This window comes from Arvicola amphibius, chromosome 6 (assembly GCF_903992535.2).
Source record: "Arvicola amphibius chromosome 6, mArvAmp1.2, whole genome shotgun sequence".
Classification (NCBI taxonomy): Eukaryota; Metazoa; Chordata; class Mammalia; order Rodentia; family Cricetidae; genus Arvicola; species Arvicola amphibius.
The window spans coordinates 31,196,256-31,258,827 of NC_052052.2; the positions used below are offsets into that span (position 1 = coordinate 31,196,256).

General features: G+C 45.5%; 2 protein-coding genes across 3 annotated transcripts; one reads left to right on the plus strand and one right to left on the minus strand.

Moving 5' to 3' along the window:
- Positions 1-384: 384 nt before the first annotated feature.
- Zmynd12 (zinc finger MYND-type containing 12) lies at positions 385-28,854 on the minus strand. The gene is made up of 8 exons (XM_038334579.1): positions 28,708-28,854; positions 18,841-18,982; positions 15,049-15,220; positions 8,920-9,089; positions 6,192-6,314; positions 4,635-4,746; positions 3,069-3,214; positions 385-521 (listed from the first exon to the last, which is right to left on the minus strand). The coding sequence occupies exons 1-8, from the start codon at positions 28,815-28,817 to the stop codon at positions 399-401; spliced, it is 1,098 nt and encodes a 365-aa protein (XP_038190507.1). The 5' UTR covers positions 28,818-28,854; the 3' UTR covers positions 385-398.
- A 446-nt stretch (positions 28,855-29,300) lies between these two features.
- On the plus strand, positions 29,301-32,840 carry Ppcs (phosphopantothenoylcysteine synthetase). Of its 2 annotated transcripts, XM_038333723.1 has the most exons (3): positions 29,301-29,876; positions 30,063-30,166; positions 32,111-32,840. In XM_038333723.1, exons 1-3 carry the CDS (start codon positions 29,369-29,371, stop codon positions 32,432-32,434), a joined length of 936 nt encoding a protein of 311 aa, XP_038189651.1. In that variant the 5' UTR covers positions 29,301-29,368; the 3' UTR covers positions 32,435-32,840. The 2 variants fall into 2 exon arrangements, with proteins under 2 accessions (XP_038189651.1, XP_038189652.1); XM_038333724.1 differs by lacking the exons at positions 29,301-29,876; positions 30,063-30,166 and adding an exon at positions 30,183-30,355.
- Positions 32,841-62,572: the final 29,732 nt, after the last annotated feature.

The window sequence follows — 62,572 nt, forward strand, 5'->3', positions numbered from 1 at the left end:
CTGGTTAATGCTAACTTAATTCCAGGGTCAGAGAAACTCTGCTCCAATATAATCTACCCCCATCCCCTCACTTGGTGAAGAACTAGGAAGCACACACATCGTGGAGGAGGGGGGAGGCTTGCAGGGAACATGATGAACTCTTCACAGTTTAATCACAACACCATTTTAGGATGTAACTATAGTCACCCAAAGCTGCAGATTAGCCAAGGGCAAGGCCATGATAAACAACAGCTTTATTGACTGCCGTGTCCAAAGCTCTATATATCACATGCTAATAGGATCACAGTCCCTCAGGAAGTCCCAGGGGAGGAGTGGAAGCAGACCAAAGGACCTCTGCGCATCTCTGAGGAGTGCAGCAGTCAGTCCTCAGCCCCCAGGGCACCACCAGCACCTCCTCTCTAGGGAACAGGCTGCTCTTCCTCGGTGGAGATGATATCCAGTAACTCTTGAATAACCCTTTGCTCCTGCACGCTAAGATGCTCTTCGGCTAGACTGAGGGCTCTCGAGGCATACTCCTTTGCCTGAAACAGAATTTCCGTGGTCAGCTGAAGTGGTGCCAGGAAAGAGTATCAGTAAGAAACTGAATTTGTGGCTAGCTCAGGAACTGGGCGGGGAACTGGCCACCTTCTCTCGCTAGCCACTGAGCTCCACAGAAAGTTCAGAGCCAGGTACACCTCCTCAGCAAGGTGAGAGCTGGGGGGCCCTCCAGCCAGGGACCCAGGTACACCTCCTCAGCAAGGTGAGAGCTGGGGAGGCCTCCAGCCAGGGACTCAGGTACACCTCCTCAGCAAGGTGAGAGCTGGGGGGGGGGGGCTCCAGCCAGGGACCAGAGTCGGGAGGCAGAGAGGCCAGCGGTGTCCCGAGTGGATTATCCCAGAGACCCTAGGGTCCAGAGGTTTGGGCAGAGGCTCCACAGGATCTCTAGTTCAGGGCAGTCTCTGGTTCCTATTTTCTCCACCCTTCCTTCTAAACAGTGTTAATTGAGCAGCTGCAATCTGCCAGGAACCAACTATACACAGAAATCTATGTCCTCGTGAAACTCACACAGAGCAGGAAAGAAAATAAGCACAATGAATAATAAAAGAGGATAATAGCCCTGGCTGTCCTGGAACTAGATCGTGTAGACCAGGCTGGCCTCAAACTCACAAAGACCCACCTGTCTCTGCCTCCCAATGCTAGTATTAAAGGGGTGTGGCACCACCGCCCGACTAGACAGGCTTTTTCATAGCCCAGGCTGGTCTCATACTTACTGTGTAGTCGAGAATGAGCTTCAACTTCTGATCCTACTGTGTCTATCCCCTGAGTGCTGAGATTACATGTGTGCACCACCTCATCCATACTTATGACAGAATTTTAAACAGTAATGTATGTCAAAGAACCAAAGAAAGCAGAAAAGAGGTATCAGAAGTATCGGTGTTGGAAGTGGATGTCCTGGTTAGGTCCCCTCCCCTTTTTGAGACAGGGTTTCTCTGTGTAGCCCTGGCTGTCCTGGAACTCACTCTGTAGACCAGGCTGGGCTCAAACACAGAGATCTGCCTGGCTCTGTCTCCAGAGTGCTGGGATTAAAGGCGTGCACCACCACTGCCTAGCTGTCCTGGTTAGTTTTTATTGTAGATTTGACACAACCTAGGGAATCTGGGATGGGAGAAGCTCATTTGAAGAATTGCCATGATCAGGCTGACTGTGGCCATGTCTATGAGAGACTGTCTTGAGTGGCAATAGGTGTGAGGGCGCAGCCCACGGTGGGCAGCACCGTCCCTGAGCTGGTGAGCCAGTAAGCATCCTTCCTCCATGGCATCTGCTTCCGCTCTTACTGACTTTCCTCAGTAACCTGGAAGTGGAAGTCAAAGTAAACCCTCTCCTCCCCTCAGGTTGGCTTTGGTCATGGTGTTCAGCACAATGAGGAAGCGAATGCGGAAGTGGGACTTGGCAGTTGTAGACAGGGAAGAAAGACATAGACAGGAGTTGCTGATCTCAGCATAAGACAGGCCCCAACATCCTTAGTACACTTTGGAACAATGACTTCCCCCTAAAATGGACATTGACCTATAGAAAAGAGGTTTTAGATGATGAAAATTTGGAAATTCTCTGGAAATATTTCCCATTCTCTATTTCTCCCAGAATTTCTCAGAATTTCAGGATTAGCGCCCCTCTTGTGTGCCCCAGTGTCCCGAGCTCAGTGTCACTCTCCCCTGACTGGACCGAGCTCCTCCAGACCCTTTCCAAGGCGCCAGGCCCTGTGCTTAGCAGATGTGGAGGGAAGGGAGGGAGGAAGGAGGACGGAAGAGCAGTGGGAACCCCACATTGCCCACTGCACGTCTGCTCTGTTTCTCTTACAGCAGGCTTTACTGCCTGAGACGATACCACACTTTCCTGTGCCTGTCTGATTATGGTAGCTTCCCTTTCTCCAGAAGTCCCAGGTTCTACAGAGACGTAACTTGTTTGGTTGTTTGCTACTGTCTTCCCCATTCTTGGCAGAAAGCCTTTTAAGTGGTAGATGCTCGATAAATATTTGAATGGATGAATCGGTCAATAGCCCGAAATAGACCGCTTACTGTCTATAAGACATTGGGAAAATAATCAAGCCTTCCTGTGCCTCAGTCCCTTTATCTATAAAGGAGGGGTGAGAATTAAACATGACAGTCATGTGATGAGCTTTAGGCAGTATCTGGCACCCTTTTTAACAGCTGCATGGCAGTTCCTGTCTGCCTAGATCCCCACAGCAACAGGGAGCTAGGACACAGCAGCCACTTCCGTCTCCACCAGCATCTTCAGAACCTTCCTGGATGCGGCAGGTTTTCAGGCACTGCCCCCACCCCCAATCCCGCTCAGTTCCTCCACACAGCCCTGGGAAATTCCCTCTCCCCAACCCGCCGATAGAAGAAATCCAGAGTCCATTATTACACAACCAGACTGGCAATGTTATAGAGTGAAGGCTTGCCCAGGGGTAGAAGGCAAGACATAGTTGACCTGAACTGCTAGATGCTTTTTTTTTTTTTTTTTTTTTTTTTTTTTTTTTTTTTTTTTTTGCTATCTCCCCATTTAGACAACTTTTCTGGGCAGCTTACCTTTGAACACTCCAACATCAGAAAGTAAAGCATGCTCAGGGTCTTTAGAACAAAGATGGTTTTTTGGGGTGCTTTGTCGGAGGTAGATTCTCGAATGCTCAGAATTGAAGTTAGGATCTGAATGGCTTCTGCCTCCTGGGCTTCATCTGCATTGGAAGAGGAAGAGAGGAACACAGACCTTGGAGGCTGCTGGCAGTGGAGTTAAGAGCTGGATGCATGGGACACACACCCCTGTCCTTGCCCTAAACACTCAGTTGTGGCCTGCTGTGGCCTCCTCACGGGTCCTAGCTGCACAGTGGGACTGCCAGAAGTCGGGGAGGAGAACAGCTTGCTACAGCTCTCCAGCTCTCTAGCAGGCCAGTACTGGATGACCACAGCCCCCAAAGCTGCCAAGGATTCTACTTCAGAGGCTGAAGTCTCCTGCAGCCTTAATACAAGGAATCTGTCAGGCCGGATTCCTCAGCACCCATTCAGCCACCACTCAGCCCAGTTCCTCCCACAGAGGTCAAAGGCAGCTGACCAACAGCAGCTGGTCTGTTCCCCCACTGAGTCTGTTTATTTCCTTGAGCTTGTTTTCTTTGTTTTGTTTTGTTTGATTGAAATACGTATTCAACTTGCTATGTAGCCCAGGCTGGCCTTGAACTTCTATCCCCCTACCTCCACCTCTAAGTGCTGAGATTATGGATGAGTTTCTCACAGAAGTTTTCATTCCTGTATTGGTCACCATTTATTGTGCAGTTATGATGGGCCTGCACTTAAGAGCATATATTTAAGTGACAGGTTTAAAGAAAAAGGCACAAAGGACATACGCATGATGCTAAGTGTGGCTGCCCATGCATGGCTGTGTTCCTACTACAACATGAACCACTCTCCTGATGGGAAAACTGGATAACGTTACTACTTTTCTAAACCTCATCTTAAAATCCTGCCTTCGAAGTCGCCCTTCAGTGCCGCCCCTCCTCCGTACTCCTCGTTCTGGGACTTCTCACAGAATTTGTGCTTGCAGAATGTCCTTTGCCGCTGCAGGTGGGCTCGGTATCACCCGTACTGGGGGTGACTTTTGAGTGGAAACCAGATTCCCCATCTCTTTACCATCTCAGAGGACATGGCCCACGACAGTGCTACCCAATAAGCAGCCCATGGCAGGCGTGAGGATGGAGATAGATCAAGTCTAGCCCTACTACCCAGGACCTCACCGCCCTGTAGAGGAGGAGGACAGGGTGCTAGGAGTAACCAACAAAGCACCTTTGTTCTGCACAGAGCATCGCTGGGCTTATGTACCATAGAGGCACAACAAATAAGAAACAGATGCAAGGTAGAAACCAACATGGTCTAATGGGGCCCCCTTCTCCCTAAGTCTGCCTGTATCACCCTCCTGAGGATTGTGTGTGATGGCAGGGATCTGAATTCCTCCTGACATTGGCACAAGCTCCTCGAGCCCGGTGTCTCCATGTTTCTCTCCATCTGCAAAATGGGGAAGGTGGCAGCGATGGGAACACAGAGACAAGACCTGAGTGCTAGGGAGGAAAAGTCATCGCTCCACTGGTTAAGAGACCTGTCACTTACCCAGACCGGTGTCATTCACAAACTGTTTGCCCAGTAAGTCTGTTTGTTGGGAACGGGCCTGTACGAGGACTTGATAGTGATTATTCAAATAGGTATACCAGATCTCCGAGACCTGTAGGGAAAGCAGGACGATCAGACCAGCAGGCCAGCCAGTTGGGAAGCTGCTATTCAAGGCCAGGTTTCCTGAGTCTAGAAGCCCTCACTCTCAAGTGCATGCGAGCAGAGGGAGCCCTAGGAGTCCAGACAGGCCTAGTGCAAGTGCGCAAGACAAGGGCTGGGCAGGCTCATCAGGGGCCCTGCCAGAGTCTCAGGTCAAAGGCTACTGTTATGAAGCACATACTTACTACTCCCATTTACATGTGAATAAACTCAGGCTTAGAAAAGTTACCAACACGCTTAACTTTTGGAAAGAGCTGACAAATGGCATAGCCCAGCTCCATACCCAGGTCTGACTGACTCTAAAGTTCACTGGTGTTCAGCTATGCCAAAACGCCAGTTTTCTTTTCCAAAAGAGAGTTTATCTGTGTATGGCCCTGGCTGTCCTGGAGCTTGCTCTGTAGACCAGGCTGGCCTTGAACTCAGAGATCTAACTGCCTCTGCCTCCTGAGTGCTGGATTACAGGTGTGTGCCACCACTGCCCCACCCAAAACACCCTTTTCTAAGAAATGGTGTAAAATAGAAATCCACAGTCGCAGTATGATAACCTCTATCATAGCTGCTCCCAAGTGAGGGATTACCGGATGACTAATAGTGTTTTTGTATATTGGAAAGTTTTTACACAGAAGGAGTTAGGAGGCAGGAGAGACAGCTCGGTGGACAAAAGCATGAGGACCTGAGTTCAGATCCTGGCACCCACTGAAAGCAGAAAATGCACAAGGCGGCGGTGGGCATGCTTTGGTGCCACAACACACATGCGGAGGTCAGAGGACAACTTTTAGGAGCTGGAACGCTCCTTCTATCATGTGGGTCCTGGACTAAACTCAGAGTCAGGACTGCTGGCATCATCCTTTACCCACTGAGTTAGTCACCCAAAGAATTTTAAAAACATTTTCTTGTTCTTTGGCCCTTTGAGAGGACATTGCAGCAATAAGTATCCCTTAAAAAGTTCTTCCTTCAGCCAGGCCGTGGTGACACACACATTTAATCCCAGAATTTGGGAAGTAGAGGCAGGTGAGGCAGGATCTCTGTGAGTCTGAGGCCCGCCTAGTCTATACAGTGAATAGTTTCCAGGACAGTCAAGGCTACACAGAGAAACCCTGTCTTGAAAATACAAAACAAAATAAAATAAAGTTCTTCCTTCTCTGTTGTATACCTCCATACAACTGCCTCGCTGGCTGTGTGACAAGGGTGTGGCAAAGCCTGTCATAAGCTCTGATTCTCCATGACTTGCCCTACAGATGCTAAGGATTGGCCCATCTTAGCGAAGTATCCTGAGGATTAGGCTGTATAAGCTGATGCAAGTCAGTCCATCTCTGAGAATCTCAGCAAAGGCCTGACTCTCCTTATAAGATGCCAGACCTAAGTGTCAGTGCTAAGTTCCTCCACTCCCCAGCTCACCTTTGTGTACAATGTGTCTGCCAGCTCCATTTTCTTAAGACCATGGAAGATATTGGCCAGGTGGAAGTAGCCTCCTGAGGTCCTGATGTCTTCTGTTCCGAACGCACAACTGGCAAAATAAATCTATTGCAAGAGGAAGAGAAAGGGTGCTTGAGTTCCCCCTGAAAACCAAGTGAACCATCACACGGAAAAAGACCTCTGCTACCGCCGGCTGTGAAAATGGACTAGGGACCCGAGAAGACATTTCTCCAAAGGATCCACAAATGCCTAATAAGCATGTGGCAAGTGCTAAGCACTGAGAGTCATTCGAGAGCTGCCAAACAAAGTCAGTGGCTCAACTCTCTTCACAGCCCGAACGACGGCTGTCATCAGAAGGAGAAAAGGGGAGCCGGGTAAGGGAGGAGAAGCCCAGACACGGCTGAAAGGCAAGAGGAATGGCGCAGCCTCTGGGCAGCGGCCAGGCAGATCGTCAACAGGCTAACCATGGAGTTGCTGTGCAGCCCAGGTATTCCTCCTCTGGGTACCTTCAAAGAGAAATCGGGCATGTGTGTCCAAACAGAGAGAGTGGTTCACAAACATGTGGTACAGTCACTCCTAACAGTCCCAAGCAGAAACACCATCGTCTCCAGCGTGGGTAATAACACGTGGCCCAGCAGAGTGGCCTGGTCCTTGACAGTAGAAGGGAGCAGCTGCTGCTCACACGGCAACATGGCAGACTCCAAATGCTATGCAAGGTGAGAGGAGTCAGGACCTCCTCCGTGAAGAGTCTGTGGAGACAGGCTGGCTGCGGGGGCTGGGGCTGAATGGGAAATGACTGCAGATGCAGACGACGGGTTTCTTTGGAGTGGTGGAAATGTGCCAAAATGCTTGTGCAGCTCTGTAAATGCACAAAGACTTAGTGAAGAGCACATGAAAATGGATGATTCTGTAGCTTGCATCCGTGACGTGTGTGTGAAAGAAAAGGGGGAAACGTCTGGATGTGATATCAAACATCTGTAATCCGAGCACTCAGGAGGCTGAAGCAGGAGGGTGGTGAGTTCAAGAGCAACCTGATGTATATAATAAGAGCTTGTCTCAAAAAATATATCTAGAGACAGGTGTGGCATGGACCTTTAATCCTAGCACTTGGGAGGTAGAAGCAGGTTGACCTCTGTGAGTCTGAGGTCAGATGGTATACATAGTGAGACCCTGTTCAAAACAAAAACAAACGAAAATGACAAATATATATGTATGTATATATAGACAGACAGAAAGATAGATAAAGGTTGAAGATTTATCCCAGTGGTCCCCAGTGCTAAAGTAAGCGTGTGTGTGTGTGTGTGTGTGTGTGTGTGTGTGTGTGCGCGCGTTGCAGGCTCACACGCTCAAGAAACTTGGGTTTGATCTAATTCCTAATGTGTGGTTCAGCACAAGACAGAATGCGCCTCTGCTTAATTAACTGAAGGATGTGGAGAGTAGAGAACAAACATAAATGAAGAAAAGTTCCCAGGCACGGTGGCGCACGCCTTTAATCCCAGCATTCGGAAGGCAGAAGCAGGCAGATCTCTTTGAGGTCAAGGCCAGCCTCCTCTACATATCAAATTCCAGGACATCCAGGGTTATGAAGTAAGACCCTCTCTCTTTTAAGGGAAAAAAGTATTGGTTAAGGATTTGGGTAGAAACATATGACACTTTAAAGGGCTGCCTGCGGTTAGGTCAATGGAAGAGTTACTGGACATGTGGAAGGTTACAAGAACAAGAGGGCTAATGAAGCACCGGGAACGGCGATGGCAAGGAACTCTTATCATCTCTACACCTCAGAAAACAGAGGAGCTAGCGGGAGTAACAAAGACCAGCCAGAGCTGGAGCTGTGGCTGCTGGACAGGAGCTGTATCCGACAGGACTGCTGACTGTTTCTGCCAGAACTGCCCCCCTCATGCTGTATCTCCCACCCTCCTCTCCCCTCTGAGCCTCCCACTCTTCCATCCTTAGCAAAGTCAGACGACAACGGCATCCAGGATGACCACGGAGGTCAGCCTCCCAGGGCAGAGAGGTTCAGGGGTCATCTGAAGCAGAGACGGGAGCCAGCAGGAAGGTTGCTGGGGGAGAGGTGGGTGGCAACACTGCAGAAAGACCCAGCCTAATCTGGAATTCAGGTGCAGGAACTCTGCCTGATGATATTTTCCTATCCAAAAATTCTACAAGAACTCCCTAACTTGAGAAGAACAGCACGTCCCTCCTCCTATCTACCATTTGCACGGCTTTAGAGATTGTAAGTGCTTTCTTATAGATCTAGGTCATTTAAATTTAATAGCCACATGCTGAAGAAGTGATGTTAGTATTATTTTGACAAATGGCCACGAAGTCCAGTGCATACAGTCTTCTATTATTAATCTCTGCGATGCACTGATGTGGTTGGGACCATTTCATGAATCGTGTTTTACATCTGAAAGAAAGGTTAAATTACTTGCCACAGAACCAGCAGAGCTGGGAACAGAATCACCACCCTTCTCTTAGCCAATGTGCAGCTCTCTCTTCCCAGGTTAGCCACAAACAACAGAGACCCGGGGAAGGTGGGTTTGCATAGCCAGGAAGTAGAGAGGTTTGAACTGGGGTCGTTAGAACTGAGTTTTGCTGCTGCTCCCGAAATGGTCGGTATGAGCAGCACTGTTAGAGAAATGCTCAGGTAAAGAAACACTGAACAGAACTGTCCTTGGAAGCATCCGGGGTCTTACGGGTGCTCGCTCACATCATTAGCCAGGTGGTACCGGGCTTCCTCGTGGTTCTCCTTGGCCATGTAGAGAAGGCCCAGGTTCCGGTGCAGTAAAGAGTGAGTTGCATTACTACAGTCAGTTGACTTGAGGACTGTCCACCGGGCTTGGGATAGATATTCTTCAGCCTGCACTATCCGGCCCAGACCTGCCAAAAGTCAGTTAGAAAAGATGTTATAAGTCAGGCAGGGTGGTGCATGCCTTTAATTCCAGAACTCAGGAGGCAAAGACAGAAGGATCTCTGTGAGTCTGAGGCCAGCCTGGTTTACATAGAAATATCCTATCTCAAAAAATCCCTTCATAAATAAATAAATAAATAGGTTATAATTCAATTTTTAAATAAAGAATAAAACATGAAATATGAGTTTCCATATGTCCATTTGTTCATTGATACAAATATTTATCGGTGCTGCAAAGTTCCAGGACAGCCGGAGCTACATAGAGAAACCTGACACAAAAAGTCAAAAAATGATTTATTTTGATTATTACTGTGGGGGTGGTATGTGCATATGCATACAGGTTTCTGAGGATAAAATCAGGTATCAAGTTCTTGGAAACTACAGGCAGTTATGACTCATCTGACAAGGTTGCTGGAAACTGGAGTCTTCTGCAAGAGCAATATACATATATGCATATATATGTATATTTCATTTTGCTTTTCCTAGTTCTTCTCAAGGAGACAATGCTAAAGAAGACGTCCCAAGGCCAAGTGCAACTGCGACTAAACAAATATCAGTCCTGAAGGCAAAGGCAAACTTGGAGAATGCACCGAGGCTGCAGGTCCAGAGAGCTGGGCAGGGTAAGCAAGCAGCGGGGCTCCAGCCCATGGGGTCTTCATCAGAGCTCACACTGTGCCCCATGAGTGGGTCAGTCCAGGCATGCTGTGGTCTCACAGACCGTGCCTTCCATGCTGGGTGGGGGGCGTGGTGGAGGTGTGAAGGAAGTGAGACTCTCCTGAATGGTGACTTTACAAGATATGCAATAGAAGAGACCAGTGCTATTTGTCTGGAGAGCGAGACCACGGCTGACATCAGTTATGTAAACCTGGACACATTACATTATACGGGGAGAGTCTGCAGGACTTGGTGATGAGAGCAAAGGGTGACAGAAGTAGCAGTCACTTGGAGGAGCTCAGGACGTGGCTGCCCCACACCAGCCAGCCCGTCTGAACCCATGACAAGTCTGCCAGCAATTCTGGCAACAGTTATCAGAGGAGAAAACTGCAGCGCACAGCGCCTGTCTGCACTCTGTGCGCTACCATACAGTTCCCGAGCTTCCGGCAAGGGGCTGGAGGTTGAAACACACAAAGACTCACAGAGAGACAGAGACACGAACCTCTAGTCACTGGTAAGAAGCCCTTTATTCAATAGCACCTCGGAGGCTTGTATACCCGTCAGGTGGGCCAACAGGTGAAAACCTTATCCTCTGATCCTCAAGGCCAAGGCAACACGCGCTCGTGAAGCAGAGCTGGTAAACAACTTTGACCCAGCTTTTAGTAATTCAAATCAGAAGGAAAGTAAAGATCACTAGCGGGGAAGAGCAGCTAGAGGCCAGGACTCCAAACGGTCCCAAGAGGAAACTTTCTTCCTGTGAGGTATTCTGACCTAGCTTTCTGAGTCCCTACCACTGTGCTCCGTGTTTAGTGCCTCTATACTGAACTAAGCATGGTCACTGATTGCAAGGACAAGCAAGGTGAAGTCCACAACAAACCAACCACGAAGGGCTTTGGAGGAAGCAAACACAAACATACAGTCTCCACGATGTAGCAGTAAGGGCTTAGTCTGGATGATTTGTGACCCCTCTCTGTGAGGATAGCTGAGCAGATACCTGAGGGTTGGACAGAAGCCAGCAATGTGAAAAAGGAGAAGAGAAATCTCCAGCCTCTCGGTCAGAAGCCCCGACTCCACCAGGAAAGGAGAGAAAGGCGCGAGCCCCTTCTCCTGTTATGGCTTGAACAGAACAATGTCCTCCTCAGGCTCATAGTCTGCCACCTGGTCCCCAGCTGGATGCTATTGTAGTGGTAACTTTGGGAGGTAACACAGCAGGCAGTGGGCCACTGGACAGGTGTCCTGAAAGTCATCCTATCCAGCCTCTCTCTCTCTCTCTCTCTCTCTCTCTCTCTCTCTCTCTCTCTCTCTCTCTCTCTCTCTCTCTCTCTCTCTCTCTCTCTCTCTCTCTCTCTCTCTCTCTCTCTCTCTCTCTCTCTCTCTCTCTCTCTCTCTCTCTCTCTCTCTCTCTCTCTGCATTTTGTCTACCCTGAGGAAAACTGCTCTTCTCCGCTATGCCCTCCCCACCGTATGGTTTGAACCCTGTGAAACTATGACCAAACCAGTCCTTCCTCCCTACTGTCCAGGCCAAGCGTGATGGTCACACTCTATCATGTGGACAGCAGAGGCACGGGGCAGCTAGGGTGCCTCCCTTCTCTTTGAACTGTCACTGCTAATGTCACCCCTCACTAACTCAAACTTCCAAGTTTTAGTGAAAGAAAGAAAAGGGTAGAAAGATAGAAAAAGAGAAAAAACTGAAAGAAAGGAAGAAGAAAGGTGACTATCGGCTAAGTTTCCCCTTCAGGCAGGAGTGTCCAGGAGGAGGAGAAGCGTGAGGGAGAGGATGAGATTTCCCGGCCCTGTGTTGAACGCTTCCATCTCAACAGCGCTTTCAGGATCGCGTCTATGGTCTTAATCCCTAGAGCATCTTATGAAGAGGTCCTCAGACTCAACAACGTCCTTCATGGAGCTGGGGGGTACCAGGGCAGTATTTTTTGAGTACCCTCTCTGCCCTGTACTGTGTGGGTGTGAGAACCTCATGCCAGGATGGATCTAGTTCTCGTGAGTCCAGTGGAGGAGAGAGAGAGAGGAATCTCATCAATAAGTCTATGAGTAACAATGGAGCGAGTGCTGGGGGCTGAGTTGGGGAGAGAGAAGATGTTTCTAAGTGATGATTAAGAAAGACAGCAGGGAGAGTGAGTTAGCCCAAAGGCAGACAGCCCGATGTCTACCTCTTGGACCCATATGAGGGCCCTGGCACATATGCCTGTGAACACACACAAATAAGATTATTTAAGATTAAAAACAAACAAACAAAGACCCAGTTTAGTCTTGGGATTAAGGAAAGGCTTCCAGACCAGAGAATAGAAAACTTGACCTGAGACCTGAGGGATAACAAGGAATTGATTAGATGGAAGGGAGGGAAGGAGGGAGGAGGAAATAGAGACTTCTAAAATAAAGAATGCCTCCAAGGACTTACGAGAAGGTCTCTGTAACTAAGAGAGAGCCAATCATTCAAGGCCTCAGACTGCTGTGGGAGTTTGTCTTCTTGGACATGTAACGGGATCCCATTGGTTGCTGGAGCTGAGACTGAAGAAAAGCCATGGAAGGCCTGGAGAGAGCAGTGAGCGAGCAGGTGGGAGGTGGGGCTTCGGCTTAAATGGCTTTCTCAAAGCTGTCTGTATCTCCTGGTCCTCCTGGTCCTCCTGGTCCTCCTGGTCCTCCTGGTCAGGGGCAGTTTGGACACATAAGTAATAGTGATAACTGTGGTGGGTTGGAACCCAGTGAGTAAAACAGGGAACCAGGAGACACAATAAATGGCTGTCAATGAATGACTACATTGTGAGTTTGGTAAAGAATGGGATATTTATATGACTTCAAAGTACCAGCCCATAAACCAAAACTAGAACCACAGTTATTCGTGATAGAGAGGCCTGAACAGCCCCACTGCAGTAAGATGTGGCGGTGAGCACTGGGGAACACACGTCCTACTTGGTGGAGGGAGGTGTTGTCTGGTTCTAGAAGTGCAATTAACCCAGTTAAGATCTTTAAACTTAGGCAGAGCTGGGCTGCGTGGCGTCCGGACACTCTGTGGCTAAGGATGGCCTTGAACTCCTACCTTCCTGCCACTCTAGACTTTACTTCTGGATTTCCCGTCCACTATCTCCTCATCACTGCTGACTATGAGTAAGCATCAGTATTGGGAAAATTGTGTCATTTTATCAGATGAGTTGAGAACACACTATACATTTTGTGACATTTCTGTCCCAAATCTGTAACTTCAATCCAGTCACAAGGAGACAGCAGACAAGCACAACTGAGGGATGTTTTATGTAATGGTTGGCAAGGCTCTTCAGAGGACCTAGGTTCAATTCCCAGTACGCATATGGCAGTTCACAACTGTCTGTGACTCTAATTCCTCGGGATCCGGTGCCCTCTTCTGGTTTTCTCAGGTACTAGAAACAGATATGCAGGTAAAACACCCATACATATAAAATATACAATTTTTTAATTGGCCAATGATGTGGGATAATCTACTTACTGTGAAGATTTGTCTCTGCCTGTGGTGCCTTCTGATTGGTTTAATAAAGAGCTGAATGGCCAACAGCTAGGCAAGAGAGAATAGGCAGACTTCTGGTGAGGGAGGACTCTGGGAAGAAAGGCAGAGATGCCAGGGAGACACTGAAGAAGTCGCATATATGGTACAGATGAGAGGTAACTCATTCACATGGTGGAATGCAGATTAATAAAAACAGGTTAGGTTAAGTTATAAAAACTAGTTGGGAAAAAGTTTAAGCTAAGGCCAAGCTTTCATAATTAATAATAAGTCTCTATGTCGTCATTTGTGGGCAGGTGGTTCCAATGAGGAAGTAAAACTCCGAGGTTGTAAACATGTTGTGGGAGAGAAGCCTGAATGGGATCTTCTTAGCAGATCAGGTTGCACTGTGCTTGTGAAGAGGTGCTTTATGGGAAATGCACAGTAGAGTGCTCTGGCCACTGGGACCTTATGCACTACAGTAAGCAGCATGATCAGATGGCTTGGGTGGGCTCTCACATCACACAGTAATTGCAATGTAAGCTAGGATGTGCTTTATAGTTGAGCTATAGTACTATCTTGAAAAACGTTATTCAAAATGATGACTATTAAGGTGTACATGGTGCCTAAAACACTGTAGATGCTCAAGAATGTAAATTCTTCTCAGATGCTGATCTCTATAGCAGCCCAGAGGCAGGTGTCTGCCAAGCAAGTGATCTCACTCTTACGGTGGTGGGTTCCTCTGCTTCTGAACTATGACTTTCACCCAAGGGAACAAGGGTAAAGTCTACATCCCAGCTGGGTTAACAAAATTCTGTCTTCTAGGAATTTGTAATGGAAATCAGATGCTAATCCACTTCTGCTTCTCAACTTGAATCCAGAGGACGTGCAGATTTAACTAGATCGGATATCTGAGGGTAACTGTCTCCTGCAGTCAGCAGAAGATGTTAAAATTTAGTCTGGGGTAGGCGAACTGAAGCGGATACCTACAGAAGAGCAGAGACAAGAAAGAAGACTGGGGGTAGCTGAGTGGATAGAGAATGGGCCTAGCTTGAATGAAGCTCTGGGTTCAATCCCCCACAACACATGGAAATGTAGTGTTGACCCAAAGTTCAGCACTAGAAGAATAGTGGAGGCAGGAGGATCAGAAGTTCAAAGTCACTCCTTAAGCAACCTAGTGAGTTTGAGGCAAGCCTGGGTTTTATAAAGGGCCCTTAAAAACATAGAGGAAAGAGGAGAGGAAAAAGAGGCCCAGGAGAAAGACTGACCTCCCAGCCCCTCTCCTATAGCAGTCAACCCTTTAACCCTAGATCACTCCAAAAGTCTCATCAATTTCTTCCAATACAGTATTTCTTTGTGTAGCCCTGGATGTCCTGGAACTGCCCCTGCAGACCAGGCTGGCCTCAAACTCAAAGAGATCCACCACCTGCTTCTGTCTCCTGAGTGCTAGAATTAAGGGTGTGTGCCACCACTGCCTAGTTTTTGTTTTTTGTTTTGTTTTGTTTTGTTTATTTTTCCAGAGTCTTTCTATGTAGTCCTAGCCGTCCTGGAACTTGCTATGTATGTAGGTCAGGGTGGCCTCCTGCCTCTGCCTCCCTAAGGCTGGGATTAAAGGTGAATGCCACCAGGCTCATCTTGAGCAGATTATTGTCAACTGTAGCCATTGCCTTCTCCCTCCTTATGCCAGACTTCATACCAAAAAGGGTGTCTGAAATCAGATTCTTCCACAGAGGGTGTCTTGCCCCTATGGAGAATCAATACAGCATTTCAGCAGGCTCCAAGGGTCTACAGTAAGTTCCACTCACCAAGGCTGGCCTCAGCCAGGAGCAGGTAAGCAGGCACAAGCTCTACTGAGCTCAGGCCGTGCATATTCATGCGGAATCGAAGGGAGTGCAGAGCCGCAGGAACAGCGTCTTCATGTCTTCCTTCAAAAAGATACTTCTGGGCGACAGTGTAGCAGAATTCAATCAAGTGCTTCTGTGGGAGGCGGGAATAGACACTGAGAGACAGCCTGGGTGTGAAAGGCACAGGTGGACACACCCACAGGTAAAGCCAACACTTTGCTGAGAGCACTTGGTGAGCCTGCCTGTACTAGGTGGACATGAGACTCTGGGCTGGAATGGATAAAAATGCAAACTTAAGCCGTAAGTCCAAGGTCCAGGAACAGATATCTTTCAATTCAGTTCAGAACTTGGCAGAGAGGTGGCTGGACGTGGGCTCTAGATGAACCGTATACAGCATTCCTGTAGTTCTTGTTCTTAGCATCTTTTTCCACTATTGCTTTTCATTTATTTTTTTTTTTTAAAGACAGAGTCTTATGTAGTCCAGGACAGCCTCAAACTCGCTGTGTGGATGAATATGTGCCACTATCCAGTTTATGTCATACCAAAGCCTGCTAGCCTGGCCCCTACCAACTGATGTACATCACCTGTCTTATTCTTTGAGCTCTAATAAGACTTTAATTTAGCAAAGCTCCAGACGACACAGGACAATCTAAAACGTTCTGTCTATAGAAATACTGTAAGGACTGGAGGACTGGGACCACTGCTCCCAATAGTGTCTTCTGGACATGATGGGGACACTGCACCCGTGAACTCTCAACACAGCACCAGGCCAGCTGTGGTCGGGGACATTTAACAAGAGCTGCAGGGAGTCAGTGACTGCTGAGGAAGACCCCGTTCTCTTCAGGGATGAAGCCACCTGAAGGCTTCCCAGTCGTAAGGGGTCAGCCTTAAACACATGTACATACAGGCAGCACTGGAGGTTACACACACACACACACACACACACACACACACACACACACACACACACACCAGGAGTTGGAAGGGAACAGGGAAGGGTAGAAACGATGTAAAGTGTACATCCATGTATGAAATTCTGAAGAAAGTAAAATTTTAATTCAAAAAATAAAAGTTTCTGTCTTTATATCTGAATTAATTTCAAGAAAACATCTCTTATTTCCTTCTAGAATTATCTGCCTAGCTAATACAAAAATAACTTTTAAGTCTTCATTGTTCTCAGATGATCAGTTTTATAACATTAAAATTGATGAGTCTGTGTTTATAGATTTATGGCTTTCAGGAGGCTCATTGGGGGGCTGGGGAGATGGCTCAATGGGTAAAGTGCTTGTTGTGCAAAATGAAGGCCTACATTCAGATCCCCAGCAAGTACATAAAAACATGGCAGTATTCACCCATCATGAGAGACTGCAGAGGGCTCTGAGGCTCTCTCACTAGCCAGCCTGCCTAGCCGAAAGGGTGAGCTCCAGGCTCAGGAGGAGACCCTGTTTGAGAAAAGAAGGTAATACAGCAAGGGGAGCAGCAGAGAAAGACATCCCAAGTCAGCCTCTGGCCTCCACACATGCAAGCATACCTGCATACACATGTGTGCACATGCATACCTGCATACATGTGTGCACACGCATACCTGCATACACACGTGTGCACACACATACCTGCATACACATGTGTGCACATGCATATCTGCATACACAAGTGTGCACACACATATCTGCATACACAAGTGTGCACACACATACCTGCATACTGTGTGCACGCACACAAAGGGGATTAATTTTCAAAATAATAATTGATATTCTTAGTTGGGTGGTAGCACCACATGCTTTAATCCCAGCACTTGGGAGGCAGAGGCAGGTGGATCTCCAAGTTTGAGGCCAGTCTGGTCTACAGAGCTAGTTCCGGGACAGCCAGAGCTACACAGAGAAACCCTGTCTAAAAAAACCAAAAAATTAAAATAATGATAATAATTTATATTTCTTTAATGCCATAATGTAAATTAGTTTTTTAAAATATTTATTTATTTATTATGTACACAGTGTTCTGTCTGCATGTTTGCGTGCAGGCCAGAAGATGGCACCAAATCTCATTACAGACGGCTGTGAGCCACTATGTGGTTGCTGGGAATTGAACTCAGGACTTCTGAAAGAGCAGGCAGGACTCTTAATCTCTGAGCAATATCTCCAGCCCGTAAATTAGATTTATAATCTCCTTTATACCCTGATATATTCTTAATATCATTTTTATTTCCTATTATACCAGTGGTTCTCAACCTTCCTAATGCTGTGACCCTTTAATACAGTTCCTCATGTTGTGGTGACCCCCTAACAATAAAAAATTCTTTTCTTTTTTAAATTCTATATAATTTATTTTATGTACATTATTATGAGGATGTCAGATCCCTTGGAACTGGAGTTACAGACAGTTGTGAACCACCATGTGGTTGCTGGGAATTGAACTCAGAACCTCTGGAAGAGCAGCCAATGCTCTTAACCACTGAGCCATCTCTCCAATCATAACATTATTTTCATTGCTACTTCATAGCTGTCATTTTGCTACTGTTATGAATCATAATGTAAATAACTTTGTCAAAAGGTTGTGACCCACAGGTTGAGAAACAATGTGTTATGTGCTAATGCTCTTATCACGGAACTTGGCACATGGAGTCTCTGGACTGAACCATGCCCCCCTCAAAAGTCACATGGTAAAGCCCTAAATCCTAGTCCCTCAGGATATAATGGATTTGGGTAAAATGGTATCCAAAGAGGTAGTTAAGTTAAAATGGATCCACTCTTACAGACTCTAACCCGCTGGGCATCTTAATTACATTTTGTGTGTGTGTGTGTGTGTGTGTGTGTGTGTGTGTGTACCCATGTGTTCCACAATGCACGTGTAGAGGTCAGAGGACAACTTCTGGGAGTCGGTTCTCTCCTTTGACCTTGTGGATTCTGGGAATCAAACTTAGATTGTCAGCCTCAGTGGCAAATACCCTTTCCTACAGAGCCGTCTTACCAACCCTGACTAGTGTCTTAATAAGAAAAATTCGACAAGCAAAGAAACACCAGATATGTGTGCAAACAAAGGAACTGAAGAAGATGCAGCAAGAAGACGGCTATCAATACATCAGCCAGGAAGAGAGATCTTAGGAGACACCAATCTGGGCTTCAAGAGATGGCTCAGTCAGTAAAGTAACTGTCTCATAAGCATGAGGACCTGAGTTCAATGCCCAGAGAAACCAGGTGGAAAAGCTAGGCATGGTGTTTATACTTGTACTCCCAGCACTATGGAGACAGCCATAGGCAGAATTCTAGGGCTTACTGGCCAGCTAGGCTAACCTACTTGGTGAGACCCAGCCCAGTGGGAGACCCTATCTCAAAAGACCAAAATCAAAAACCAAGGTAAACAGCTCCAATAGAAGGACTCCTAAGGTGGTCCTGTGGCATCCACATGCAACTCAAACACATATGTGCACCTAAAGATACATAGGGGAGGGGAGAAGACTGAGGGGGTTGGGAGAGGACAAGGGAGGACGGTAGGGGGAGGGAAAGGGTGGGAATGGAAGGGACAGGCATAAAGGTCCACAACCCTTGACTTGGACTTTCCACCTCCAGCAGTGTTGAGAAAATGAATGCCTGTTGCTTGTCCCAGCCTATCTGTGGCATCTTGTTAGGGCCACCCGAGCAAACCAGAACAGTGGGTACTCGGAAAAAACGGGGGCGATGACCCAGTGAATGGGACAGTGACTGGAAACGTAAATACCAGGGCGCCACCCTCACTATTACCACCTGTAGGACTTGCCTGTCGCTTCTGCAGCTGCTGCAGGCTATGCTGCCTTTCTTCCTCTGAGTTGTAGAAGGGCATCGCGGTGCGCAGAGGAATTAGCAGCTGGCATATCTTCTCATGGATGCTGCCCCAATCAGCCTTCTGATGCACAGGCCCACTGACGACAAAAACATTCTGCGTTATCTTTACCTTTGTCTCCTCCCAGCCTAGCTCTAAATTCCAAAACTGTTCAACCAAAGCTGGCAAGAACACGAAACACTTTCTGAAATGGAAGTCTTGGTTTTTTTTGGGGGGGGGGGGTTTCGAGACAGGATTTCTCTGCAGCTTTAGAGCCTGTCCTGGAGCTAGCTCTTGTAGACCAGGCTGGTCTCGAACTCACAGAGATCCGCCTGCCTCTGCCTCCCGAGTGCTGGGATTAAAGGCGTGAGCCACCACCGTCCGGCGTGGAAGTCTTTATTTATATAAAAATTGCATTAGGATCCCTGGCCACCAGAAAAATTCAGACTAAAACTACCTTGAGATGCCAATCAAAATGGTTATCAAGAAAAGGAATCTGGGTGTGGCACACTCTTTTAATCCCAGCATTCAGGACACAGAAGCCGGAAGATCTCTGTGAGTCTGAGGTCAGCACGATCTACATAGAGTTCCAGGCCAACCACTGCTACACAGTGAGATCCTGTCTTTAAAACAAAGAAGCTGGATGTTGTGGTACACACCTTTAATCCCAGCACTCAGGAGGCAGAGGCAGGCGGATCTCTGTGAGTTTGAGGCCAGCCTGGTCTGCAAAGTGAGTTTCAGGACAGCGAGGACTGTTAAACAGAGAGACCCTGTCTTGTAAAACAAAACAAGACAAAACAAGAAAGAGAGAGAGAGAGAGAGAGAGAGAGAGAGAGAGAGAGAGAGAGAGAGAGAGAGAGACCAAAAAACCAAATAACAAGAAATGCTGGAAGTAGGCAGGGAAAGACGAACCTGCTGGGAAAGACTGCTGGTGGGAATGCATAGTATAGCCAGCATGGAGGTTTCTCAAAAAGTGAAAATAGGAGACTGGAGAGATGAGGGCTCAGTGTTCAAGAGCACTTGTTCTTGCAGGGGACCTGGGTTTGATTCCCTGCACCTACATGGTGACTCACAGCAATTCCTAAGTAGAGTTCCAAGTGACCCAACCCCTTCTCTTGACCTCTAAGGGTACTAGGCACACAGACATACATGCAGACAAAACATTCTTACACATAAAATGAATTAATAAATCTAAAAAAGTTTAATCTAAAAATAGTACTACCACATGGCCAAGCTATACTCCTCCTGGCATATACCTGCAGGGCTGTAAACCCTTCCCCAGAGAGATTCTCGTACATCCATGCTTACTGCTGCACCTTCCACACAGCCAGGAAATGTAACAGGGTTTATCAACAGACAAATGAATAAAGAAAATGTAGTATGTCTACATTGTAGAATTTTATTTAGCTGTAAAGAAAGATGAAATTGTGACATTCTAAGGAAACTGGGTAGAACTGGAGACCATTATAAGTGAAAAAAGCCAGATCCAGGAAGACAAATATTGCATGTTTTCTCATACATGTAATGGTGATTTAAATTCAGAGAGAGAGAGAGAGAGAGAGAGAGAGAGAGAGAGAGAGAGAGAGAGAGAGAGAGAGAGAGAGAGAGAGATCAAAGTGGAATAGGGAGTATGAAAGAGGAGGAAGATGTCTACAGCAAGGACAGAACAGTGATGGAACTTTATATATCACGAAGCAGAAGGAACTATTTGGGGTAGGGAAGAAACCAGCAGGAAAGGAGAAGAGGGCAGTGGACAATGTGAAAAGAACCGTGTGTGTGTGTGTGTGTGTGTGTGTGTGTGTGTGTGTGTGTGTGTGTTGTGCCTTCTCTCTCAAGGATCATGCACTTCACGGTCAGAAAGTGAGGGACACAGTGACCTGGGGAGAATGCCCAGTCTTGAACATGAGTACCAGTCCAACCCATCACAGGGTCAGTTTTCACTGAAGACTGGTGGAAAGTGGAGTAGCGGTTGTGTCTGACAGCGGCTTCCTCTACAGAAGCCGTGTGGTGCTCCTCAAACCGCTTCCCTTCCACAGCTTTCAGATGTGGGCCACGGAAGTGTGGCTAGTGCATTGTCTCTTTCTTCCATTCTCTCTCATGTGGAGTCTCCTGGTGACTGACTGGCTTCCAGACACTTAGCTTGTTTTCGTGGCTGGAACAGCATTTCAGCGCCATGATGTATTACCCTCCTAGGTGAGCTTGGCCACAGGCTTGAGATGATTGTACCAACTAGAGGAACTCTGAATGCAGGACTCCATCTCACCTGGGTCGGCCTGGAGGCCAGCAGACAGCTCTCAGTGCTGCACTCACGAGCCAGGCTTAGTCACCTTCCCCCTTGACAGTGTTGTCTGCAGCACAGCTTTCTAAAGTGTTGCTGGGTGTGGCGGTGCAGGTCTTTAATCCCAGATGTAGAACAGAAGGATCTCTGAGTCTGAAGATTGTCTGGTCTACATAGCGAGTTCCTGGACTGCCAGGGCTACATAGAGAGATCTTGTCTCAGGAAACAAACAAAAAATCTAAATTTTAATGATGTGTAACTAATCTATTTTCACTTTGATTCCTTTTGATGCCCAATCTAAAACTACACAGATTTACAATTATCTTTCCTTCCAAGCCTTCTGTAATTTTATAGCTAATATTTAAGTCTTTTGTGTATGATTATTTTTCACATAAGATGGAAGGCACAGGTCCAAGTCCATCCTATTACATACATTATCCTATCATAGATGTATTGGCTTATTATAGACTCTCAATTCTGTATTATTTTTAATATTGTACTGTTGTAAGTTTTGAAAATTGAAAATGTTGTATCTCCATGTGAATTTTAGGGTCAGCATCTCTAAGTTGGAATTTCACATGAATAGCATTTAATCAATAGAATAATTTGGGGAATGTGGCTATCTTAATAAGTGTTTCAATTTCTTTCAACAGTGTTTTGTTAGAACATAGGTCTGATCCTGTACCCTGAATCAGGCCACACCTCCCTGAAGCTCTGTCAGGGGTGGAGTTAAACTGTGCTCCTTTGTGTTCCTTGTCAAATACACCATAGAAAGTCAAATAACATGATGGATGTGAACTTCTCATCCCCTAAAAGGTTATACAAAGTCGCACCTTTTATTTGGGTTATTGGTTGGAGATACCCCAAGATTATTCAAGACTGTCCTAATGATGAAGGCTGTTTTAAGGCCCCATCATATTTAGATTTCCATATATCATATTATTTCTGTCTAATGCTTTCCTTTCTACCCCAGGGCCCTTACATTATAATAAGTCTTATTAAAGGGATTTACATCAGCTTTTCTCTTGGGACTGACCACTGCTTCATCATTTTTATGGTACTTCAGTGTATAAGTTATGTACTTCCTTGACTGTTTTTCTCTAATATTTTATGCTGTTTTGAATAAAGTAACATTCTTTCTTAAGATTTATTTTATTATTATGTATACAACATTCTGCCTCCATGTATGCCCGCACGCCAGAGAAGGGTGCCAGATGTCACTACAGATGGTTGTGAGCCACCATGTGTTGCTGGGAATTGAACTCAGGACCCCTAGAAGAGCAGCCAGTGCTCTTAACCACTGAGCCATCTCTCCAGCCCCTAAAGTAACATTCTTAATTTCACTTTCAGATCGTTCTTTGCTAGTGTATAAGAATGTAACTACTTTTGCATATCTTATCTTGCTGTGTTCAACAAGTTTTAGTTCTAATATATATAATATAAATTTTGCTTAGTTTTAAAACAATTTTGTTAATTCCTTATGGTTTCTATATTATAAGCCTGTTAGGATACTCCAGGACAAACCAATATTTTCTATAGGAATTGTTCATGTGATACTGAGCAGAGTAACTAGATGCATGCTAGACAGATGGCTCAGCAGTTAATAACACTTACTGCTCTCTCAGAGGACATGAGTTTGAGTCCCAGCACCCACATCGGGTGTCTCACAACCCCTGTAACTACAGCTGCTGAGGAATCTTACTCCTCTGCTCTCTGTCTCTCTGTGGACACCTGTACTCGTGCACATAGCTTTACACACACACACACACACACACACACACGAATTTTTTTTAAGTCTCATAATATTATCTAAGCTGGAGAATCAGAAAAGTTGGCTGTAATTCAACTAAGTCTAAAGGCTGGATCAGGGAGGAAGAAGAGGGTCTGCTTGGTGCAAGTCCAGGGCCCAAAGGCCTCAGGACCAGCGACACTATAGCCAAGGGAAGAAGAAGATGGGAAGCCCAGCAAACTCGAGCAAATTACCATTGTGTCATGCTGCTAGGTTCAGGCCATCAGTGGAATGGACGGTACCCAGTCACCTTGGTGAGGGTGATCTTGACTCAGTATACCAGGCCAAACACACTCTCTCACACAAACACCCAGAAGCAAGATGTTAGCAACCATTTGGCATCCTTTCCTTCAGTCAGACTGACATACACGATTAACCATCACAACAAGGTCATGCCGTCTGTAAATCAGGTTATCTTGTTCGGTCCAAGCCTGGATGCCTTTTACTTCATTGTCTTGCCCAACTGCATTCTGACTAGAGCCCCTCATACAACACTGAATAGAGTTGTTGCAGGACAGTGGTCTTGTACTCTATAAAGATTTGTTACTTGAGTTGTAATAAAACACTGATTGGCCAGAAGCCAGGCAGGAAGTATAAGCAGGGTGACCAGAACAGGAGGATTCTGGGAAAAGGAAAGACTCAGTCTGCAGTTGCCACCCAGATCTCCTGCAGAGGAAGCAAGATGAGAATGCCTCGCTGATAAAAAGTACCAAGCCACATGGCTAACACAGACAAGAATTATGGGTTAATGTAGGATGGAAGAGCTAATAAGAAGCCTGAACTAATAGGCCAAACAGTTTATAATTAATGTAAGCCTTTGTGTATTTCTTTGGGACTGGACAACTGCAGGACTGGGCGGGACAGAAATCTAAGTCAACATAGAATGTCTCATTTGTGTCATCATGGGGAAGTTCTCAGTGTTTGGCAATTAAGTATGGTGTTAGTTCTGTGTTACTCTGGATTTTCTTTTATTATTTCCTTTTAGCAAGTGACAGAAGTTTCTCTTTTTTTTTCCCAAGTTTAAGTGTGTTTATCATGATGTTGGATTTTGTCCAATGTTTTTTCTGCATCTACTGAGACATCATATGTGTGTGTTTCATCCGCTAGTATAGTGTTTTATATTGATTGATATTTGAGTGTTCAACCAAACCTGGATTTCTAGAATAAATATCAATTGCCCATGATGTTAATCCCCCACATTTGCTGCCATGTTTGGTCTGCTGAAATTTTGTTGAGAACTTTTGCCTCTATATTCATTAGGGATATTGGTCTGTAATTTTTTGTGATACCTTTATTTGGTTTAATTACCAGGAAAATAGTGGTCTTATAGAATGAGTTAGGAATTATTTTTTCCTCATAAAGAATCTGTGTTCATTTTCCTTGAAATGTTTGAAAGAATACACCAGTCTGGGGTCATCTGGTTTGGGCTTTTCATCACTTGTTCTAGATTTAGTCAGACATGCTTCTTCTTACATCAGTGTGGTTTCTTTTTGGAATGTGTCTGTTTCATCCAGGTTACCCAATTTCCTGATATATAGGTGTTCAGAATGTTCTCTTAGAATTCCCTTTATTTCCAAGGTCGGCAATAATGGTATCATGTTGTTAGTAATTCAAGTCTTCTTTTCCTGGCCATTCTAGCTAAAGATTTGTCAGTTTTGTGTGAGGTTTATTTATGCTTTCTACAGTTCACCATTTTCTCCATTTCATTCACCTCTGCTCTAATCTTTAATATTATTCCCTCCTCCTAACACAGAGCTGTGCAGGAACAAGTTGATGAATATATTTTTTTGCCTGTTCTTCATAGGTTAAGGTGGAATGTTAAGTTATGTGTACATTAACAACTGTAAATCAGGGACCAGTAACTAATCCATTCGTTCCCTGTATATACAAGATTTTGTCTGTATCCCATAATTTTGAGTATGTTGTGCTTTTTTTCATTTACCTTGAAGCGTTTTTCAGTCTCTTTGATGATCTCTTTGACCCACTGGATTTTAAAGAGTGTGTTATTTTCAACCTGATTGTAAATTTACCAAATTCCTTTTTGTCACTGGTCATTAATTTCATTGCACCATAACTGAACCTACATTCCGTGATTTATTCCTTCCACATTTACTGAGATTTGGTTTATGACCTAACATATGGTCTACCCTCAAGAACCTTTGTATGCACTGGAGAGGATGCATATTCTGTTATTAGGGTAGTCTACAGGTGTAGTATTGCTCAAGTCTTACATTTCCTCAAAGATCTTCTGTCTAGTTGGCTTGTTCACTATGGAAAGTGGGATAGTAAAGCTTCCAACTGCAGTTTCTGAATTGTCTCTCTCCTCTCAATCTGTCTACTGTGGTTTCTGAATTGTTTCCCCCTTCTGTGGGAGGTCCTTTTGTCTATGTGTTGCTTTTATTGGTTAATGAATAAAGAACTGGGTTGGCCTATAGCATGGGAGGAGAAAGGTGGAGTCAGGGAGATGCCATGGAGCCACTGGAGATAGACGCTGGGAACTTTAGCTGGTAAGCCACAGCCAAGTGGTAATACATGATTAATAGAAATGGGTTAAATTAAGAGTTAGCTAATAAGAAGTTAGAACTAATGGGCCAAACAGTGATTTAATTAATAGTTTCTGGGTGATTATTTCAGGAGTCTGATTGGCCAGAAAACAATTCCCAACATCTGTCTACTGCAACTTCTGAACTGTCCTTCTCTCCTATTCTGCCAGTCTCAGCTCTGTCTTTTGAGACTGTGAAGTAAAACAGGACAGAGCTATGGGTTTTTGCATGTCTACTGCTGATGACACATTTTCACTTCAGTAGAAGACATTTACTGTTTGGACTCTATTATACATCACACACATTTCAAAACAGGTAACTATAATCTAGGGGAAAGGCTGCCAGTGTGTTTCTGTTTTTCTTCCAGACAAGAACTATTATAGGTTTTGGGAGCTCTAAGGTTTCAGTTACAATAACTCAAGCCCCAGATGTAGCACAGAAGCAGCCATGGGAAATATATGGCTGCATCCAAGCACGCTCCTTCCTTCCTCTTCAGAGAGCAGAAATACAATCAAGTATTTTCTTTAGAAACAATATTACTACCACAAAAATGATATAAAGCATTTAAGGATTTTTTTTGGGGGGGAGGGGGAGTTAGGGAATTACTGCAAACAGATCAGCAAAAACACTGAGCCGGGATTCAGAAATGGCGATATTCCACAGCAGAGGGACAGGTGAGTAACTGTGAATAGCCTTTGTTCCACTGAGAGTAACTGACGTGGCTTGCCTTTCTACATGAACTGAACTTTGGTCACACTTTTCTGGCTGACCTCCTTATTCTGTTGTCTCGCCCAAACATTCACCACAGGTTGGGACGTATGGAGGAGCTGGGGTCACAATTAAGTGGTTTATGACGCAGACATGTTTTGTTCAAGCATTTTGCTTTATTGACTTGTATCTGGATGTCTTTAAGCAAGGCATTCATTCTACCATCCACTGAAGCTTCTTTTCCCTTTCTCCTTCCTTTCTCCCCCCTCTTGCTCCCCTTCCGAGATAGGATCACACTGTAGCCCAGGCTTGCCATCCTAGAGTTTACAGTGATCCTCAGCCTCCCAAGTGCTGGAATTACAGGCATGAACCATCACCAGCTTCCTATTGCCTTTTTTCCCCTGTTGTTTTTTTGAGACAGGATTTCTAGCTAGCCTTGAACTCAGAGATCCACCTGCCTTTGTCTCGGAGTGCTGGATCAAAGGCATGTGCCATCACTGCCACCACCACCTGGCCTTATTACATCTTACCACTTGGCATTTTCTCCCTGCTGGCCAGTGAAGGCATTTAAATTTGTATCACATACAGTCAATTAAAGGAAAAAATATTACGAATTACTGTTATCTGTCTGCTATGATCTGATGTGCTATAAAATGAGGGCTCTTCAATCTATTAATGTTTTAGTGTATAGTTTTATAAAATTATCCTTCTTTAAAAATGTCCTATTTTAGGCCAGCAAGATGGCTTCCCATCAAGCCCTTATTACCACGTTAGAATGAAGAACTAATCCCTGAAAGTTTTTTCTGACCTTCACACACACCAGCACAATTAATTAAATAAATGTACTGTTTCTTAATGTTCTATCACTTGGGAACATAGTCACAATTCATGGCATATAACAAATATATTTAGAATAGAAGGAATTTCACCAAAACATCAGTTTTTGGGTTTTTCTTTTTTTTACTCTGAGTGATAGGATTATGGATTTTAGTTCACAGTCTGCTTGCCAAGATTGAGGATGTACAGCCTGGAGGAAGGGCATCTGGAATGGTCTGAGAAAGAAAAGTTCAGTCTGCACTTGGGCCATGGTAAAAGCCTCTGAATTGGCTAGGCAGGGTCTACCCTCCAGTGTACCACACTGCTGCCTCCTGTCATCTTCTTGAACACAAACAACATCACACGTGGCTTGATAAAGGACAAATTCCATATCCCTTTATCTTGTCTCACTGCCTGGCCCAAACCTTTGTCTTCTTGGTTCAAACTCCTCCTCCTAACTGATCACAGCCTTCTCGACTCATTGGAAGAAATACTTTATGAATAGATGTTAATTATATAGTATAAATTCAGGCTGTGACTTATCCGTGACCCACTGCAGCCCTGTCTGCAATATGGAAACCACTGACCACGCTTACACAGCTGGTCTTCCACCCTTTGTCCAAACCAATCCTGGAGAGCTGCAAACACCTACCCTTCTTCACAAAGCAAGCCTCCACTGGCCTCTCAATACTCAACCCAAACGTTATTTTCTCAGAGAAACCTTTTGAGGTACTGCCCAAGTCGCCATGTTTCTATCCTCAGACACTTCAGGCTTAGTTCACCCTGAGTGACAGTATGTAACATGCGCAATGAATAACAGCGGCTTTTGAGAAACCAAGTCAGTTGGCTATGAGTTAACATCCTAGTTCTGTAAGGCTCAGAACGGTCTAGGGCTGGGGATGTGACTTAGTTGGTGGTGTCTGTCTAGTATGCTCGGAGCCTGGGGTTCTATCTCCAGGACCACACCCGGGCATGTTGACACACACTCCTAACCCCAGCCCTTGAGGGGTGTGGATGGAGGATCTAAAAGTCCGGTCCTTAGCTTACATAGTGAGTTTGAGGCCAACTCGACTACATAAACCCTGTCATAAAAAAGGATGAAGGGGGAGTATAAATGAGAATACATATAAAGGGATCCTGGAATTTCTAGCTCCGGACTACACTCAAACTCTCTTGGCTGTGCACTGGCCAATTAGTCTTCTTAGTCCTCAAGGACACATGTCCATCCTAATTAGGAGCCCAATCTGTGCCTTTCAAGGGCAAGAATGCTGGCTTTTTAGCTCATTATTTTCAGACCAATCATCTACTGTCAGAGAAGCTGTCCGCCCAACTTCTCACATTTCCGTTGACTTCTGACATTTCTCCCTGAAATTATCATTTGTTTTCTTCACTGTCCTCCAAACTATAATGTTTGAGCTTGGAGGGAATGGGTCTACAGAACTACGTTCAGCACCTAGAATGGCGCCCAACACAGTATTAGTAGGACCCCTGGGAAACATCAGGATAAAAACCTGATGTGGGAGAGGAGGCAGAAGAGGCTACAGGAGTCTTAGAGACGCGTCTTCAAGCCTGCTCGGGCCCGTGAGGGGTCGGTGGCTGAAGGACCACGTACACCGATGCACCGGGCCAGACCCTAGGTTGGGAGGCGGGGAGGGAGCAAAGGCGCCAGGCACCACAGTTCCAGGGCCTACCAGTAATAAGTGACTGTACAGGCCATGCACACCCGCTCGGCCGGGGCTTCGCACACCTCACAGCAGAGCCGGCGCCCCTTGGGCACCGCCAGAGGGTAGATCTCGTTCATGGTGCAGCCGGCGGAGTCGTCTCTAGGACGGTTGCCGGGCTAGACCACACAGACGTCACGTGACAACCGCGGGCCGCGGGGTTGTCCGGATTTCAAGGGCAAGGGGGCGGAGCGGGGCAGGACTAATAGCGGCACACGGGGAGGGGAGAGCGCAAACTCTTCAGTCCCAAAGGTTCAATGTCTAGAATTTGGTTGCGATGGAACCCAAACTTGGGGAGGCATGTACGGTGGCCGGTAAAGGTAAAAAAGAAAAAAGAAAAAAAGAAAAAGTCCACTTAGCTTTCCAGACTAGGAAACCCACAGGAAGTATAATTTTTCTGGATTTTCGAGAAAGATGCTTCCTCTCAACGCATTTCGACGGGCTCTGACACAACAGCCAGGCATTCTCAAGCCTCGGCGAGGTCATGACCTACTGATGTCCAGAAGGCGGGGAACGCCCACAGTCATTATTTGCGGTTGCGCGTAGCCCAGGTATCCGGAAGGGGGCGTGGCGCCGGGGCCGGCGTGCCGGGAAGCAGGGGTTCCTGCGTGCAAGTGACTCCCGCTTGCAGATGGCGGAAATGGACCTGGTCGCGGACATGCCGCGGCCCGAGGGTGCTGCGCGCTGGGCCGAGGTTATGGCTCGCTTTGCGGCCAGGCTGGGCTCGCAGGGCCGGCGAGTGGTGTTGGTCACATCAGGAGGCACCAAGGTCCCCCTGGAAGCGCGAGCCGTGCGCTTTCTGGACAACTTCAGTAGCGGGCGACGCGGGGCAGCTTCGGTCGAGGTCTTCCTGGCTGCGGGTTACGGGGTCCTGTTCTTGTACCGAGCGCGCTCGGCCTTCCCCTATGCCCACCGCTTCCCGCCCCAGGCATGGTTGTCGGCCCTGCGGCCTTGTGGCCCAGCCCAGTCGGGGAAACTGAGTCTGGAGGCCGAAGAGAATGCACTCCCGGGCTTTGCTGCAGCATTGCAGAGCTACCAAGAGGCAGCTGCTGCCGGCACCTTCCTGGCCGTGGAGTTCACCACTTTGGCGGACTACCTGCATCTGCTGCAGGCTGCGGCCCTAGCTCTCAACCCGCTAGGTGAGTGCTGTAAGGAATCCAGAGGTTTCTTGGCGGTACAGCCATTCTCGCAGCCTCTCTTTCCTCATGCTTCCCACTTACCCTGCAGCCAGCCAGGGAACCCGAGTTGAAAAGGAGCAGGTCCCATGCCCTTCCCCGATTTCTTAGACTCTCTGGTTTCTTTTTTTTTTTTTTTTTTTTTTATAGGCTCTTCTGCGATGTTTTACTTGGCTGCGGCAGTGTCTGATTTCTATATTCCTGTCTCCGAAATGCCTGAACACAAGATCCACTCGTCTGGTGGCCCACTGCAGGTGATGGGCTCTCTTCCAGAGATCTGACCCCCTATAACCAGTCTTGGGTTACTTCCCTCTTGATCTGGAGATGACCTTTCTGCATTCTGTATGAGCTAGGCACTGCCCTCCCTCAAGGACCTCACAATCTAGCGAGGGCCTGGACACCAGCCATAATCACAGATGAGAATGATAAATTCTGTAGTGGAGGTATGTACAAAAGTGCAGTCAGATCTCGGGGTAGTGAGCTGGGGGAGTCACGGTTTCCCCGGAGGTGACTCATCAGAAGGTGGGGGTATAATAAGGTGGGAAAGGCCATTCTAAGTGGAGTTACGAATTGGAGTTTGCCGTTGAGTAATGGTCTGTGCAATGAAGTGCTTTGGTAAGACTGAAGAGGCAGCTCGCCTTTCCTTGGGGGAAAACAACAACAACTTTGTATTCGTTCTTAAGATATTTGGACTTCATCTTGTGGAGGCCAGAGGCACTAAGGTGGAAGCAAAAGATAACAGTTTTTTTTTTTTTAGGGCATAGTGGCACGTTCCTGTAATTACAGCCCTCTAGACACAGATGATCTCCGTGATGTCAAGGCCAGCCAGGTCCACGTAGTGAGTTCCAGGCCAGCCAGGGCTACACAGTGAGACCCAGTCCCGAAATAAATTAATAAAAGTAAAAGGTTTAGTTTGCAAAGAATAGCATTTTGGAAGATGAGGTAGAAGTAGAGTGGATAGATAGGGCTATTGTAGTTTAAGGAAGAGGCATGGGAGGATAGTGTTGTGGCCGAGAATTTAAGATGACTTGGTGCCTGAGAACCCGAGGGAACTCATAGGCATTTGTTGGATGATACAAGTAGTTTATAGATAAGTATTTGAAGGGCACCTTTGGGATAGTTTAGTTAAACATCTTGGAGGACCTCCTGTGTGTCAGGGACTATTGTGGTACCTAGAGATGAAGAGAAATAGTACAGTAGCAGTTGCTTGCACTGCTCGCTCTCTGCAGGGGACTGGCATCCCTGCTGAACACTGGTGATGAATGCCAAGGAGGGGCCCTGTATGTGTTTTTTTTTTTTTTTTTTTTTTTTTTTTTTTCTGTATGTGATTTCTGTCACACTTGCTGACAGACCTCATACTCTTTAAAAAGCCTGGGAGCTCCAGTTTCTCCCACATTTTTATTTATCTTGAAGATATACAGAATGATGCAGTATTCCCCTTGGGTTTTAGGAAACAGGGCAGGAACTTTAACCAAGTGAAGACCAACTCAGTTGTGTCTTCAGTGCTCTGCTCTGGTTACTGTATTTATACTTTTAGTTAACAAATAAAAAAATTGTCAGTGAGAACCGCCAGCCGTCCCACCTGCTTATGACATACTTTAGGTGAAGAGGTTAAAGCCCGGTATTATTGGACTTCTGCCAAAGTAATATTTCCATGAGCAGATTACATTTGTTTACCTTCAGATTTGCTTTAAAAGAAATGAGATGAATATGATCAAAATAAAATCTGTAAGATTCTCAAAGACTTAATAGTATTTCAGTGAGTTAAAGGGGAGCCAGGCATGGTGACTCACACCTTTAATCCCAGCACTCTAGAGACAGAAGCAGGCACATCTGACTTTGCAGCCAAGACTGGTCCATAGACCAAGTTCTAGGTCAGCCAGGGCTGCACAGTGAGCCCCTGTCTTCAAAGGTAGTAACAATGGTGCAGTCAAGGAAGTGTTGGAGGAATTGTGATTAGAACGACGGGACAGTACAGGTTCAGAAAACATTTTACCTCAGAGTAGACGTGAGGCCTTGAATTTAGGCGTGATGAACCCTACAGAACCTAGTCCTTAGGCATTTAGTATGCTCCAGAAAGTTACACGGTGGGAAATCCCTTTTAACTTAGGCAGAAGTCAGTCCCTGGTTGCTTAGACTGCTGGTGGGGAATGGCCAGTGGTTTACTTATTAACCTTTGCCTGCTCTTTCCGGTACAGATAACAATGAAGATGGTGCCGAAAATGCTTTCTCCTCTGGTTAAAGATTGGGCTCCCAGAGCGTTTATAGTTTCCTTTAAGCTGGAAACTGATCCCGAGATTATAATCAGTCGCGCTCGGAATGCTTTGGAAGTTTATCAGCATCAAGTGGTGGTGGCCAATATCCTCGAGTCAATACAGTCCTGTGTGGTTATTGTAACCAGAGACTCGGAAACCAAGTTACTGCTGTCCGAGGATGAAATAGCCAAAGGCGTGGTGATAGAAGAGAAGATAGTGGAAGACCTCAGGTCACGACACACAGCTTTTATATGTGGCAAAAACTGAAGGGAATGCTCGTCTAGCATCAAAAACCAGGGCTCTTACAGCTGACGGGAAGCAAAACGAATCCTTCGCTAAGGATAAAGACAAATCAGTGTATCGTATTTCTGAACGAACCGCTTGGAGACTGAACAGAAATTTGTTTTTCACGTTTTACGAAGCTGACTATGGGATTGTGTGTTCTGCAGAACATACATGGAGGACTGAAGCTGGACGTCAGCCTGCTGTACAATAGAAGGATCGCGGACGCGTGGTCATGCTCTGCAGATCGCGTACTCATCAAGTGCCTACATGTGCCAGGGCCTGTGAGAGCTGTGAGGGTTTAAAATGAGTAAACACATCTCATTCGGGAACTGGATGTACAAAAGTTTAAGTGCAATAAAGTGTGTGCCCACGGATTGTCACATGGAAAGGGTGGGGTTTGTTCTGTTTTTTAAGATTTAGATGATTTTATTTTATGTGTTTGAGCGTTTCTCCCTGCATATATGTCTATGTGCCATGGTATGCAGTACTTTTGGAGGCTAGAAGAAGGAGTAAGAGGTTGTGAGCCTCCATGTGGGTGCGGGGACTCAAACCTGGCTTTTTTTTTTTTTAAATACACTTTTACTAAAATAGGAATACGACAGATACCTCCCTACAAACGGACTGAAAGTCACAAACCTTCCTACATTTACTTTTTGACTCTTGTCCTAGATTTATTCCATAATTGGTAACACTTTTCAAATATTTTAGATCTGTTCTTCAGGTAAATAACCAGCCTTCCACTTGGGGCCTGGAAGGTATGCTTCTGCCCTGGGGGCCGTGTTACAGTGTTGTGTAGTAAGGAGTGTAGGGTTCAGCCAATGCATCATAAATGTGGGCCTTTGACTTAATCTCAGGTTACCTGTCTACAGTGTAGGGGTGAAGCTGGAGCGAGCATAGGTTACCTACCTACGGTGTAGGGGTGAAGCTGGAGCGAGCACAGGTTACCTACCTACAGTGTAGGGGTGAAGCTGGAGCGAGCACAGGTTACCTATCTACGGTGTAGGGGTGAAGCTGGAGCGAGCATAGGTTACCTATCTACGGTGTAGGGGTGAAGCTGGAGCGAGCACAGGTTACCTATACAGTGTAGGGGTGAAGCTGGAGCGAGCACAGGTTACCCATCTACAGTGTAGGGGTGAAGCTGGAGCGAGCACTAGATCCGTGTCTGGCATTTCACACTCAGTAAGTTGATGCAGTTACTGGTTTTCTCAGCTGATCGGGATGAGATCATGGATCGTTGAGTCATGAGAAGTTCCCACTCTCCCGGTTTGTAATAAGGATGTGCTTAGTGCAGAGAAATCCAGTAAATGATCCAGAGGACAGTCCTAAGTGGGTATTGGGGGGGGGGGGTTGCCATTATTAACTATATAGAAGTAGGCAGTGTTCTACAAAAGTATTTGATTTAAGGGGTTGGTGGTGAAGATGGTTGTCCAGGCTTTGGGTATGATCCATAGCACTGCAGAAACCAGGCTGATAGTAGAACTCAGGTCACGGAGTTGGAAAGGGCAGCCTGAAGTCCTACTGAGGAGGCAGTTATGATGTAAACAGCAGTGGCAGGATGCATAGAAATAACTGAATTTGGAAGTTTGACCTCCAGCACAGGCCAACACCACTGCAGCCAGGAGTGAAAGCAGTCTCCGGGAGCACACAGTTGAGATGAACTTCAGGTCTAGTTGGCAAAACTTCCAAAACAACAGGTTTCAACACTGGTACACTGTTGTAAAAGACTGATTTTCCTCTCCACGCCCGTAGCCTTGGGGTGCTGACTCATCCCTGTGTACCAGGACATATGCTGCTTCAGCTGGGTGTCTTCAAAGTATTAGTCATGTGGGAACCCCTTCAGACTTTGATTAAAGCTCCAAAATAACCACTAGCTAATTGCATGGGCTCATCACTGTTTCTTCCTTCAATTTGTTATTTGTTCTGAGTGCTTAAGACAGTGTATACCCAGGTAGACCTACGTTCCAGGCATTGGTGCCTGTGTATTTCAGCAGTGGGAAATGCTTGCAGAAGGGGACATGAGTCAACAAAGGCAAACAAGAAGGCATTTGATCTAGATTGGAGGACCAAGGAAGCTTTCCTAAGAAGGAACCTTTCCTAAGCTGAAGCTGGTAAATGGGAGAGGGCTGGGTCGTGGTAGAGGTGAGCATCTTAGATCAGAGAAGGGAGAGCTGTAACACAAAAAATAGGGCATGCTCTCCAGATGGTGGTACCCAGGTGATCCAGGACAGGTTGACAGCTATGGTAAAACCAAGAAACATAAGTGGTGTTTTGTTGCTCTCCAAAAAGCAAGCAATATTCAGTTTTGACAAGTACCCGGGATCTTACAAGGAACATGAAGATTTAAGTTGAGCCTGTGCTAAAATGTATCATTAAAAATGTTGACTTTGGGGTTCTGTGGTTACTAGCATTTGCTGCTTTTGAAGAGGACACAAGATTGGTTCCCAGCACCGTAAGAGGTCTCACAACGCCTGTAACTCCAGCTCCAGATCTGGTCTTTTGACCTCCTTGGGCTCTGGCATGCATGTGGTGCACACAAACACAGCAAGGCAAAGACACATGCACAGAAGTAAACAAATCTTTTAAAAAATACTTATTTGGCTTTGCGTAAGTAAGAAGCCAAACAGCTTTCAGTACTTATGTTTTCTTAAAGGTCCTAGCCTTCAACGTAATTCTAGGCAAGCCCAGTTCTGCATTTTCACAATAACTCGCTGGGTCCCAAAGTGTTGAAATTTACCATCGGACTCTAGTGGTAATGATGAATCTCTTCCTAAATTCAGAACTGCTTACACGCATAGTATCCCACCTTAATAGGTGGGGGTTTTTTTTGTTTGGTTGTTTGGTTTTGGTTTTGGTTGTTGTTTTGTTTCGTTTTGTGTTTTTAAGGCAAGATTTCACTCTATAGCCCAGGCTACACCCTCACCCTCTTATGCTGGAATTACAGGAGTCACTTATAAAAAAATATAAGAACAGGTTGAGCTTTGCGGGAAACAATTCGAGAATTCGAACCCTGTCTGAAGTTAGTGATATAGACGCGGGACAAGGTTGCTATGGTTACTGCCGCCTCCAGAGCCAATGGTGTAGTTCGTAGATCCTGGAGGCCAATGGTGTGCGCTGTAATAACAGTCACCACAGGAAGAACGGCCTTTAGCAACCAGGGCGTGCGCGGTCTCCACGACTCCGGCCGGCTGTGCGCCTGCGCGTCCCCTGCTGAGCGCGGTTGCCATGACAACGCCGGGCGCTGTATCTGGGCCTCTCTAAACCCACTTCAGGTCGAGGTTGGACTTGCTCTTCCCAGGGTCCACATTCCAGATTTTTCTGGCTCCCGGGTGAGCTTCTCCGCACGGGCGGGCGTCTGAGCTTTGGAGTTCTCGGCCGGGTCGCTGTTTGCCCAGGAGAACCTTGCTTCTCTCTAGTTAGCATCCGGAGCTGACTGCCCCCGAAGGTGACTGCCACAAAGGCCCCGGAACCACCGCTGTGCCCTGTGCGTAGGCTGAGGGAAAGGACCGTGGGGCCAGCTTCTTCACTCACAGCTTTGCCGGATGAAGCAAGCCGGATGAAGCTCTGCAGGCCCTTGGTAACGCCAGCATCCGAGGTCAAGTCAGTTGCCTTCTGCCTTTCAGCCTTCAACTCCATCCACTTATCTCACCATCTGACCACCGGTTCCCTTATCCTGTTCATCCCACAACCATATCCACCCTTCCCTGTCCACGCTGTGCACTGTTAAATGTCCCCACCACTCTGTCACCTATGGGCCACCTACTTCCGTTTCCCTACCGCAGGGCTTTGCATGGCTGCACATTTCTCCCTCTCCAGCCTTTCAGTCACTATGAAGATTTTCCGTTTCTCTCCACTGTTGCAAGTTCGTTGTCTTGGGTGAACTTGAAATGGGAAATTTGAAACGCTGCAAATACCTGCAGTAGGCTATTGCAAGCCTCTTGTGTTTTGAAAATAGAAAATAATTGAATGTCAGATTTGGACTTATTGTCAGCCATACACACACATCCCATATACAAAAGTTGTTCCTCTTAGGTAATGTGTTTATACTTGTAATAATGTCGTTCAAAAATGATCGCATAACAGAATTCTGACTTTTAGGCCAATGGACACCCAACACGCAGGGAAGGTGGGATTTGCTAGAGTGGGGGACCCTTGAAATCATCTGTGTGTCTCTTTTCTTTACGTTTCTAAATTAGGAAACAATTTTTGTGAAAAGAACCAAGCAAGAGCAACTTAAGATAGATATTTTTGGCAAAGAAGCAGGCCCAGTGCCCCCCCCCAAAAAGACTAATACATAAATTCTTAATACAAAATAGGAATAATTTAGATCCAGTGAAGTTTTCTTTTAGCCTGGAAAACATGATTTAACTCATACTTTCATCTCATAGTATGCATTGCTCGTTGGCTCTTACTATTGCTTTTTTCAGTATTCGGATGTTTGAGGACCGATAAGTTTACATTTTAAACAGGTACTTTGAGGTTACAATACTGATCTCTCAGACCAATTAAAGCAGTATTTCGGATGTCTTATGTCGCGAGGGTGAGGTCCGATTTACAAATGCTGAAAAATTCCGTTCTCTGTACTAAACTAGAAAGGAAAAAAGTTCTGCAGCTTTTCTAACTTTTCACGTCAAATAAAACCATGCAGAATTCCTTGGGAAAGCAGACAGGCAATTAGGTTCCATGTTACAAGGTGCTTCCTCCTCTGGTATGTATTGGACAAGCATTTTGACAAGGTTAAAGTACAGTTTTGTTTTGTTTTTCCTGTTCCCTTCGAATGGTTCTAAACCAGGGGGTGGGGTGAGGAGATTTTAAGAGGCATTGCCAGGCATGGAGTCACAGCTGGTGGTGTGCTCCTGGCCCCTAGTCAGGAGTGGCCAGGGCTACTGCTCAGCATCTCCTATAACAAACATCGATCCTTTGTGAATGGCGCCAGAACCAAGAACCCGTCCTAACGTAACCAGCAGAGACTATTTGTGTTCTGTCCCAGTCCTAGTTCACAAGTGCATTTTACATATTGATGGCATGCATTTTTCTTCATCTTTCTCTTGATTTGTGTGTTAAGCATTTCTCACATTGCTACCTTGTTTTCAACTTTTTTTTAAAAAAAAAGTATATTTTAGTTAGGAATTGAAACAACTTGTGAATCATATTCTTGGGTTTAAGATTATGTATCTTCTATTATATTTCTATGGAAGGAAGGAAGGACAGTTAGGGTGAAAAGTCACGTGATTGGCTGTTCCAGTTTGGTGGCCGAGTTATTTGTTCCTTAGCTGTCACATAAAGACCGCATGATCCAAAACCAGCCGCTTACTCAGAGGCAGGAAATGAGGTTCTGGTCCCTCTGTTGTAGTTAGGGCACCTGCTAGGGGAGAGTAAAGGAACAGGCAGAAATGACTGCACCTACTCTGTCTGCTTGCTTTCCGTTTAAGATTGGTTGTTACTGTTTACTGACACTTCCTTCAGCTTACCACCTCATCCTTCATATGTGGGAGGTGTCAGAGGACTCAAAACATCTCGGGATACACTTGCCTACGATGCTTAATGATCATGTCTTCAGTATCTAGTTTGAAGAGAAGACTATACTCATATCTTTTGTTAAATAGGGGCAGTTTTGGTACAGTTTAAATATCAGAGGATTTATAATACAAAAGACATGTTTTTATTACCTCAAGATCTGCTGTATTAGAATTTTAAAATTTTTCAACCACCAAATCTGAGTTCACTTGGGGGGAAAATATTTTTCTGGGATGTCCTAACACCATCTCAGGCAGAGGGGCCTGGATGTGCAGAGTCAAGGAGCTCACTGTAAGCAGTGTGGTAGGAGCAGTGGTCAGATGGCGGGAAAGCCTAATGCAGAAGAGGGTCAGGAGGTGAAGCGAATGAGGCAGGAAGGATCCAGGCTGTAGAAAATCTCAGGTGCCAAGCGAAGGGGTCTGAACTCTTCTGGAAGCCATGCAGACATTAAGCAGTGAGTGACCTGCATTTGGAATGAGCCTTCTGGGGGCTTTACCGAGCACACATTGGACGGGCGCCAGCATGGCAGCGGCAACTCGAGTTGCTAATGTTGCTGTGCTCTTCTGAGCATGTCCTGAGTTCCCACACCAAGCCGCAAGCATGGGGAAGCTGAATCAGGAGGTGAGAAAAGGCCTAGCAGCTACAGATTGGGTGATGAACGGGGAGGACCTGAGGATGCCACCCAGGCTGCGTCTCTAAACCATTGGTAATTGTAACTATGGAACACAAGAGCTGGAGGAGGGAAATGAATTATTCAAGCTGGGTTGCTCAACTGACAGCTGGACACACGCTGTTCTGAGTCCACCCATTTTATATTGCCCTTCCACCCTGTGTCCTGTTTTCCAGAGCTTACCTCCTCCACCCGCCCTCTCTTGGTCAGTCCTGAGGGACTGTATGTTCTCCTGCTTCCAGCCCATTCCTACCTACAGCTCACTGAGTGAGAGCTACACACGTGGAGGAGGACCCAGTTCATGGAGTGACCAACCAAGGGTCTCCAAAGTGTGAGCCGAGAGAAACGAAGCCTTGACCCATTCTGAAATGATGTGTAGTAGGCCTAGGGCTTGAAGAGCTCTCAGCCTTGCTGAGGCGCAGCAGCAAAGAATGTCCTGCTGAGAAGAAGAGGACTCACAGAGAAGCCCAGACAAGTGTGCATCAGGAAACCAGGCCCAGTGAACACCTTTCATCTCAACACTAGAGGCAGAGGCAGGCAGAGCTCTGAAAACCCAAGGCCAGCCTGGGCTACACAGGGAGTTCCATGCTTGTCAGGGTCACATGATGAGACCCTGTCCAAAAAATAATCTAAGAGTCTCATGAGCCAGGCAGTCCCTGAGCACTTAGAAGGTAGAAACAGAATGATTAGAACTCGGGGTCAACTGAGCTTGGGTTCCTGGTCCTTCTGTTTCTACCGTCTAAGGAATTACAGGTGTGTGCTGGTCACACCGGCTGTCTTTATAGCTTCTTCTTTCAGTAACAGTCTGGAGGCGGTAAGGGGTGAGGGACAGGAAGCTCAGGACAACCATTGCTTGCGTGGATGGAGAGGATAGCTCTGCAATGGAGTGCTTGCCTCACAGGTCCAGATGTGAACGAGTAGATGGGCTGTCAGATGGCCTAGCAGGTGTGATCTGCAGAACCCGGCCACAGATCTGGGTACCATGGCTTGCATCTGTAATCCCAGCATTACTGTGGTGACATGGGAAGTAGAGACAGGTGAATGGCTCGGAAGCCCACAGGCCAGCTAACCCAGAGACTGCAGAACTGTGAAAACGAGAGAGCCTGTCTCAGCACAGTGGAAAGAGAGAGCTGACTTCCTGACGTTATCCTCTGATCACGTGGGTGTGGAATGCATGTGTCTGCACTCACACATATACACAAGCAAATATATTTAAAAAGAAAAGAAAAAAGAAACTTGCCCATACTTTGTAGGTTACATCTTGGAACCGTTAAGAGGTCCAAGTTCCTTCTTTTGGGCTATTTTTGTTAGCCATAGCATATGGTTTCCATTTGATGGCATCAGAATGGCTACTTAGGTTTCAGTTATCATATCTGAATTTCAGCCAGTAGAAATAGGAAGAAGCAAGAAAGAGAAATCCTGGCCTTTAAAGAGCACTTCCTGGAAGCAGTGCAGGATGCCATTTGTCTTCTCGTCTTAGGATTTCCATTACTGTGAAGAGATACTGTGACCACGGCAGCTCTCTTTTGGGGGTTGGGGGGTTTCGAGACAGGGTTTCTCTGTAACTTTGGAGCCTGTCCCGGAACTAGCTCTTGTAGACCAGGTTGGCCTTGAACTCACAGAGATCCGCCTGCCTCTGCCTCCCAAGTGCTGGGATTAAAGGTGTGTGCCTTCACCGCCCAGCAACAGCAGCTCTTATAAAGGAAAACATTTATCTGGGACTGACTTATAATTTAGAGGTTTAGTTCATCTTCATCATGGTGAAGCATGGTGGCATGCAGGCAGACATGGTGCTGGAGAGGTAGCTGAGAGTTCTGCATCTAGATCAGCAGGCAGCAAGAAGAGAGAATGACACTGGGCTTGGCTTGAGCATCTGGGACCTCAAAGCCCACCCCTAGTGACACATTTCTTCCAACAAGGCCACACCTACTCCAACAAGGGTACAACTCCAATAATGTCACTCAGTAAGTGTCTATTGGGGCCAATTTCATTCAAACCACTATACTTCTATTGGTCAGAACTTGGTCACATGAGTATGCCTAGCAATAATAAAGGCAGCTTTTTGATTATTAAAGGTAAAATCTTATGTCTGAGGAAGAAAGAAGAGTACAGATTAAAAATTTAAGGACATCTGGAGTCTCAGCCATACACCTATGTTTGCTCCAACTTGAATGTTGCTCTTTCTTGCTGCTTTTTTTTTTTAAAGTCAGGGTCTTGCTAGGTAGTCCAGGTTGACCTTGTACCTGCCATCCTCCTGCCTCCACCTCCTGAGTACTGGGATCACATATGTATCCTGCCATGCCTGACTCTTGAGACTTTTTCTAGGTAGATCTGGAACATCAGAGACAGCGTACTATTTAACTCAGTTACTCAGTGAGCTAGACACCACCATCTTGCAGATGAGGAAATAAGAATTTAAAGATCAGTGACTAACTTGTCTACCAGCTACACAGTGATGCAACCTGTCTGCTGAAGCAAGGTGTGCCAAGCTGCTCACACAGTTGAGGGAGGCGCAGGAGATGGAGAACCAGGGCTTTGCTCAGCAGCTAAAGTGGAAGCAAAGAAGGGTAGGGAGGTGCGTATTCCCAGTGCATGCATTGTAATGACGGACCCGGCTCTCAGCTGTGTGAAAAAGTAAATGAGATCCAGACGTGGTGATGCACACCTGTAATCCCAGCACTTGGGAGGCTGAGGCAGGGGGATCAGAAGTTGGAGGCCAGCCTGGGCTCCATAGCGAGACCCTGACTCAGTAAATGAGAACTGGAAGAGGGTGAGGGGCTTTGAAGGGTGTCTAAGGCTCATGCGTTAGAGCTTCTACTGTGGCTGAAACTGAGCTTCTAGAAGCATCCTGAGGGATGATTAGAGACTAGGAACAGGCCAGAGAGGTCACTCTTACTGGTAATGACTACAGAAGGCTGGAGTGGGAGTTTGCTGGAGGACTGGGAAGCCAGAGTCCTGGGACAGCTGTCTTCGAGAACTGTCAGGATTTGTCGAGTGACCTTGGGCAAGTCATTTGGCTTCTTGGAGTCTTCAGGAGGATGTTACTATTTCTGCTTCTCTTGAGTCAGTGAGATGGAGAGCGCCACATCTGGAGTGCACCTGTGCTCGGGAAGCAGCACAGCTGGGGCATAACTCCCATCTGAGTCCCTAGTAAACCTTAAAAGGTGCTCTTACTCTTTAGTCAGCAAAACATTAAAAACTTTGTGGCAACGAGTTTATCTATGCACGGGAAGCCACTTCCCACTGTTACTGCTGTTTCTGTGGAACACTGAACAGGGAGGACTGTAGACCCACCCCTCTGTCCTCCCTCCCTCCCTCTCTCTCTCCCTTTCATCGCTTCCCCTTCATCCTTTTTGTCTCGCCTTCCCTTTCTATCCCTTCTTGCCTTTCTTTCTAGTCAAAGGTTTCGTTTTTACTTCTGTGTGTGTGCGTGTGCCTGCCACATGTCTGTGAGTCCCAGTAGAGGCCAGAGTAGGTCATCAGGTCTGAAGGAGTTAGGAGCAGCCCTGTGTGAGTCCTCGGAGGAGAAGTGTGTGCTCTCAGCCATTGAGCTATTTCTCGGCCCCTTTTCATTCTGTTTTAAACAAGGTCTCACTAAGTGGCACAGCCTGACCTCAAACTCATGATTCTCCTGCCTCTACCTCTCAAGTGCTGGGACTGAGTGTGTGCCACCATGTCCCACCTTCATGTTATTGTTTCTGAAAGTTTTCAAATACCCTGGGAAGACAGGGAGAAGAGAGCTGGGTCAGTGTTGTTTTTATTAATTATTAAACTCTAATTAGAAACTTTCTTGGTGGTTTTTTTTTTTTTGTTGTTGTTGTTGTTTGTTTTTTGAGACAAGGTTTCTCTGTAGCTTTGGAGCCTGTCCTGGAACTAGCTCTTGTAGACCAGGCTGTCCTCAAATTCACAGAGATCTACCTGCCTCTGCCTCCCAAGTGCTGGGATTAAAGGCATGTACCACCATTGTCCAGCTGCTTTCTTGGTGTTTTATAAAACAATAATTATTTTTCTATAGTTCTTTTAACAGTTTTCTGTTATTTCTTCCCAACAGAAGCCCAAATAAGGATACCCAAAGAAATGTGTCAAGAAGGGTTGTCTAGACTCGCTCTGAACAGCCATAATAAACAGACAGAGTGCTCACTGGGAGAGAGGAAGACACTAGCAACAGCCCCAGAGCTTATGGGCTCCATGCTGGAGTCTCGAAGACACCCAAGCAGCAGCCTCCAGAAGGACTTTCCCCAGGTATTCTAGAATTAACTAGGTAACAGAGAGAGAAGCAGGCCCACTGAGACACCATGCCTTCATCTAATCCGCCATTCGCTAAAATACCAGGAAGTCAGTTTACATGCTTCAGAATGAGGCTTTGTGTTGGGTGGCCTTCCTCTGCCAGCTGCTGGCCTTTGAACAAGCTGACCTCACAAGCCTCCATTGCCTTATCTATAAAGCTGACGTGAACTCAGTTACGGCAGAGTAGTCGTAAGGATTAGTTACGGCAGAGTAGTCGTGAGGATAAATTACTTAATGCACATTGCTACTTCTCTCATTGCTGTGTCGCGTACTTGACAGGAGCAACTTGAAGGAGGAGAGGATTACTCTGGCTCCTGGCTTCAGTGAGTACCGTCCATCATGGCAGGAAGGCTCACTGGGCGGCGCCATCTGCAGCAGACTGGGAGGCCGCAGCATCCACATCTTGGTGGATCAGGAAGCAAAGAAGTAGACTTGGAAGGCTGTGTCTGTCTACTATTGGCCATGCCCCAAAGGCTGGACAGTCTCCTGCCATAGCTCCGCTAGCTGGGGAGCAGGAGTGGGGAAACGGGACGTTTCATTTCATGTTTAAATCATAATAGTAAGCAAGTCTGTGTTGATCCAAAGCAGAATAAACTGAAACTCTTGTACCCCACTAATAGAACTAAAACTCAATACAACTTTTTAAACATAGGCTGTGTGTGTGTGTGTGTGTGTGTGTGTGTGTGTGTGTGTATGGTGTGCACACGCGTGTGTGTATTGTATGCATGTGGATATATTTATGTGCATGTGGAGGTCTTCCTCACTCTCTACCTTTTGAGGCAGGGTCTCTCACTGAGTCTAGAGCTCACTGGATCTGGTTAGGCTGACTAGTCAGTGTGCTGCATGGATCTGCCCATTTCTGCTCCCCCACTGCCAGGCCTGGCTTTAATGTGGGTGCTGGTGATCGGCCCATGTCCACCCCACCCCATGGCCAGGCCTGGCCTTAGTGTGGTGTTGGGGGTCTGATTGAGGTTCTCATGCTGGCACAGCAGGCAGAAACGAACTCTGTTTCTTGATTTTGTTAAGGTGAAATCTGAGAAAATCTGTCAGCCTTTGCAAAGAGAACATCAGAATCTCCAGGAGCCTGGGCAGCAGCCTAAAAAATACCTTACCCAGGTAAAAGTCAGATCCCTTTACCTAATGATAGTAGCTAACTCTGTGTAAGCTCTTACTTAATTTTTGTCTGAATATATTAAGATGTGTAGATTCATAGTGTAAGGTTGATCAAATTGTATATTAAAATATTATAAACATAATAATTAAAGAGAAAAAGTCACACAATTGGTTGTCTTTATCAACTGGATCAAATTTTCAACCTTGTGGTGCATCCTCTAGATCACTGAGGACAAGTCCTTGCCTAGAATATGCAAAAAAGTCCTGGGTTTAATACCCCATACACTCTGGAGGAAGAGGCCTATGGATCTCTGTAAATTCCAAACCAGCCTGGGATACATAGTAAGATCTAAAAACAAAGCAAACAAACAAAGAATACACATATGTTTGTGTGGGAATAGGGGGCCGGGGAGGAGGCATGCAGAGAGATAGCTCTGTGGTTAAGAACATGGATCTCTGTGAGTTCGAGACCAGCCTGGTCTACAAGAGCTAGTTCCAGGACAGGCTCCAAAGCTACAGAGAAACCCTGTCTCGAAAAACCAAAAAAAAAAAAAAAAAAAAAAAAAAAAAAAAAAAAAAACATGTATTACTATTGCAGAGGACTGGCAAGGGTAGTACCCACATTGGGTGACTCACAACCCCCTGTAACTCCAACTCCCGCAGAACGCTCTGGCCTTTTCCAAACACTTGCATGTTCCCCCCGACACACATACATGATTACAATTTTAAAAGCAAATTGCTATGGGATAATGGTCTGTATCCTGTCAATTGTATTTTAATAAAATGCTGATTGGCCAGTAGCCAGGCAGGAAGTATAGGCAGGGCAGGCGACTAGGCAAGAAGTAGAGGTGGGGCAATGAGAACAGGAGAATTCTGGGAAGAAGAAAGCTCAGTCTGTAGTCGTCATCCAGACACAGAGGAAGCAAGATGTGACTGCCTTGCCAAAAAAGGTATCAAACCATGTGACTAACACAGATAAGAATTATGGGCTGATATAAGTTATAAGAGTTAAAAAGAAGCCTGAGCTAATAGGTCAACCAGTTTATGATTAATGTAGACCTCCATGTATTTATTTGGTGCTGAATGGCTGTGGGACCTGGTGGGACAGAAACCTCTGTCAACAGTAACTCTTTTTTAAAAGAGTGCACACACTTTGGAATTAACGAAACAAATGAAAACATTTTGCAGACCACATAGTTCACCCTCCACACCAGTGGTGTCAGCCCTCCTGACAAATGACGCATGGTTCACGTTTGCTTTTTGTGAAAGTATAAACATAGTCTCTTAGTGTGCTGCTTTGGACCATGTGAAATTTTCTTTTTTACAAGTAAAAATCCCTTAAGTACCTACAGTTACAACCTAATCAAAGAAATGCACAATGGGTGGAAGTGCTGTCTGCTGCTTTTCTGCACGGTTCTTGAAGCATGGACATCAGCCATGTGTCTTTTGTTTTGGTTTTTTTTTTTTTGTTTTTCAAGACAGGATTTCTCTGCGTAACAGCATTAGCTGTCCTGGAACTAGTTCTTGTAGACCAAGCTAGCCTTGAATGCACAGAGATCCACAGTCTGCCTCAACCTCCTGAGTGCTGGGATTATAGGAGTGCACCAGCACCTCCTGGCAGAGCCACGTGTCTTAAGAGCACATTTGCTGTTAGCTTCTCACTAACTGCAGCTTTGTTTCAGCGCCTGCGTGAAGACCTGGCTAAAGATGCAGAGCCTCAGAGCTGCCTCTTGAGGGAAGTGGAATGCATAGCACAGAGGCTGGGGGCGTCCCTGGAGGAGATCCAGAGGAGAGCCGAGGAGCCACAAGAGAAGGAGAAAGAGCAGAGAAAGTTCGGTGAGCCGTGGCTTCAGCCGACCGTTCTGGCCGTGGGTTTACTGGGATGATCTGAGGCGATATACACCAGGGGGAAAGGGACCTAAGATGAACATGTAAAAGACTTACTGCTTCTGTGTCCCCAAGTCTTCAGAAAACACAGGCTTGACAGGCCCGCCCCAAAGGCACAGCCCAGAACTGTGTGCAACTCACCAGTAGGAGTCCCAACACCCAGAAGACCCATTTGTTCCTTCACCCTAACGCTGGATCCTCCTTCCTCACCAAACAGCACCGCCTCCCTACTTTGAATGCTGTTTCTGAGTTTTGATCACATGCAATATCATTCATTTAAAATTTTATTTTATTTATTTTTATTTTATGTGTATGGGTGGTTTCTCTTTGTTCTGTGTGTGTGCCTGATGCCTGCAGAGGCCAGAAGAGGATATCAGAATTGCACACAGACAGTAGTGAGCTGCCATGTGGGTGCTAGGAATTGAACAACCAGAGCTCTTAACCACTGAGCCATCCCTCCAACCCCCATTGTATTTTAAATAAACTTTAAAATGGGTATGATGGTGTAATCCCAGCACTTGGGAGGCAGAGGCAGGTGGATTTGAGGCCAGCCTGATCTACATAATGAGTCCCAGGACACCCAGGGCTATGTAGAGAGACCTTGTCTCAAGAAATAAAAAAAAAAAGAAAAAGAAAAAACCTTAAAAATACATTAAAATTTTTGTTTTGTGCATTTTTGAAAATGTGGGCAACATGCTAAGACACACATATAGAAGTCAAAGAACAACTTAAAGCAATTCCTTCTACCATGTGGGTCACCACCACCACCATTGAACACAAGTTGTTAGACTTTGGGGCAGGTGCCCCTACCCTCTGAACCATCTTGCCTGTGATATCTATTCTTTCATTGTGTTCTCTTGCTTAGTCTCACAAACGTTGGTGAGACTCATTTACATTGTCTCTGTTCACTGTTACTGCCTTTATAATATTCCGCTGATGCTACACTGATCAATCTACTGTTGATGGACATTGTAACGTTTCTAGTTGGGGCTAGCATGAATTCTGATGCTATTAGTATCCTTACATTTATCTTGTGGGTATTTACATATGCCTAATCCGAATAAGAATGCACTGGATCAGAGACTGGGGCACATTCTCCTTTGGTCTTCCAAAATACTGTCATGTGCCACTTAACCAAAGGGATTTGGTCTGGAAAATGGGTCATTAAGTAACTTCTTTGTTACATGAACTTCAGAGTGTGCTGACAAAACCCGAGATGGCTAGGCACTGTGTGGGAGATTGATGGCGGGTCAGGTTGATTTCTGTGGCTCATAAGCACAATTAAGAGCTTGGTAGAGTAAGAGGTCTGTACACTCCCTGGCAATGCTTGCTAATGGGTCAGTACTGTAGCCTGGCATGGTGAAGGTATAGTAGCATTAACTGGCTTCACCATGAGAGTCCCAGAGCCCTTGTGTCTGCTGAGGTGGCTGCTAACATTGTGTGCAGTTTGGAGCAGTCCCTGCTCAAGTCTCTCACACGTTTCTGTTCTCTGTGTAGCCCCAGCTGTCCTGGAACTCACTCTGTAGTTCAGACTGGCTCAGAAATCTACCTTCCTCTGCCTCCCAGAGTGGTAGGATTACAGGTGTGGTATTTCTATTGTAAATGTTCTGGATATTAATCTCTTACGAGACAGGGGATTTTCAAATACTTCCTTTTCTGAATTGTGAGCAGTCTTTTCTAGCAAACATGGCCAGGCTGCCAAAGCTTACTATTCCATAAACCTTCCTCATCTTGTGAAACCCTGCCTGTTCGCCCAAGCCTTGAGTACCAGGCATTCCTGAGATTGTCGGTCATACCCTACACTATTATGAATGGGCCTAGCATTCAGATAGTAAGGTTGCAGAGTGAAACACCCCCATCATCCTGCCTCCTGCCCAAGTGTGCTGGCTCACCCCTTTGGATCATTGTGCAGCCTTTTGCAAAAGTAGATATTGCCTTGCAGAGTTACCTTTGCATTGTTCACATGTCTGTCTGTCTGTCTGTGTGACGCCAGGAATATTCTCCAGCATGTCTCACAAGTCTTCCCTCTGCTGACAGTGTCCTTTGTTGGACCAAAGGTTTTCATGTTATGTAACTCAACTTGCCTTTTTATTCTTTTGTTCTTCTGTTGCTACTAATCTTGGTAAAAGCTTAAATATTGTCATCCCCTCAAAAAAAAAAAAGAATGAATGAAAAGAAAACACTTATATGTCCATGGTCTAGCCAGGCATGGTGGTGTATGTTTTTAATCCCAGCACTCAGGAGGCAGAGGCAGGCGGATCTATATGAGTTCAAGGCCAGCCTGGTCTATAAGAGCTAGTTCCAGGACAGCCAGAGCTATAGAATAGGAAGCCCCTGTTAAAATAAATGAACAAAAAACAAAATACAATAACAACAACAAACCCACTATACCTAGAGTAATAAATAAAGAAGTAGACTTAGAAAAATAATCTGTGAATCCAGTAGAAGTTCTTAAAAATGTAACAAAGCCTGCCAGGCGTGGGTGGTGCATGCTTGTTCCAGCATTTGAGGGGCTGAAGAAGGAGGTTATACTTCAAGATCAGTGTGAACAGAGTGAATTCCATTCTGGGCTATATAACAAAGCCTTCTCTCAAAAGAGAAACCAATTCTAGGACTGTGACTCATTTAAGGCTAATGAAAAGCCAGAGTTGTCAAATTCTTCACTGATATGGCAGCCATCTGACCAACCAAGTTTAAGGAACTGGTTGTCTCCATTAATTTTTAAATCGGGCAAACAATTTATTTGGCGGTGTCATTCTAAAAGTAGATTTTATTTTTGAGACAGGGTATCACTGTGTAGGCCAGGCTAGCTTCAGACTCAGAATCCTCCTGCCTCTGCCTCCTGGTGCTGGGATTGCAGGTGTGGTCCACACTGCATCCATAGCCTCGCTTTTAAAATGAAAACCAAATGTTTTCTGAGTATCTGGAGCACCTCAGAACTTTATAACATTTTGGAAGCCCCGGTTCCCTTAAAGTTAGGGGAGCAAACAAGATTTTTTTCTGTCTGTCTACAGCACACATCCCACACTGGCCCCAACCCTTTGCTCTGCAGACCCAAGCAGCTCTGGATCCCTGTCGTTCCCAGAAGTCCCAGTGTATCTCCTGCATCCTTTGTTCTTCCTGCCTTCTCCCCATTACTCATGCTGCTCTCTTTCTCGAATATTCTTTCCACCTGAGTTCCTCTGCTTCCCCTTCTTCCATAAAGGAGTACCTTGGAAAACTTGTTTTAGTGCCACAGAAACCATCTCACATCTCCGGCACAGAGAAAACAGCCCTGGGTTTGCATCCCCGCCACGCTATTTATTCCCCTTGTCACTGAGCAGGCTGCTCCGGCTTCTGACTCGCTTATCTCACCCGCATTGGGATGTGGGTACCGACATTGTATTTGTCATAATTATATGCCTGACAATAGGAGCAGTTGCTCCTGGAGGCAGCAGCAGAAATAGTATTGCTATAATTAGAATATAATTTCTCATCTGATGGGTTATAGTGGGATCTCCTCTGAAGATTTGAGTGTTGCTGGCATAATAATAAAATGCGCACAACTGTATGTGGCACCCATGGTATGACTGGGGGTATTCTTATAAAGCTCAGTGTTCGCCTCTTAATGTTAGCAGATCCTCCATGCTAATGGTTTAGGAAACCCGCCAACCAATCACAGTGAGGAGCCCTCAAGAAGCAAAGGGATAAAACCTCCATCAACTCCAATGCTCCAGCTGCTGTTCCTGTGTACTCCTTTGTACCCCTGATGGTTAATACTGTCAACCTGGCAGGAGCTAGAATCACCTAGAAGACCACCCTCTGAGCTTCCCCGTGATCTAGTCTCTAGATTGAGTCCACAGAGGAGGGAAGAGACACCCTAAATGTGAACAGCACCCAGGACATAGACAGAAAAAAGGGGAGAAAGCGAGCCGAGCTGTAACGTTCATCTCTGCTTCCTGGCTTTGGGTATAGTGTGACTCTATGCTCCTTCTGCCATCATAGGCTGTACCCTAGAACTGAGCCCAAATCAGTCCTTCCTCCTTAAGATGCTTTTTAGTGGTGAGGACAGTGACCGACACAATACCAAAATCTATTCCTGGGATTTTGTTATTTTCATTGCTAGCAGATATTGGCAAAATTCTCAATATAGTCCATTTACCACATAGTGACATTTTGTTCAGCTAGAAAACTTCTATGTATAATAGTTTCATAAAATTAAATCACCTAATAACACTGTAGCCATCTTACTATGCAAGTATACCCTATGGTGTTTATGCACTAATAAAATTACCTCCCAACAGTTTCTCAGAACAGACTTCCCCATCCTTACGTGAGGCAGGATTGTGTTATGCATGCTTTAACATTCAGCTGCCCTTGTGATCTCAGTGATCCAAGCCCTTCAGAGCTTAATCTTATAAGAGACTGGTTAGGGCCAGGTGTGGTGGCACACACCTTTAATCCCAGCACTTGGGAGGCAGAGGCAGGCAGATCTCTGAGTTTGAGGCCAGCCTAGTGATCTACAAGGTGAGTTCCAGGATGGCTAGGGCTATTAAACAGAAAAACCCTGTCTCGAGAAAACCTAAATAAATAAATAAATAAATAAATAAATAAATAAATAAATAAATAGAGAATGGTTAGGGAATGTGTGGTCAGAGGTTTATGGAATCAATAAGGGGTTCAGTAGGAACACTAGAAAGGAACCCAGGAAAGCGTCCAGATAGATCACACCTCTGTAGAGACTCAAAGATGGTGTTCAGAGAAGAAAAGGTATGAAATCTGATTGTCATGTGAGTCATTTATGTCTTTGGTTTTGTTGTTTTGAGACAGGGTATTTCTATGTAGACTGAATTAATAGAGATCTACCTGATGCTGGAATTAAATGGGTGTACCACAATGCCCAGATGATTTGCTTTTGGGGATGTCTTACAGTCCTAACCCTTAGTTGGGGTTTCTATTGCTGTGAAGAGACACCATGACCATGACAGCTCTTACAAAGGAATCATTTGATTAGGGCTGGCGTACAGTTTCAGAGGTTTACTTCATTATCTGTCGAGGGGAAGCATCACAGCACAAAGGCAGACGTGGTGCTGGAGAAGGAGCTGAGAGTTCTGCATCTTGACCTGCAGCAGCAAAAGGTGACTGCCACACTAGACCTAACTTGAGCATATGAGAGCTCAAAGCATGCCTCCAAAGTGGCATGCTTCCTCCAACAAGGCCACACCTACCCCAACAAGGCCACACCTCCTAACAGTGCCACCCTGTGGGCCAAGCACTCAAACACATGAGTCTATGGGAGCCATTCCTATTCAAACCACCACAGGGGGTATTTTTTTTTTTTTGTTTTTGTTTTTTTTTGTTTTTTTGAGACAGGGTTTCTCTGCAGCTTTTTTAGAGCCTGTCCTGGACCTAGCTCTTGTAGACCAGGCTGGCCTCGAACTCACAGAGATCCATCTGCCTCTGCCTCCCGAGTGCTGGGATTAAAGGCGTGCGCCACCACCGCCCGGCCACAGGGGGTATTTATATTTGTGTGTATGAATGCTTGCCTGATATATATGTCTGTGCACCCCGAATGTTCAATGCCTGAGGAAGCCAGAAGAGGGCAAAAGATCCCCTGGACTGAATTTACAGACAGTTGCCTTGTGGGTTGTGAAAATTGAAACTGAGTCCTTTGGAAGAATAGGCAGTGTTCTTAACTGCTGAGCCATCTCTCCAGCCCCTCATTCACTTATTGTACATACATTTTCTTTTTGCTTTATTTTAGGAGATGTACTTGAGAATGCTCGACTGGAAATTGAAAAATTGAAAAACAATCTGATAAAACTGAAAGAAAGTGGTGAGTCATTAGCATATATAGTAATAATAGATCACACAACAGCATAGTATGTGCAGTTTAAAATATCACTTAAGAGGGCTGGAGAGATGGCTCAGAGGTTAAGAGCACTGACTGCTCTCCCAGAGGACCTGAGTTCAATTCTCTCCAGCCACATGGTGGCTCACAACCATCTGTAATGAGATCTGGTGCCCTCTTCTGTCATGCAGGCATAGATGCAGGCAGAGCACTATACATAATAAAATAAATAAATAAATATATATATGCATATATATATATGTATACACACACATATCACATAAGAGATCCATAGCTAACACTTAAGGCTCTTACAGAGGACCCTAGTTTGGTTGTAGCGCCCACATTAGGCAAGTTGCAAGCACCTGTAACTTCAGCTCCAGGGGATTTGTCGCCCTCTTCTGGCCTCTGTGGACATTTGCCCACATGCACAGACACACAGACACACATAAATGACATAATAAGACAAATCTTTAAAATGTTTTTAATAATGACAATCACAAGTACCACTCCTACAGCCATTGCTTCTCTTGCTGTTGCAGCTGCCATCACTTCCTACCCCGGAGCAGGAGTCGCTCTGCCAGGAGCTTCTCATGATTTTCTTTAATCCTCCTCATGAGTTGGGTACCGAATATGATTATCCCCATCTCGTAGATAAGGACGCTGAGCCGTAGCAAGGTTACCTGAGTTATCCATTAACTACAAAATATACCACAGCTGATGTGTGAATCCCTATATATCTGATTCCAAAACCTGTCACCAGGACAGAGAACTCGGGTGGTACTGAGACCCCTGGAGCCAAGGACCCTTCTAGTCTGTTCAGCAATAGCTCCTTCATATGTGTTCACTGGAAAGCCAATAGGCCTGGAACGGTGTTGAATGAGCTAATCTGACCCTGCCTTTGCTATTTAATAATTCTACCAGCGATTGTAAAATTTGAATATTCCAATGGTCACAACAAAACTATTTATAGAATATTTTTATTAATTTTAAATCATTCCAAAATTAGTCTAAATTCCAAAATCCTTTCCTTTAAAAATGTAGGATTATGATTGTGAACTCAAAAGTACCTATGGTGACTCATAGATCAGGTAATTCATAAAACCAGTAAGGATGCAGAAGACTTAAAGGTCTTACAGTCAAAGGTCCTGGGTGGTATTTATAGGAAACACTGGGATGCACATTGTTTTCATATACCCATGAGATGCTTGCCAAGAGAGACCCTCTGAAGGCATCCAACAAAACCATTGACAAAGGATCGCGCAAGTCACATCTCCAGCCACATGGGAGTAAACTAGAAATTCGGGACAGGGGTATACTAAAAAAGTTCCCAAATATTTAAAAAATAAAGGGATGCTTCCAAAGAGACTCTGGTATTGGGGAAAAAAACACAAGAGATATCAGAAAATACTTTGAATTGACAAAAATGGAGAGATGACATTATCAGTTGTACCAGGCTTTTTCTTTTGGGCCATCAACCAGCTTCCAAATCCTGACACAGAGACTTATTTTAGTTTCGAAAGCTCTTTTCTTGCTAGCTCTTATAATTTAACCTGTTTCTCTTCATCTGTGTTTTACCTTGGGGGGATTTTTACCTCTTTACTTTCTTTATACCTTAGTTCCCTGCTGTCTCTATGTCTGGCAGGCTGGCAGTGCCTTCTTCTTGCCCTGGGTGTCTTCCTTGTTTTCTCCTCCTTCTTTTTCTCATTCTTCCTTCAAGCCTAGATTTCTCCTCCTATTTATTCTCTCCCTGCCAGCCCTGCCTATCATTTCTCTGCCTACCTGTTGGCCATTCAGCTCTTCATTAGACCAATCCGGTGCCTTAGGCAGGCAAAGTGAACTAAATACAACACATCTTTACATAATTAAGCAAATGCAGCATAAACAAAAGTAACGCACCTTTACACAGTTAAATAGTCCGCAGCATAAACAAATGTAGCACATCTTTGTCTAGTTAAAATAATATTCCACGTCAATCAATATTTGTGCAATACTGCTAAATCAGTGGCTCGAGGGCTAAATCAGTGGCTCAAGGGAATCTTGTGGTACTTAATGCTTACACAAGAAATCATGCAAGGCACAAGCAATCTAAAATTACAGAATAAGAAGAGCAAATGAAATCTGAACCAAGCAGAAGGGAGAAGCTGTTAAAATAAAGCTGAGGAAGCCGGGCAGTGGTGGCTCACACCTTTAATCCCAACACTCAGGAGGCAGAGCTGCGCAGGCGGATCTCTGAGTTCAAGGCCAGCTTGGTCTACAAGAGCTAGTTCCAGGACAGGCTCTAGAAACTACAGGGAAACCCTGTCTCGAAAAACCAAAATAAATAAATAAATAAATAAATAAATAAAAATAAAGCTGAGGACCAGTTAAGGGTGGTGGCACACACCCTTGACCCCAGCACTCAGTGGGTCTTTGGGAGTTTAAGACCAACTTGGTCTACATTACAAAATCAAGCCCAGTCAAAGATACATAATTAGACCCTGTCTCAAAAAAAAGAGTTAAGGACCAAGGAGATGGCTCAGCAGGTAAAGTGCTTGCTACAAAAAATCCCCGGAACCCAAGTAACAATTAAAAAGCAAGATGCAGCGGTGCACCTCTGTAGTCTTAGCACTCCTGCTTCGAGCCTGGAGGCAGACGCAGAATTGTCAGGAAGCTGCGGAACAGTGCATAGTATAGCAGCGGAGACCAGAAAAGAGAGCCTGCCTCCATGCAAGGTGCAAGGAGAGGACCGGCTCCTTAAAAGCTGTCCCCTCTCCTGAACTCACGCTGTGGGAATGCACTCCTGCTCTGACATACAGGCACATGCTTGTGCACACACACAATAAATAATAAATAAATACACATTCAGGAGGCAGAGGTAGGCGAATTGATGCACGTTTCAGGCCAGCCTGGTCTATGCTGTGACATCCAAGCTGGCCAGGGCTACCTAGGAAGACCATGTTAGAGGAGAAAAGGGAAGAAGGAGGGCAGAGGAAGAGGAGAAGGAGGAAGAGGAGGGGATCCTGAATGTGTTAAATTGAATCTGTAGTTTAAAAAAAAAAATCTTCTATGAAAGAGTTCCAGAGCCAGACAGCTTCACAAGTGAATTTAACACATACTTTAGGAACAAATAATACTGGTTTTATATAAACTTCCAAAAGGTCAAAGAAGAGAGAATAATTCCCAAACTTTAAGTGGCCAGCATCACACCAAAACCACATACTAACAACATCCCAGTGAGCATAGAAATACTTGGAAAGACCAGAGTGAGAAACAGCTTGTTGGGTGGTCAAATTGAATGCACTTACCAAGAATGGACTGGTTAGGATTGGAGAGATGGCTCAGAGGTTAAGAGCACTGGTTTCTCTCCCAGAGGTCCTGAGTTCAGATCCTAGCAACCACATGATGGCTCACAACCACCTGTGATGAGAGCTGGCGCCCTCTTCTGGCCTGCAGGAAAACATGCAGACAGTACACTGTGTATACAATAAGCAAATTTAAAAAAAAGAATGGACTGATTAAATGGTGATTGTTTAGTGAATGCTTCAAAGTTGTTTATAAGACTGCTAAGTGGAGGAGCCTAGAAATGTCTAGGAATGTATGTAAGAGACAAAACTAAATTTTCTGTCATTTAATTTTCAAAAGTTATACCCAGCTGGGACTGGAGAGATGGCTCAGCGGCTGAAAGAACTGGCTGCTTTCCCAGAGGACCCGGGTTCAATTCCCAGCACCCACATGGCACCCACATTCCCAACTGTCTCTAACTCCGATTCCAGGGGATCTGACACTCTCACACAGACATACATGCAGGCAAAACACCAATGCACATAAAATAAAAATAAATAAATAAAATAGTGTCACTTAAAAAAAAAAAGAATGTGTCAGGGCCAAAAAAATAAGAAAATAAAAAATTTACACCCTGCTAAAATTTTAGCTCCAGGGACATTGAGATGGCTCTGAACCAGGACCCACATGGTTGAAGGAGAGACCTGATGCCAGCAATCTGTCTTCTGACATGTGTGCACATGCCACACTCATACATACACACAATAAGAAATGTTTCGTGTTCCCAGACCCCTGTGTTGTTGGAAACTCTACACTCAAAAAGTTCCTTAGACGTGTGTGAGAAATTACAAAGCTTCTGTTTCATTACAATAGGTTGGTAGAATATTCTGGTTTGGTGGCTCTCCTATGCAGACAACCACATATGCAGAACGCAGCAGACTGCCATGCGTTAGTGTTTAAGAGTCGTTGCCTCCCACACGAAGACTGTGACCCAAGTAGTAACTGCCTTCTTCTCTGTTTAGATGCAACGGACTTACAGAAAGCAAAAGAACACAACCAGAGGCTGGACGAGGAAATTCTGGCTTTAAGAAACCGAGTTCGATCGCTTGACTCCGAGAAAAAGTTGCTTGGAGAAATGGTCAGTGTGCTTTAGTTCCTGGAGTTTGTTTAGTGTGTATCCAATAGCAACCAGTGGTGTGAGCCACAAGGCTACGCTTCGTCTAAGCTGGTCCTCCTTCGGGAGACTGGTCCTGACAATGTTGGGGGTCTGGGCACAGAGGTGCTGTGTTCTAACCGAGTGTGTTTTAATCTGCCAGTGCTCACGTCTCATTTTAAGTACTTGTGCTGAACAGCAGCAACCATTGCAGTTGTATGATGTCAGGCTCGCTTATTTTTGTTGTTGTTTTATGTGTATGGATGTTTTATGTGCATGGATGTTTTGGCTGTAGGTATGTCTGTGTATGATATGCATGTAGTGCCTGAGGAGGCAGAGGAAGGCTCAAATCCACTGCATAAAGATCATTGTAAGCTGCAGTGCGGGTGCAAGGAACTGAACACAGGTCCTCTGGCAGAGCAGCCAGTGCTCTACACTGCTGAGCCATCTCTGCAGTCCCTAAATTAGGATTTCTATACCAGCATAGAATTAACACATCATCAGATAAAAACATTACTCTTACTTTGTACAAGTTTGTGATTATTAATATTGTATTCACAGTTGTAGTATTTTTTATTGATTTTTATTGAGCTCTACATTTTCCTCTGCTCCCCTTCCTGTCTCTCCCTCCCCTTCAACCCTCTCCCAAGGTCCCATTTACTCAGGAGATCTTGTCTTTTTCTACTTCCCCAGTTGTGGTATTTCTAAACCGTTTCTTCTTGGCAGTGTATTATCTTTAATACATACTTTCATATGTAGTATCTCCAGCTTCAGATTATTTTAGTTTCATAACCATATTTATAGTATTCAATACAGTGCAAAGCGCTCAACAAACTGTTTTAAAAATATTAAATGCCTGTATTTGGACTTTCCTCTGGGCAGCTCACAAATAACAATGCCAAATAAAGCTTATTTAGCTTAGGCTTTTCCCCAACTAGTTCATATAGCTTAAGTTAACCTTTTTCTATTAATCTATGTTCTGCCACATGATTCAGTGACCTCGCCTCTGTATTCTATGTCCAACTCTCGCACACCTAGATTCTTCTCAAGTTCCCCTCTCTGACTGGAAACCCCACCTATTGTCTCCTGCACAGCTACTGGCCACTCAGCTCTCTAGTAAATCAATCATGTTGACACATTTTCACACGGTGTAAACAAATATTCCACAGCAAATACCCACTGGGATAATTCTTATTAAAACAATAAGAAATGACATGTTGCCAGGTGGTGGTGGTGCATGCCTTTAATCCCAGCACTCTGGAGGCAGAGACAGGCGGATCTCTGTGAGTTCAAGGACAGTCTGGTCTACAGAGCAAGTTCCAAGACAACCAGGGCTGTTACACAGAGAAACCCTGTCTTGAAAAACAAAAAACAAACAAAGAAGAAAAGGGAAAAACATGTCATGTTGTTGGGACTAGAAGAATTAGAACATAGTGCATTGCTACTTGTGCTGACTGTATGTCAACCTGAGTCATTCTGGAAGATGGGACCTCAATTTAGGAAATGCCCTCACCAAACTGACCTCTGGGCAAGCCTGTGGTACATTTCCTTGATTGATGATTGATGTGGGAGGGGCCCAGCTCACTGTGGGCAGTGCCAGTCCTGCTGGTGGTTCTGGGTGCTATATGAAAGCCGGCCATGGAGAGCGAGCCAGTACGTGGCACTCTTCCATGGCCTCTGTTTCAGCTCCTGCCTCTAGGTTCCTGCCCTGCGCTCTTACTGTGACTTCCCTCAGTGTTACCTGGAAGTATAGGCAAAAGAAACCCTTTCCTCCCTAAGTTACGTTTTGGTCATGGTGTTTTATCATTAGGAACCCTAAGACTCTATTGCTTGTGGTGGTGAAGCCACAACAGGGTGCAACAGCCGCTGTTGAGACAGTACGGGAGCCCTCAGAGCACTGCCCGCAGGATTAATGTGCTCTGCTAATGGCGCTTCCAGTGTAAACTAAACGCAAGGCCTCAGATACGTACTTCTACCTTCACGTTCAGAGCAGCATTATTTACAGCATCCCAAGGGCAGCAACAACCTGTGTCAGCTGACGAGTTTAAACAAGATGTGGGACATTATCACACACAATGGAACTTAAAAGGAACTGGACCGGGACCTCTGCAAGACCAACAAGTGCTCTTTTGTTTGTTCGTTGGTTTGTTTCAAGGCAAGGTCTCTCTGTGTATCACTGTTCTGACTTGCTCTGTAGATCAGGCTGGCCTTGAACTCAGCCATCAGCCTGCCTCTGCCTCCCAGGTGCTGGGATTAAAGGTGTGTGCCACCACATGGTGGTGGTACAAATGATTCTTATCCTTTCTAATAAATGTCTTAGCTAGTTCTAGTGTACACATTTATGTTGTAAAACGGCACAAGAGAAACCTTGGCCGGTGAGAGCCCACAGCGGGGGAGGGCCAGACAAATACGCCATGCAGGCAGAGCTTGTGCAGGAGTTTATTGAGAGAAGGGCAAAGGGGAGGGAAGAGGGAAGGAGAGATACAGAGAGAAAAAGGAAGAAGAGGCAAGGACCAGGCTGCCTCTTCTGAAGAGCAGTGAGAAGAGACGGGGAATGAGCGGAGCTTGTCTCTTAAAGGGACCTTTTGCACCTGTGTATGTACACATAGTGATGTAGCAGCCATAGGACCCTGGGTTGGCCATCTTGCAGGCGACAGGGGCCAGCATAATGACTGAATCCTAACATTTAGCTTTATGATCTATTAAAGATAATTTTTTGTTTATGCAGTGATGAAAGGGTTAAGTATTGTTCATTTCCTAAAGTGCACCCAGATTGTCCAGAAGCAGTTGCTGAAAACAACTATTTCTTTATTGACGTATATCGTCACTTTTGCCAAAAAATCAGTTGTATTTTTTGCCAAAAAATCTGGAGAGATGACTCAGCACTTAAGAAAGCTGGCTGCTTTACCAGAGACCCTAGGTTCAATTCCCAACATCCACATGGCCACTCACAACTGGCTGTAACTCCAGTTCCAGGGATTCTGGTGCCCTCTTCTGGTTTCTTTAGGCACTGCAGGCATGTGGGCACAGATGTGTATGTAGGCAAAACACCCATGCACATAAAATTAAAAAATTAAAAGAAAAAAAAAATCCAGGCAGTGATGGCACATGCCTTTAATCCAAGCACTTAGGAGGCAGAGGCAGATGTATCTCTAAGTTCGAAGCCAGCCTGGTCTACAGAGTGAGTTCCAAAACAGCCAGGACTATACAGAGAAACCCGATCTTGAAAGCACACAACAAAGCAAAAAATCAGTTGTTTCAGTCTTCTGTTGGACCTCCTGTCCCACTCATCCATTTTTAAAACAGTTGCGTGCTGTGGCTTTACTTATTATAAATAAATGAGGCACTGCAGCTCCGGCTTTGGGTTTTTTTTCTAAGTTGTATGGGTTAATACAGGTCTTCACCATTTTGACATAAACACCTGTGAGGGTTTTGTGCATGGCATGCACTGTTCACATAATCTCGAGGAAGCCTTACATTTTTAATAATATTGAATCCTCAAAGCAATGGAGGCGTCTCCTGGTGCTCTTGTCTTCTCTGCCATGTTTTGCATCTTGCAGGGCACGGTCCTTACACACACTTAACCTTAAAAAGTATCCTAAAAAGAAACAAGAAACGGAAGGACATTGTGGAGTCATGAAATATTAATGTCATACTAGAACAAGTGTAAACATTTAGGCAAATAAAACCCGTGTTGATTGGGTTTGGTCAACTCGACACAACAATGGAGTCTTCTGGGAGGAGGGACCCTCAATGGAAGAATTTCCTCCCCCAGACTGGCCTGTTGGGGGTATTCCCTTGATTAATGATTGATGTGGAAGGACCCAGTGCCAAACCCGCAGGTGGTCGTGGCTGTCCAAGGAAAACAGGCTGAGCTAGCTATGCACAGCTGGCCAGTAAGCAGTGTTCCTCTGTGGCCTCAGCTCCAGTTCCTGCCTCCAGGTCCACATCCTTCAGTGATAGACTGTGACCTGGAAGCTAAATGAATCCCTCCCTCCCCTTGTTGCTTTGGCACAGTGTTTGATCATAGCCGCAGGAAGCAGACCGGGAAAGCTTCTGCCTGGGAGAGTGTGAGCTCTTTGTTCCCATGGGCTGGCCATTTTCACAGTGTGTAGGAGAGTGTTAGCTATTGTCTCCCATAGAATCTTTGGTTCCCCACTTCTGTGGCTCTGGCTGCATCTTGGTTGGGTCTCTTGGTGTCGTATCAAAGGTTCTGTTCACTTTTACCCAGTTTACGTCAGTGTGATTGTTTCTATTGTTCTGTCTTCAAGTTTAGTTTATTTTTTTCTATATAGTCCCTTGTAGCACGATTAATAAAAACTCAGAGACAGATATTGGGGTTCAACCTGAAGGTCAGAAAAGCAAAACAGCCAGCCACTGGCTCTTATCTATACCTCAGTCTGAAACAGCGATTCTGCCTTCAGGAATCTCAGAATGAGACTGAGCCTGTAAACTGTCTCCTCCCATTTTATAATCCTCTCTAGTGTTGGGATTAAAGGCATGCACCACCTGGTTTCTATAGCAGCTGGTATGGCTACTGGGATTAAAGGTGTGTATCACCACTGCCTGGTCTGTAAGGCTGACCAGTGGGGCTGTTTTACTCTCTGATCTTCAGGCACGCTTTATTTATTAAAGTACAAATGAAATATCACTACAGTCCGTGGTATTTTCAATTTCATCCATGCATTACTTATTTCAGACTCACGTTTTCTCCCCTAGCAATTCCATTTTTTAAAAAACTCCCTTCCTTTTAACTCATTGTGCTTAAAAAAAAATGCTCTCCCTTCGCTGAGTCTGTTTTTCTCTTGTACTTTCTTGTTCTTGCTTTGCTTGAAAATGTCATACATACAGACAGTGTATTTTAACCAAATCCGCACCCACTCCCTCCCTTAGTTCCGCCTTCTACATCTCCCAAGTGCTGATATCACAGGTGTGCGCCACCACACCCAGCTAATACACGTGTTCATAGTAAAACCTCTTACAAAGTGTAAGTTGGGGTCCTAGCAAACCGTCTGCCCTGGCGTCTGCCCTGAGCGCATGGATCTACCACAGACCGACCCTTTCAGTGTATCTGCTTGCTCGGCTGTGCTCGTCTACCATGCTGTTCTGCTGGGACAGGACCACGGGGCTACAATAAATAGAAACGGTACTAACCAAACACCAAGAGCTTCCTCAGGCGGCCTGAGTTCAAATCCAGCTCTCTCATTATATGTGAGCCTGAACACATAGCTTTCTGCCTCTTAGCTTCCTTCTCTGTAACATAATGTTAACAGTACCTGCTCCATCCTAGTGATCCAGTCAATACCAGCGCATATTTGTAATTGATAATTGTTTGTTGGGTGAATGAATGAGTGGCTACACAAACAAATCAGTAAGAAGAAAGGAGATTATCAATGCCTGATAAATTAACATTTTGTTCAAAATAATTAAAGTATTATGCATATGAAACACTGAGCTTTTTTTTTTTTTTAAGACTTTGATGTTTGTTTTATTTTTTGAGACAGGGTTTCTCTATGTAGTCCTGGCTGTCCTGGAAATCGCTCTGTAGATCGGGCTGACCTCGAACTCAGAGATCTGCCTGCCTCTGCATCCCGAGTGCTGGGATTAAAGGCGTGTATCACCACCACCCAGCTTTAAAGATTTTATTTTCAATCATGTGTCTGTGCGTAGTTTGCTCACGAGTCCAGAGAGACCAGAGGAGTTGGGTCACCGGAAGCTGAGTTTAGGCAGTTGTGGGAGCTACACGGGGTGAGTGCTGGGAACTGGGTTGGGTTCTTTGCAGGAGCAGCAGGTGCTCTTAGCCACAGAGCCAGCTCTCCAGCCCCAGCACTGTGCGAGTGGGTATTATGGCAAACTTTTTCATACAAAACATAAGCCAAAACAGAATACACTCTCTTGTGAAGTCCATTCTTCTGTCACATTTCCCTTGGATATTGTAGGAAAATAAGAGATTTTATCCAGGTTTTTCCTTTCTTGTGATGCCTGAGAAGGATAATAATTTGGGGGGGGGGGGGGAGATCATTGAAACAGAGTTTTTTGTTTCTGTTTTTGTTTGGCTTTGTGTGTGTGTGTGTGTGTGTGTGTGTGTGTGTGTGTGTGGCCTCCTCTGAATGTCCTGGAGCTCACTATGTCGACCAGGCTGGCCTTAAACTCATAGAAATTCATCTTCCTCTGCCTCCAGAGTACTGGGATTAAAGGCGTGCACCACCGCCGACAGGTGGATAGCTTTTGTATTTAATCATTCTGCCCTGTTTCCCCTGTTCTTTCGTGTGAAGGTGAAATGTAGAGATGTGAGCTACTTGTCAAGGATGACAGTATCCACAGTGTTTCAAATATTTATCAAGCTCCATCATGAGGGCAGGAGTCTTACAGGCATTGGCTCACATGATCCCTGGAGCAGAC

Excerpts from the sequence above, each read along its gene's own strand:
- Ppcs (XM_038333723.1), top strand. The coding sequence starts at position 29,369 with ATGGCGGAAATGGACCTGGTCGCGGACATGCCGCGGCCCGAGGGTGCT. Across the intron at positions 29,877-30,062 it reads CCTAGCTCTCAACCCGCTAG|GCTCTTCTGCGATGTTTTAC; the intron begins GTGAGTGCTGTA and ends TTTTTTTTATAG. Across the intron at positions 30,167-32,110 it reads CGTCTGGTGGCCCACTGCAG|ATAACAATGAAGATGGTGCC; the intron begins GTGATGGGCTCT and ends TTTCCGGTACAG.
- Zmynd12 (XM_038334579.1), bottom strand. The coding sequence starts at position 28,817 with ATGAACGAGATCTACCCTCTGGCGGTGCCCAAGGGGCGCCGGCTCTGC. Across the intron at positions 18,983-28,707 it reads TGTACAGTCACTTATTACTG|TGGGCCTGTGCATCAGAAGG; the intron begins GTAGGCCCTGGA and ends TTTTGTCGTCAG. Across the intron at positions 9,090-15,048 it reads CCTGGCTGAGGCCAGCCTTG|GTCTGGGCCGGATAGTGCAG; the intron begins GTGAGTGGAACT and ends GACTTTTGGCAG.